Raw genomic sequence first — 51453 nt, forward strand, 5'->3', positions numbered from 1 at the left:
CGGGAAGGGAAGGGAAGGGAAGGGAAGGGAAGGGAAGGGAAGGGAAATGTACATTGCCTCCAGGCAATGGAGAGATCAAAAGCTTCATGACTACAGCTGAACAAAAAAAACATTTATTCAGTGCTATTGGACTAACATAGCTAGGACATAAATTTATACAGCAAAACATACATTGTACATCTCAACTAAGCTGAGGCCTCTTCTGATTTTGAGTATTATACTGATTAACAGAGCATTTTATTGAATTATCTAACTTTTCACTTTGTTGTCTATAACGTCACTGCAGGAACAGTCTGCTTGAAAATTCCTGTACCACTCTCAGTCTTGATTTCTAACTTTTCTAATTTTTCTATTTTTTTTTTCAAACTTTTCTAACTTTTCTAATTTTTTCTATTTTTTTTCTAATTTCTTTTTTTTTCTTTTTTAATATAAAAATAGATTTTTGCTGTGTTGATGTTAGCAAAAGCAGATTACTTCTAAAAAAGGCTATTCTATTGTAACTAGTTCTGCTACTCTTACCTAAAGTAGTGTATCTAAGTGTATTTTGAAATAATTGCATACAATAAAAGTAGGTGGGAAAAACGTCCTCCTCTCTATTGTCTTGTGGCAGTTTACATCCCACTAGAAAACCCTGCAGGGCCCTGGAGAGGAAAGCATGGAGAGGTCTGTGGGCTAGCAAGGCATGCGTAGTGAAGTTCTCAGCAGCACCAGCTGCTGCTTTTATGTTTAAAATCAGGATTATGCTTGAATTTACATCATTACAGCACAAGAGACCAAAGGAGCAGTAGACAAATAAATAGGCTCCTGGGGATCCATGAGAAACACAGACTTAAAGCGTAGGCCACTTTCTTATGTAGAGCTGCCAGTGCCCCTTTTTCTTCCTTCTTTTGTTACGAAGAAAGCTCCAGCTGTTGCTGACAGATGAAAGACAGTGTGGTATGAAAGAAGGACTGATGGAAGACATCAGCTCATCTGCCATCACATGCTGTCATGCTGGGCAATGGGTTTGGAAGGCGTGCAATCACTCTGTAACTTGCTGTCCCCTACAAAACTCCTCCCATACCACTGACAATTCTCTCACGACCACACTTCTGCTTCAGCCCATGATCTGCCTCAGCCTCTGAATGTTACGGGGAGAAGGCAACATATGGTCTAAATGATTTTGCTGTGTACAAAATAAAAAGTATGAACATTTTCACTAGAGTGGATCAACTCTTAAGTCACTCCATGAAGAGAATAATTCATAAAGAAGCTATTGGTGACCACAAGGAAGTTGAAGACATATTTATTGAGTCTACTCATGAAAAGAATTAAAACACAGCATAAAGTAAATAGAACAGCTTGCATAGTATTTAGTCTCTTACACTGTTTACAGCATTTGCTTAATGGTATGTATACAAGAACAAAAATGATTGTACTATATTCTGTTAATGCCCGTGTGCAATAAATAACCTGAATCTATTTAGAAAGGCTCCAAAGTGGAAAAGCCTCGTGAGCAGAGAAACAAAACACAGGCAGAGGTCCAAGGGCTTTGCTGATTGCCCTTCATTATCTCACAAAGAGGCAGTGTCCTTTCCCACCTCTTCAAAGCCCCCTGGAGGAGTTCTTCAAATGCTAGTGGCAATCCCTGAGGTGGTTTCTGAGGTGAGTGTAATGATTTTCTCATTTGTATTTAATTTCCTTGCCCCTTTAAACATCATTAGGATTTACAGGCAACTTTCTTAAGGCATCCAGATGCATATAAAACATCCATCCGCACACAACCTACCATCTCCCATGAATTTTTCAGATTGTAGGATAGGAACCGTTCATTTTTCCTGACCTCAGTAATTTTGTTCAGCATGGCCAGATGGTTGGCAGTGTTGTGTCAAAGTGCTTCATGTTGTTCTGGTAAAATACTAGTCACTAAAGCAGTTCATCATTAAGCAAACACGTGAACTTATTTAAATCTCAATACTTTAACGGTGCCTGGAAGCACCTTAGCAAATCTTCAGGTGATATTCTGAACTTTGCCAAAGAGTAAGGCAGCTGTGAGTTCCTCTAACCTGGAAAGCCCAGTATGGCTGAGAACAAACCCCAGCTGCTGGGTTTCTGGCCTCTGTTAACACCAGATATGACACAAGATTTCAGCACCTGTCAAATTATAGTATGCCACAAAATGGATAGGAACTCCTGGAAAAAAACTAAGAACCCCCATGCCCAGGGACTTGGACTGTTGGCCAGTGTGCTCCACAGCATATCCCTTGTTGTGGTTTTCTGACTTTTCATCTCTTTTTTGGCCCATTCATCTTTCCTTTCAATAAAAACTACACTGTGAGGGCAGCAAGGTAGACAGAGGCAGCATGCACATGGATCCTGGACCCAGTGTGAAACCAGGACAGTACGGGACATAGATGCTGGTCCAGGAACAGGGAACCAGTCCCAGACATTGAAAAGGAATTTTTGAATTTGAATCTGGTGAGGCCCTGGCACAGGCTGCCCAGAGCAGCTGTGGATGCCCCATCCCTGGAGGTGCTCAAGGCCAGGCTGGATGGGGCTTTGGGCAACCTGGTCTGGTGGGAGGTGTCCCTGCCCAGGGCAGGGGGTTGGAGCTGGGGGATCCTTGAGGTCCCTTCCAAACGGAGCCATTCTGGATTCCATGGTTCCGTGATTCCATGATTCTATGAATCAACTTGTAAACACCACTCAGCATTTTTATTCCAGTGATCTTTTTACATTATTTTCATTCAATCTGAAAACAAACAAACAAACAATTTTTTTTGTCAGGTCAGAAGGCAAAGAAGGCGGGTGTGTGTTTTCTTGTTGTCCTTTTTTGGATATGCAAGATAACGCACAACACAGAACGCTGCCTACCGCGTAGGACATTACGCACGTTGTGCGTTACATGGCAGGGGCTGCTCACGGGCTTTGGTATGGCCTGGAGCTGCTCGCTAGAGCCACACAACCCCACCGCCGCCCCACGGCGGCCTCGGGGCGGGCCTCGCGCCTCAGCCCACGGCCTAACATGGCGGCGGGTGGCGGGGGGGAGGGGAGGGCAGCGCCCCCCGCCGGGGGGGGGGGGGGGGGGGGGCGGAAGCGGGCGGCCGTGGCGCGGAAGTGACGCCGCGGCCCCTCCCCCTCCCGGCGGCGGCGGCGGAGCCGGGCGCGGCTGGCGGCGGCCCCGAGGCGCGGCCGGGCGGGATCATGGCGGACGGCGTGGACCACATCGACATCTACGCCGATGTGGGCGAGGAGTTCAACCAGGTACGGGCCGAGCCGCACGGCACGGCCCCGCTCGGCACGGCCCGGCCCGGCCCGGCCCCGCACGGCCCGCCTTCGCCGCCTGCAGGGCCCCCAGCGCGGCGGCAGGGCCCGGCCGGGCCTTCCCGCCGCCATTGTTCCGCCGGGCCTGCACCGGGAGGGGGGCGGGGGCGGCCCCGGAGGGTCGAGACGGGACGGGACGGGACGAGCAAGGCCCAGTGGGGAGGGAAGGGAAAGGGAAGGGGAAGAGAAGGGGGAGGCGGAACGGCCCCGAACGCCGAGGGCAGCTTCCTGGTGGGCACGGAGCGAGCGAGGCCGTGGTGCCGCCAGCGAGCGCCTTCCCTCCCGCCTTCCTCCCTTCCTCTCCCGCCTTCCTTTCTCCTCCCTCCCGCCTCCCCTCTCTTCCCTCCCCTCCCTTCCCCTCCCGTCCCCTCCCCGGTGCCGTTCCCCGGGCCCCCCGGTGGCGGCGGGCAGCGCGGCTCCCGCCCGGCGGTGGCGGCGGGGCAAGGCTGCTGCCATTGTTCGCAGACGGAGCGAAAGCAGCAGCAGCTTCCCGGCCGCTCGCTGCGGGGGAGGCCCAGCGGGTTGCAGCTTTTTTCTGCAGCACAGGGGAAAGAAACTGCCCTCTGCTCTATTTATTTATATATTTTCACTCTCGTTATTCTTTACTTAAAAAAGAAAAAGGCAGCTCTTCGTAAGAAGAGCTTTATTTTGATGAGGAAGCCACGCAGAATTTCTGTGGGTTACAAGTAGCCGACTTTTCTAGTTCTTTTTTGACCCCTCCTCTTTCCCACCAAAATCCGCTGTTCACGTTGGTTTGGCGTGCCATCTGGCTTGCTTGCGAATCTTGTGCTTCCTGAGGTTGTGTTGCCCCAGATTGCATTGTTCCTGACCTAGAACACCAGTAACCAAGCACAACTCCGCTTTCACAGGTTTACCCGGCTTACTAAGTAGTGCACAATGCCTGCCCGCCCTGCAGAGAACTGGGAGACAGATAATAGGTTATGGAATTCTGAGTTAGTCACGCTGACAACTTAAAACTATCTCAGGAAACTTTATTTCTTTCAGTATTTATCGATAAATTAATTCAGAAGATGAGCAATCTCCTAAAGGCATACCATAAAGGAATGCCGTACCAGGTGAGCAGATGATAGAGAGGACCAATGTGCCCCTTGTCTACATGTGAAAGTTTCTCTCTTGCAGCTGAAGACCTGTTACAGGAATTTAAGTGGGGGTGAACCTTAGCACAAATGCCATTTAGCATAGGAGTGTATCCCATCAGCTTCTGTATTAATTTTGGCTTTGTTTTGATCAGTTCCAGGTGAAATACTGATAATGAATCAAGTTTTCCTGAAAAACTGATTTGAATCCAGGAGCGTTTCGTTCATTTATGCAGAAGCCCTTGAAACAGACCAGTTTATGGCTGGAAGCATAGGGCACATGTATACTGCCAGAGCAAAACTGAGGGGGATTCTCTGTGCACCCCGGTCCTGGTCTACTCAGTGCTGGTTGATTTTGATATCACCTGTAGCCACATTGCTAGGAAGGCTGCTGGCACAGATGAAGACAGTCTTGTGGTAGTTCTGCTTCTTCCAGTCGTCAGGGGTTCCTTTTGCTCTTTTCACTGTGTTCACCCCAGTTGCTGTCCTGCCAGGGCTGTGTTTCTGCAAGCTGATGCTTCCCTGGTTTGTGAGTCGTGCAGAGTAGAATGTAGGGGAGAAAAGTGAGAAGGGACTGGTGTCCATTTTTTCTCAGCTTGGCTCTTATTTCATTTTTGTAAGATTTTGCTGTTTATTTTTTCCAAGTTTGATTTTTGAGACTTTGATGCTGTCTCACGACCTGCTCAGTTGAACTGCATTACATTAAAATAGAAAGTTGTACCAGGGGAGATTGACACCTCTGCACTTCCCCATTTCCTTCTGAGAAGTACGAACAAAAGCTGGTTGTTACCGCCTACGGTGTTACTACCTTTAATTCTGACGTTGTCGTGAGAGGCCCTCTTGAAACTTCTGCTCATGGCTTCTGATTTGAAGCTGACAGCTTAAATTGATGTCTTGGAGGATGTGGTTCAGCATAGCTGTGCAGGGGTGAAGATGGCAGTTGACAAATGCTGTAGGGAGAAAACAATGGATGGCAACTTGATGGTAACTTGGGTAGCAGACATCTTATGGGATGCCATATTTGTAAGGAAAGTTTGCTTGATATGTAAATCAACTGTTTTTCTTGAATTCCGTGGTGCAATGTTTACTTAGTCAGTATTTGTTTGAGTTGGGCTGCAGGAATCCTTTCCACAAGTTTTGTCTGTAGCAGGGATTAAAGAATCAAATTTATCAGTTTTTTGGTCTTCTGTAGACAGTAGAACTGTATTTATAACAAAGCCAGGACGAAGCTTTTGGTTGCATCTGTAGTAAAGAGATCTTCTAGGGCGTGTGGCTTGATGAGCTTCCCTTCATTGCCCTGTCCTGTCCTGGCCTCAAGGTGCTCATCCCTGGGGCTCCTCAGGGATTTTTTTAACGCCTTTGTCTGGGAGGCAGGAAGATGTTCCACTTGATTAGCACTAAATGAACCACAGGTTGGAAGGGTGAAATGAGGACCACAGACCACGGGGTTACAAGCTGGCTGAACTGAATGAAAGCTGAGGACTGGCTTGCAACCAGCCGTAGGTTGCAAAGAGCTGGCTGACTTGACTTGAAGTCAGATCTGTTCAATGAGAGCTCTTCTTTCCATCCCATCTGGAGCTCATCAGAACTATGTGTCTGCGATGCCTCTTACCCTTTCATTAACTTATTGTTCATCATCATCTTGTCCTTGTGCTTACAGCTTTACTCAATTTGGCTCCCACCAATTGCGTTCAACTTTTTTTTAAATTGTATTTCCTTTTTTGGATAATTTACTGGACTCATTTTTTATTTTCTTCTTTGAAGCTGGCTTCTCCTTCCAGCAGTCTTTCACATTAAGTGTAGGATCTTGTTCTGAGACGAGCTTCCAAAATGCAGGAATCCCTGCACGCGTAGCTGGTGACCTGTAAGAACCAGGAATTGCATGGCACCTTTCACTTTGGCCATCTCACCGGACACATTACGCATCCGTGCTGCACGGGAGAGCTGCGTTACTGGCACACAAATGGCTGAAGCTGGCAGGCACCTTCTTGATGGCAGAAGACCTCAGAAAGATTAGGGGTGCTTTGGCAAACGCTAGCGTGTGTTTTTGTGCTCAAAAGTGCGGAGTATCGGGGCACGATACTGAGATAATGAGCATCCCTGGCGCTCTGATCAGCTTTGCTTTCCGCATGCTTTTCCCCAGGAACACATATGAATACACACATAATCAAACTATTTTAAAAATGCACGTTGTTTACTGCCAGCTTAAGCAGCATATATCTGTTGTTACGTCATCTGCTTGATCAGAAGGATCTCTTGCTGGGGAAAAAAGGCTTGCTTTGTTTATACTCTGATAAGTGTAGTTGCATTGTGGATTTATCTAAACATGCCTTGAAGAGTTCTAGTTTGATAATTAAATACTAATAAATGAGAAATGAAAGAGTTTTGGCTTTGTATTTTGCAGCTGCCTAATAAAAGTGGTTTAGAATGGAGTAAGCAGCTAAGGGGCTGAAAGTCTCTGTGGCCGCAGAGCCCTAGGAACATGTTACTCTCCTGCCTCGTTGTGTAGAACAGCAAAAGAAAAACTATTTTGTCTAATAAAAGCTGAGAGTGGTTGGGTCTGTAGAGTAAATGGGAATCTTATGGCCCAACAAATGTGTCCCCATCATAGCTGTTCCTGCCGCAGACAGCGTGTTCTTTCCGAAACACCAAGGGCCTGCTGTCTTGTTAGACTTCCAGTTTCTGCGTTCAGGCAGCTAATCAGAACCAGAAGGATTTCTGTGTATTCCTTGTGATTTTTTTCAGACTACCACCGTTTTTTGAAGTGAGGTTGCCAACATGTATCTAGGGTTTTTGACTATGTGCATTATAATTTTGAATTGGAAAAAGTAGTAAAGGAGAAGGTGGATAACTTGCTGTTCGTTAATTGAGTGCTTTTTTTTCAGAATTTATAGCGATCATTTTCATGAAAATTTGTTACTTCTGTCATCTTGGGGATGTAATTTAGCATTTGATTCTCCACTTGAACAGAGGGAAGAAGCAAATCTGAGAGATGTATGTACTGTTCAAAGAAAGTATACCCCCCAAAAATAAGGCAGCATTTTCCAAAACAGCCTTGGGTAAAGGGAGAGAGAGACCAATTCTCTGCTGCAACTCAGAGTATGGCTGCTAAGTTTCAGAAAGAAGTAACACTTAATTTGTCCCTTCTGCAGATGACCGTGATGTTCCATGTGTTTGTCTTTCATTTCTGAATGTTGCAAAACACTGCAAGCTTAATTAAAATGTAAAATACTGGGGAGGGGCTGAGTAACTGGTAGTGTAACAGCTGTCTGGGATGAGTTTTTGATGGTGTATCTTTGCAGTGCCCTTTTTGTTCACCCAATCCCACCTGAATAGCACTGAACAGGAAATTTCAGTCCTGATTTTGCAGAGCAAATGCTCTGATGTTTCAGACAGCGGCCTGTTTTTTAACGTGTTTATCTGCAAGATTGTGAATGGTTGTAACTGAGCAGAAATCATTGCTTTTCGTGCTTGCTCTTCTCTTAACTGTGGAAGTCAGGTGATGTCAAAGCCAACCCATGACATGGGTGGCACATTTACTTTCCAGCCTCAGCTATTTGAGCAAGGCTTCCTGTATTCTTTCTTACTCATCTGCATCTAGGAGAGAAGAGTGTGTTGGGGTGAGTTTCCATGCTCTGTGTGTGAAGGAGGAAGGGGTTTTTGGATCTTGTGTAACAGCCGTTGAGCCATCTCGGGTCTCTTCTATCTACACCTGCAGTTGCTGACTCAGATCACTCTTAATCATCTAACCACATGCCTGTTGGCTGACTGCTAACTGAGTGAATTCCACGCTGTCTGCAAAGCCAGTGTGATGCGAGGAGAAATTGTAGTGAGCAACGTCAGGTTTGCTGCTGGGTCTTTATTGAGTTAAATCAGGGCACAGATGCTGTCAGACAATCTGACAAAAAAGATTGCATTCAACTTGCAGTGCCCAGGTAATTCTCTCTCCTTCGATGGTGATCTGAAAGCCTGCGTAATAGAAACTTGATCCATTTTAGAGGAGTTTCTTGCTACCGAGGAGGGGCAGCAGAGCTGTGGACTGTTGCTCTGGTAGGTACTTTGGCAACACTGAGCTCGGCCTTCTCAGAGATAGAGAGGTTGGTGTATGTCTGCCGTAAGACTGGTGGCTGCTTGTTTGGATCTGTCTACCAGGACTAAATTCTACTTCCCTGAAGTCATCACCCCCACACAAATGGCTAGAATTACTCCACATTCAGCAGAGGATTTCCTTAATTGCCTTGTGACATCAGCTGTAATCTCCCCGTCAGATACCGTGTTCCAGCCTGTCCCAGGCGGTTCTTTGAACCTCCTTTCATTAATTGTGATGATAGGAGGAATCAAACTGACAGAGAGCTGGGCAGACTCAGTGAAAATCCAAAACTCTTACTTAATGTAGCCATAATAAACTTACCTTAAAAGTCATTAATTTTCTGTTGAAGTTCAGGGTATGTGGGGCCCGTGCAGTTTACTGAGGATCAAATCTACTTGACTGATGACACCAAAACTTTGCATATCTGTTTTTGTTTATTTTAGTGATACCCTCCTGGCAGGAGTAGCAGCTGATAATGAATGTTTTTATGCTTTCAAGAGAGCTGATCATCTGATGTTGATTGTGAATATATATATGAGGTTTTCAACCAAGATTGCTGACTTTGCAGCCTGTTTTCTGTGAAATCCAAGTTGATTTTCTCCGATCACCGTATCTGGTATCCGGAGCTATTCTATCAAAGATGGTTATGTGGGTTTCTAGATGCACATTCATAAGATAGCAGCACCTGAAATATCTCCAGTATCAAAACCCGGTGAAGCAGTTTCTGTTCTGGATCAGAGTGGAAGAGTCCAGGAACCCTCTGCAGCTGTTTGAAGCACAACCTTTGCATAAGGAAAAACAACTTTCAAAAGTCACTATATAAGCTTTGAAGGCTAACATTAAACACTGCTAGGTTCTCCTAAGCTTTCTCAGACAGCTGTTACTTCCTGAGAAGTTACTGCCTGTCAATAGAAATTTAGACTGTACCTCTCTTTCATAGAAATCAGGCTGGCAATATCCCGTTGTGGAGTTGGTCAGTGCTGAATATCACAGAGTCACAGAATGGCTCTGGTTGGAGGGGACCTTAAAGCCCACCCCGCTCCAACCCCCTGCCATGGGCAGGGACACCTCCCACCAGACCAGGTTGCCCAAAGCCCCATCCAGCCTGGCCATGAGCACCTCCAGGGATGGGGCATCCACAGCTTCTCAGGGCAGCCTGTGCCAGGGCCTCACCATGCTCTGAGTAAAGAATTTCTTCCTTATATCTAATCTAAACCTACCCTCTTTTAGTTTAAAGCCATTCCCCCTTGTCCTGTCACTATACCCCCTGACCAAGAGTCCCCTCCCTGCAGGCCCCTTTTGGGTACTGGAAGGCCACTGTAAGGTCTCCCTGGAGCCTTCCCTTCTCCAGGCTGAACAACCACAGCTCCCTCAGCCTGTTGCCATAGGAGAGGTGCTCCAGCCCTCTGAGCATCCTCGTAGCCCTCCTCTGGACTTGCTCCAATATATGATGAGTATGATGAATGACATTGTATAAGATGACAAGTGGAAAGTATCACAAGAAGTCGTTGAAAAGTAATTCCGTAATGCAAATCTAGAACACCTCTTTGTTCCTGTTTGGAATTAAACAGTCCCACTGATGAAGTTTACGCTGTTTGTTTTAAAATTGCTTTGCATGTTTTTGTTAAGAAGATTCTCTTTTACTCTTCTCTTACTTGTCCATCTTCTGTGATGAGAGTACAGCTGCCTCTATAGTAAAAAGCAGTGTGCCGTGCTAGTAGTGCAGCAGCAGATGGAGGTGGTTGGTGCTCAGGGCTCTCCATCTTCCTAATGCGCTGTTTTCATGGTCTGTCTCAGGCTAAATTTAGTCTGGCCTTTTGGACTAAATATTCCTTCCATGCGTACTGTATGTCTGAGGGACTGCTGGTTGATTTTGACCCGTATGTTTGCATTTAGCAGGTAGTATGCAGTTGCTGAGCACAGGAAGTGGAGCTTTTGGAAAGAAACTCACATTTCCATTCCCTCTGGAAGGAGTCTAGTTCACTTGGACAGAACCGTGCTGTAAGCTGTACTGACTCGAGGGAGAAGGGAGCGATTCACTCCAAAACCCCGTGATAATTTTCTCAACCAAAATGTTCCAGAGGCAGCCTTGATGCTGTAGAATAGTCCTTCTGTAGCCCATGAATAAATAAATGTTTAATATGCACAAACCCAAGGGCTTCTTACATTTAATGAAATAAAATAGAATTCTGTCCCTTTCTGGTCTCTCTGTGAATGAGGAGATAACAATGAAGTTAGGAGTGCAGTAGAAATCTGAAATACAGAGTTTATCAGTTTGGTCCTCTTGAAGCTTGTTCTGTTCATTCTACCAAATGTTTTGATTTAAAAATTGCTGGAACTTTGCATGTTGCTTGTACTTGCTGATGTCTGTAATTCTGGGAGCAGGGCTTGTGTCTTTTGGGTTTTCTGTTTATGTTACAGGTTTGAAAGTATCACAGTGCAAAACACTAGTTGGAGGTGGTATTTGTTGTTTTTTTTTTGTTGGTGGTGGTTTAGAATCCATTAGAAATCATAAGAATTGGATATATTTTCAGGTGGATGAAACTGGAGCTTAGCTTTTCAGCAGGGATGTTGTATAGGTGTTGGGTCAAACTAACTGTGTCTGTGGAATGTTGTCAGTATTTTGTTTAGATTAAGTTTTAAGAATGTTAAAAGTAATTAGGTGCTTTTTGTATTTTAGGAAGCTGAATATGGTGGACATGATCAGATTGATTTGTACGATGATGTAATTTCTCCATCTGCAAATAATGGAGATGCCCCAGAAGATCGTGATTATATGGATTCTCTCCCACCATCAGTTGGAGACGATGTAGGTAAAGGAGCTGCACCAAACGTTGTCTACACGTATACTGGAAAGAGAATTGCCTTGTACATTGGAAATCTTACTTGGGTAAGTACCTTATTACTACTCAGGTGAAGCCAGCAATTTGAAAATTGTGAACGTAATTCTTTGTAAATATTTTTTCATTTAAGAATTGTTATGTGAAATATAAAAGTGCAGCAAAGAGAGGTGTTTTGTTTGTTTGTTTTGTTTTTGTTTTTTTTTTTACCTGCAATTTAGTGAGCCTGCCTGGAGAGGTCTTGATGTTTAAAAATGGATGAAATCTTCAGTAAATATCACCTTTCAAGTTTTCGCTGCTGCTCTAAGTGCTATGAAGGGATATTTGTGGTACCACCATCTTTTCAGAGAACTGAATAAAAGAACAAGCTTAAACTATCAAATATGCTTGGAGATGCTTTAAGGCTACCAAACAAACCAGTTTTTAGTAATCCCTTTCTAAAGTTTTTAGTGTAAAAAGAAACCAAGATTCTCTGGGATTTTCTTGAAAATACGTTTTGCCTTTTTCCACTTACTTTTTCCAGAGCAGTGACTCTTGCAACAAAGCTGTTTTCACATTTTCCTTGAGGCTTATTTCTGCAGTCTTGGGAGTAACAGTAACTCACTTGCCCTTGAGACAATTACTTTTGTCAGCATTAAAGTATTTTAAAATCAATTGCACTTAATCAAAGTGCAAGTAGCTGGTCAGTAGCTAAATGAACTGGAGCTCATCTCTCTTCACCTGAAATCCAGTTCTACCAAAGTCCACACATGCAAAATTTTCACTCAGTTTTTTTTCCCTCCCAATGAAGTTTTTACTAGTGCTAATCTTGAAAAAGAATGCTTTGTGGATACTTAGGTGTTCTTCATTAATTTTACAGCATCCTATTTTCAGGAGCTAATAGTTAAGTAAGGGAGTAATTGACTTAACAGTTGTACCGCTCTAAAATACGTGAATGGAATCAGCTGAACTAATCAAGTCAATTGTCATGATTTCTAAATTAGATAGGCCAATGTACTGTTATTTGTGCCTATTACTCATTATTTGGCTTCACAAATGGAGTTATCACAACAAGTGCATTGACTCATTTGAGCATATACTCTATTTGTTTCATTTGTGTTTAGATCTCAGCAAAGTATTTTGTTAAAGTTTTAAAAGAAGCCTCAGATAAGTAGCTGAGAATCTTGAAAGCCTGCTTTGCATTTTCCAAACCAAATTTAAAGAGGTGAGGGAGTTACAGAAGTAGGAAGAATATCATGAGTATTAATGTGTTTTGATGTGTTATACATCTTTGAATGTGTGAAATTGTTGAACGTTACATAGTAACTAACAGGAAGTTAGAGCAAGTAAGTTGAAGTGAAAGCAGTTGTTAATAACCATAGGTTTTGTGCTGGATTTTCCATCTTTTGTTTGTAAATCTTGCTACTTCTGTGCAAGTAGCATCTAGGCTGTCACTAATCAAAGCCGTCTTAAAGAGCACCAGTTTAATAATAGGGTGTTAATAGGGTGTTAAAAATGGACTTTAGGTTTGGAGATAGAACTGGATGTCCAAAAATGTAACAGTTATTAAAATAGAATCAATCATAGGATCACTTGAGTTGAAAATAGTTCAGTTTAAGCCTGATACTCTTGAAAAAGTGCTTTCAGAAAAGTTAGATATAAATGTTTTTTGGTGTACTGTAGCTGGTATACTGTGTGGTGGGACTGGGGCAACACAGCATATGAGGAAGTATGCATTTTTAAAACTAATTTTGTGAGAATTTTAAAATGTCAATGACTGCTCTTACGTAAGAGTCAGAAAATATTGGCAACCTGAATAAAGTATTCCTCTTGTCAGCTCGCACAAAGAAATAAAAGCATATAAAATTTGGTTGTCCTTTTCATGGTGTTACAGATAAGTTTTCATAACTGAATGTTTAAAATCTATTTCTCAGTGGACAACAGATGAAGACTTAACTGAAGCAGTTCATTCATTGGGGGTAAATGATATTTTGGAGATTAAATTTTTTGAAAATCGTGCTAATGGCCAGTCTAAAGGGTAAGAACTTGTCATTTCCTTTTTTTTAAATGAACTGACACTGGGGAGGATGGGCATTGGGAAGAGTTCTGATTTTTCATAACTGTCAGTACGTAAACTGATTACCTTTGTTTATTGACATCCAGTGATGGTTGGGTTTATAATTTCATACTAATGATTTAAATTGCTGATGCACATTTTATGGCAGTACTATGTGTCGTACTGTTTAGCAAGTTAAATTTTATTGGTGATCTTCATGAAGACTCTTCTCCTAAGTTTCAGTTAGTGTGGTAGTGATAATGTTGTTCTTTATCATGTAAATACGATTTCCCCTTATCCCCATTATTGAGTCATTTTTAAATGCTTGATTTTCTATTAGCTGTTAAAGCTGAGTGCTTGAGCTGATTTTTCACTGGCAGTCTGATCTTCCATGCATGACTGCCTTTGTCTCTCCTTAGTACTGCATTAAACTTCTGACTTGCCCAAATAAAACCCGACTCAGAAAAGCTCTCGCCATACGAATGCGGCTTTGATCCACTTGGATCTGCTTGTCTGCCATTCTCAATCTGATTCTTCCTCAGTAGACATGGTAGTAGTGATGAGAACACAGTGAATTCTTGATAATAACTTGATCATATTAATTCATATATAGTGTGTTGATACTCCACCAGAAAACTACTTTTGTTGTATATTTTGCTGTGAGTTGTACTTGCATTGTGGTTCTTCATATATGTCTTAGAATGAGTTACTTTATCTGTCTTTAAAACAGGGCTAAGATCTGTGAAAGAGTTTGTATTTGGTTTTCAGGTGTCCTTTTGCTTACTCTGTTAAACTTTTTTTCACAAGGCATTATGATATCCAAGGAATGGGAAAACTGCAGTGTAACCTTTTTTTCTTCCTTTCAGGTTTGCCCTTGTGGGCGTGGGATCAGAAGCATCCTCCAAAAAGCTGATGGACTTGCTGCCTAAAAGAGAATTGCATGGGCAGAATCCTGTTGTAACTCCATGTAATAAACAATTTTTGAGTCAGTTTGAAATGCAGTCAAGGAAAAGTAAGTCTTTCTTGCGTGCTGTCTTGGAAATACAATGTTTATTCCAAAAGCCGTACTGCATTTTTTTCAGCGTCTGATAATTTCTGCACAGCTTAAAATAGATATAAAATGCTTGTGTAAATGAATTTGCAGCTTTGTTAAAAAAAGAGATCTAAAAAAAATCAATATATTGAAGGTCTGTGGTTTTAGCAGGAGATGACACTTATTGGAAGAAGACTGCAGCTTTGTAAAACTTTTGTCTTACCACTGCAGAAGGTTTCTCTATTCCTTCTTGTGAATTTTACTGAAAGCAAACAAACAAAAACAAAAAAACACGAGAGTATTTAGAGATTTGACATTTGTAGACAGATGGGACTAAATTCTCATTTAAGTTGCGCTTATGATCGGGTGGAGAAGAGAGATTCTGTGTTGTGCTTTCCTACAGCACCTTGTCTTGTGGTTTCTAGTCCTAACAGTGGGTGGCCTTGGGCTGCATTCAAGCAAGGACTGACAGTCTCCCTAGTTGCTGTTCCATTTGTGTGGGGATACTGGAATACTGCCATATTTTAGCAAAGCACTTTTTCCTTTTCCCCCCTGCTCCTTATTTTTTTTGGGTACAGAGGAACAAGGTGGTGCTCATAAAGTTTTACTTCAGTGCTGCATAAAACTTTGGACTGAGAATTGGAAAGCTTTAAGCTATTTTGACTTACATAATTACACTTTTGCTTTTCCATAACAGCCACGCAGTCTGGCCAGATGTCAGGGGAAGGTAAAGCTGGGCCTCCAGGAGGAAGCTCACGAGCAGCATTCCCACCTAGTAACAGAGGGCGAGGCCGTTTTCCTGGTGCCATTCCAGGTGGAGACAGATTCCCTGGTCCAGCAGGGCCAGGAGGGCCGCCACCACCTTTCCCAGGTAAAGTAATTAATATGTGGGGTTTTGGTTTCATTTCTGTTTTCTTCTATTAATGTAGTGTAGTGATTTGGAAATTACAAAAATCAAGGCAATTCACTTAATATGTTATAATGACTGTTCACTGCTGGATTGTAGGTGTCTACCCTATTCCTTTGTTGAAATGTGGAGATGTGCTTCCTAAATTAGCTAGCAACAGTGTTTTTAGAGACATACTTTATAGTCTTTTATGTACATGTCAATGTACATACCTTTTAAAAGAATGAAAAAGATTTAATGTAAATCATGTTACAGAGTAGACTTGTATTTACGAGTGTGTAGTTCAGATTTTCTGATATGCTGTATGGGGTGAGAATACTTGTGTTGCAGACTGTATAGTAACTGTGTTCTTCAGTGCATTACAAATTTACACATGACAAGAAGTTAGCTTTGATTCGTGCCCAATGACAGGTCAGTTAGCAGGCACTTAGAATACCAAACACCAGGCTTGCATTACAGTGAAGTTCTCATTTCAGCTTCACTATTTTTTAAGACATCATTCTGTAGTGGATTTCCTACTAGCAGTCAATGGGACATAGGTTGAAAAAACATTAATGAGGACCTGAAAGTAGGTACGGTAAATGTAGGAGCCAAATGTTCTCCAATATAGCTTGTCACATATTTTTAATAAACATTGTATCTTATGCCCCATATGAAAGGCAAGCTGTAGGTATAGGTAAGGTGCAATATTTTATATTTTTTATAAGCTTTGGAGGTGGTTTTTTTTTTTTTTTTGATAGCAATAGCAACTGGTTAAGTGATTTTTTGGTCTGTTTTGATGTTATTAATGTTCTCTTTAGATGTTCATAATGAAGTAATGATTATAAATTTACTAAGCTGCTGGATCCCAAAGTACAAGATATACATGTCTTGCAAAGGTTGCAAATTGTTCAGTGAGGGCTTTTCATTTAATAAGCTATTTCACTAACTCTTATTTCTTTTTATTAACTTTTTTTTTTTTTTTTTTTTTTTTTAGCTGGACAAACTCCCCCACGTCCACCGTTAGGTCCTCCTGGTCCACCAGGCCCACCAGGCCCTCCACCTCCTGGTCAGGTCCTCCCACCTCCTTTAGCTGGACCTCCTAATCGTGGTGACCGTCCACCACCACCAGTTCTGTTTCCAGGACAGCCTTTTGGTCAGCCTCCTCTCGGGCCCCTTCCTCCAGGCCCTCCACCACCAGTTCCAGGCTACGGGCCACCACCAGGTCCGCCACCACCTCAGCAGGGTCCACCTCCACCTCCGGGTCCATTTCCCCCTCGTCCGCCTGGGCCTCTTGGGCCGCCCCTGACTCTCGCTCCTCCTCCACATCTCCCTGGGCCACCTCCAGGTGCTCCACCGCCTGCACCACACGTGAATCCAGCTTTCTTTCCCCCACCTGCCAATAGTGGCATACCTACTTCAGACAGCCGTGGCCCACCTCCAACAGATCCGTATGGCCGACCTCCACCATATGACAGAGGTGACTATGGGCCACCTGGCAGGTGAGTGCTTTTGGTGTAATCTGCTTTGTAGCAGATTTTATGCTTTGTAGGATGCATTTGATCTTTTTAATGCAAATGTTAGTAAAAGTAAGGGAAAAAAAAAACGGGAGGGGTCTAATCAGTCTTCAGATTTGCCCCTGTTCACTTCTCAGTGAAATAACTCTAAGAAATATGTTTGTAGCAGTAAGAAAATCCTAAAATACAACACTATTAATCTTACTTTCCATTTTCAGCTTTGAACTGTTTGTCTTCACTGTTTGTATTTGGCAGCATCATTATTCCATGTGTACTACGTGTTAACTTATTATATCACTTCCTATCAGTAGCTTGTGGTTGTGCTTCTGTCTTAACTCAAAATTCTCACTTGTTCCTTTGCCGTCTTGCTTTGCAAGCTGTCATCTTAGAATGCTTTGGAATTCTCCTTGAATATGTGCATATGTTGAGTATGGTGCCACACCAAGCCCATACCATTTTCATCTTTTAGTAGCTCTGCTTGTCTCTTTCCTTAAGGATTCAATTCAAAGTTAGTCTTTGTCTTAAAAAAACGGGTGGGAATTTACTGCAAGACTTTTATCTTCCTTTCCTGTTAAGCCCCTTCTGGTAATTTGGTACAATCTTGCTGTGTTTGTAGCAGTGGCCTTTTCTGTGGTTAATCCTATCTTGGACAGGGTTTCTGAGTCTCTCTGACTTGCCTTGTCAAGTGTTTCGCATCATTTGAAACGTCTTTTTCATCTGTGCTTTCAAGCATCTATGTCTTACTGCTGTTTTTTAATTTTCACCATATTTGTATCCCTTAGAACTTCTTGGGATAAATTGTAAGAAAGATACCTTTTGCATAGTTACATGTGGATTTTTCACTTGTGATTTTACTGCTATTGAGAGAGACTTCCCTTACCTAAAATGTTTTCTGCACAGGCGCTTTGCTTTGATTCTTTCTTTTACATATGAGCACAAAGTTTGAAAAACACAAGCATTTGTACATACTATGTTAATACAGAAACTGTAGAAATTCAAGCATTTGGCTTAATTGCCTGGAATATAATAAAGATAAGGTGTTTTGTTTTATTTATTTATTTATTTTTGATGGACAAAATCTAAGTTGTCTGCAGTTGATAGCATGGCTGGGGAGGGAAGGAGTGGGGATAGGACAGAATAACTTACTGTCCAGTGTTTTCATTAGTAATGTTAAAACTATCACCCATAACTATTTAAATTGTCATTAATTATATATCATAGGCGTTTCACTGGAAATAACATGCCCATAAGAGAAAAATTACATATTCCATTCTATGGGAGGCACACGAAAAATAATACTCAAAACTCAGGGAGGTATGAATTTTTAGACATTTCCTCTTATGCTAAACTGGCTATAGGATCTTGTTCCACTTCTTGCACTTAAGAGGATAGCATTGCTTATTATTCTGCGTTTTCTTTCTACCAGAAGAACTAACACTATTTTAGAAATATCAAGCAGTGTGGTCAGTTTAACAGTCTCAACTTTTATCTCTTAACACGTTTCTTCAGATTTTCTGTACCGTTCAGAGACTGGCTAATAGGATGCTGCAAAACTTCTGAGAACAATTTTGTGTAGGTTAACTTCTGTTACTTTGTAATCCATTTATAGGTAGCTAATAATTAAAGTGTAATTAATACAAGGATTCTCGTTTATTGCTTCTTCATTACAGTGACCAATTTGTAGATATATTTAAAGTACCTTGAACTTGACCAGAAATAAATACTAGAATTAGCTGTAAAAGGTTGAAGTGTTATTCGGATAATATATTGTTTTAAAAATGACAGCCTATAGTTGCTTTTCATAAGTTATAGTACTCTGGTCTTAGTTAAGAATCTGGGAAACAGTATCATACAGTTCTAATTCCATCATTTTCATAAGAAGATCCCTAGTTTTGCTCAAAGTCGCATTTTCTATGTACGTGTATTTCCACATCCATTCAATTGGGGTAATATCTGCTCACATACTTTGAAGGATTTTATGAAAATGATAAATATTTGTAAAGCACAGTTTCAAGTGCTGCTGAATCTTCAAAATAGATGGGATGAGCAAGAATAATTTTATTTACATAGCAGATGTATTATTTTTTTTTATTTTTATTTTTTTACCTTTTTTAAGCTTTCAGGATTTTGTACCGTAACATGGTCCTTAACACAAACCAAACCCAGATCCTGCTTTCTTTTCTGTTTGTCACTTTGCTTAAAGTTGTGAACTTGGATTGTTAAAACTGCAATGATAACTCCTTAACGTTTTCTTAATCTTTTAAATAGTAGTTTTATTACTTTCAGAGAAATGGATGCTGCAAGGACACCTCTAAGCGAAGCAGAATTTGAAGAAATCATGAATAGAAATAGGGCGATCTCAAGCAGTGCCATTTCAAGAGCTGTATCAGATGCCAGTGCTGGTTAGTAAAGTTTTACTATTATGCTGTCTATTCTATCCAGCTAAAAAGAGTTTAGTTTTTCTATTAGGAAACCTGCAGCCTTGAAGCTGCAGCTTTCTGATGTGGCTTTCAGGAGGCTGAAGTTAGGTACAACAAGCTACGGCTGTTTTTGTACTGTACTCCAGCTGATGTCTATGAATGCTTTCTGAGTACTGATCTGGACAGTATTTTAATGCTTAGTCCTACAGTAAATGATCTGGATGGTTATTGAAGAGAAGACATCCTGAATGGTAATGTTACTACAGATACAATTTTTTGGTTTAGTTGGTATAATTTTCTCATAGTAATTTTATATTGTTTTCAGGGGACTATGGAAGTGCTATAGAGACCCTGGTAACTGCAATTTCCTTAATTAAACAGTCCAAAGTATCTGCTGATGATCGTTGTAAAGTTCTTATTAGCTCTCTTCAAGACTGCCTTCATGGGATTGAGTCCAAGTCTTATGGTTCTGGATCCAGGTAAAACTTTCCTCTTCCATCTGCCCTTGTGAAGGGGAAGGTGTAGGGCAAGACTAGTTCACAAAGGAGAAAGAAACTAAGTCATGTGAGAAGCTTAGTGATTTGCGCATCTGCACAAGAAATGTGTTAAAGAACCAAGTATGGATTTTGAACTTAAATAATTTGCCTTTTAATTAATCCTGTTTTTAAAATTGATCTGACTAGTTTTTTAACTCTTAGTTTTAATTAGTACCCTTTTCTACATGGTAGTATTGCAGAGTGTAAACTTCAAAATTGAATTTTGCTTTATCGGTTAAGTTGTCCAGTATATAATTTTGGTAATAATTTGCTACTGAAAGTTAATGTAGAGGATACTTGTCAGTTTTCATTTTGCTTAGAGCAAACTTTCTCCACGCTTGTCACTGTAAAAATGTGCTTGAGTTGGGAGAAAAAGGTTGGCCAGAATTATTTTTTTCTCTTATTCTTTATCATACAATCTAAAATTTTGAGAGCAAATAGATTTGAAGCATATGGATTTCTAACAAGTACAACTTAACAGCCTTTTCAGAGTTAAGACAAACACCGAGCCTCTAATTCGTTTGGATGCTGTAGCAGTAGCGTAGTTCACTGTGAATGATAAAAACACAGACAGCTGTTTTTGTCCCATTCTTTCAGTATCCCGATTAGCAGCCACGTTGTAGGAATCATTTAATCATTTGAGGCACAGTATGTTCCCCCAGCTGATCTCAGCTGTCCTCCATTTTGCACATGTACTCTCTGACTTTTCCTTGATGATGAAGTGGATGACACCTATTTTTAACTGCTCTTAGCCATCACCACCTTTCATATCTTCCATGTTGTACACAAAAACGTCTCTACATCACAGCAAAGAGTTACTTCTCTCACATCTGAGGAGATATTTCTCTCATATGCTTTTTTGATCCAATTCTTACTAGTCAACAGAATACAAAATTGGCATGTGAGTGGCTTGTGTTTTGAAGAAAAAATTAATGAAGTAATTTCTTTTAGAAGACGTGAACGATCCAGGGAGAGGGACCACAGTAGGTCACGAGAAAAAAGTAGACGCCACAAATCACGTAGTAGAGATCGCCATGATGACTATTATCGGGAAAGAAGTCGGGAAAGAGAGAGGCATCGTGATCGCGACAGAGATCGCGACAGAGAACGAGACAGAGAGAGAGAGTATCGCCATCGTTAAAGAAGGTGAGCATTTGTTCTGTGTTCTTTAAGTTTACTGTTTTACTGTTCCTGAATTACTAAAAGTGCTCTAGATCTGGGATTATTTCCACCATTAAAGTTTGCGTTTAAATAGAATATACTGAATTACTTTTTTCTTTTAGCATCTGAAATGAAGTCAGGTAAGTAATGACAGGTAACTCTGGGCTTGGGAGAGGGAGTATTTGTGTCATTCTTTTTTGCAGTTGGCATGCCTTCTTTTTAATTTTAAATGGTATTAATGAATGGTATTAATGTTTGTAATTTTTATGAAGTGCAATCAAGCCATTTCTTAATCAGTAAGTCAGACTGATGTCTGCTCTCTTGTAATCTTATAAAATCATATGAAATTTGTTTGTATTTATTTGTACTCTAAGACAAAAAAAAATCTAGTTGTGTGAGGACTGCAGCATTTAGTCCTTCATATGTCATGTGGGGATTATGTCTGTGTAGGGAACGTGTACATACAGCTGCCATCCTTGCACTAGTAGATTCTTTCTTTTTGTTTGAGTTTTACTCAAATTCAGGAAATGTAGACAGACTTTGCTTGTTATTTTCTAAAATATGGCCCATCACTTTTTTTTCTGTATTTTAGCTAAATTTAGCTGTTATCTTCAATAAGATTTATGGTTGTTTTTTCTCCACCACCCTGCTTTTTCATTCCCTGCCCTCTCTGACAGTAAAGTCATTTTCTGAAGACTAGTAAACAAATGTACAACACAAGGGTTGGTTCTTTTCTGGTTGTTGACATGCTAAAATGTTCTTTTATGTCATGTTTCTGGAGTCTTGCATGCATCAAATGTCTAGGTAGCTACAGAGTAGCATGATAAATAATGTTTTCTTTGGTGTACTGCTGAGAGCTTTAAAATACATATATGAATGTTCATCACATTATATGATGTACAATTTTGAGGATTGGTAATTTGAGCTGCTCGTGATTCCTTATATTTGACAATAAGGGGAAAACAAAACAATACCTATTTTTGCCACAGTAGTCTTTTCCATTTTTAGAATTTCCCACCACATCTACGTTAAAACTGAAACCCAGCAGATTTGCCTGTCTGCCCAACTTCCATTTATGTCTACTCTCAGATGTAGTTTCCAGATTTGCTTATGGCATTTATTCATGGAAGTTCGTTTGCAGAAGTTAAATAGAGCAAAGCATATTAGAAATCATATAAACTGTAACTTGCTCCTAGGTAAAAATATTTTATGATTTTGCATCATATGAATGTCAGTTTTTCCATGCTAGGCTTTTGTGTCACTGACTCCTGGAGAAAACAAAATCTGATACTAAATGCACTACTCCACTGAGTGTTAAGTGGGATATTGTCTGGGGTTCATAGTCTAAAAAAGCAGTAATGGATGTTGAGAAGGGGAGTCAAAGGCTTAAATAGGAAGGTGAAACATGACAGCTGAAAATAAAGTTGGCAGTAGGTAATGCCACTTTCTGCCATCAGAAATGGAACAATAGAAATAATTCTGGAATGGCATAAAAATAGCAACTGTGGTTCTTAATTGTAAAAATGTCAGAACATAAAAATACAGATTTAACAAAAGTAACTGCAGTTTCTCTTGTTGAGCTGGATTTTTCCCTTTTATCATAAATTAATATTTGTGAAATTTGCCAACAGTTACTAATGGGAGGTAACCATTGAGCTGAGTGATGGGTGATTTGCAGAGTTTTTTTTACTTCTGTTGGAGTTGAGCAAGCTATACTAAAAATTGTTAGTCTGGAACTTAAGGGTACTATTTTACCCTTGACACGCTTTATTAATATAGCTTTCATTTTTGTGTATTTAGACTATTGTGCATGTAGATGTGGAATTCCTGTGCCCAGTACAGATTCTCTGCCCTGTCACCCCAAGAAAGCATGTCCAATACTGTTAGGTTGCTGCATTTTATAACTTCCAAAGCACTATTTCAAAAAAATGAAACAAATTTCAGTCTTAGTTGGGATTTATATATACAACTTCTTTAAACTCTATTGTGTACTGGGACTTCTTTTCTTTCAGAGGAGTTGCATAGGTAAGATACCCTTGCACAAAGAAAATGATAGGTCCTAATAATTTGGTTTGAAGGACTAATTTAGTATTCCTCATGTAAATGAAAACATTGGTATTTTTTAAAAAAAGTTGTAAACATTTTGTCTTGTTTCTGTCTTAATGAAGAAAGGCTTTACTGTAGTTTTGTTTAACTATATAAATACACACACAAAAACGTACAGTGATCTTTTGGTTTGTATGTTTCATTTTCACCAAGATGTATGTTGCCATACATTTTTTTGTTTTGCTCTTTACGTTAATTAATACTCATAAATAGATTTAACAATCTCAATCACTATATATATCAGCAGTACTGGGAAGAGTTACTCCCCACATTACTGTGTTTTATCAGGTAACATGAAGTTGCCTGTGTGCCTGCACACTATGAATGGCACCTATACTTCTTATTTCTGTGTGTACCTACAGTCATAAATGTGATACTGTACTGGCATATTTTTAAAAAAATGAAAAAAAGTGTTACACCTAGTTTAGAAGGATTTTAAAGGTCCATTGTGAATATTTTTGTATACAGTGAAATTCACTTTGTATTATTGTATTTACTTACACTTAGAGATGGATTAAATTGGAATAACTTACTAAATGTATTCATTATAAAACCCTATTAAAAAGTTCAGATGTACCATAGCAGGTATTTACACTTCTGTTTGTACACTTTATGCTTAAATTCTCGCAAGAGTCTTGTGTGCCTTTGCTAGAGTAAGGCTTCACATGCATTGATAATCCATTCTACAGAATTACTGTAAACTGAATGTTTTCTTGAAACGTCTTTGCACATAGAAATATATAAAAGAGAACGGTAGATTTACAAGACAAATGTCTGACTTGTACTAGTCAAGAAAGCTAAGAATCCAATAGAATGGTATTCAGAAGGATTAACAGCAAAATGCACGTGTACAAACAGAATAGTAATGTAACTTCATCAGCATGAGTCCTGATTCTTTTTTAAAGACAGATTTTTTTAGTTTATTTGATACTTAATGATGTATTTCTAGCTGATACATTGTCCCAATCTTAATCTGTCTGAATTTCTATAACTACTGAATGTTAAGTTTTTCATTTTATGTTTTTGTTATTGGGTCGTTTGATTATTTCCTATTTCAACTGGATTTGGACTGAATTGCAAAGAAAAAATACACTAACAATGTAACAGTTGATAATGTATGTAGACTTTGTATTCCATATTTCGTGGCTTTTCTCTGATTTTTCTATTCTCAAACCACTGTAAGCAAAATCATTTAGTCTAATGTACTTTTGAGGCTCATACGCTTCTTCAGAAACTGCTGTCAGGTCTCTGAAATAGTTTCAGCTTTGGAGTGATTTAAGAACTAACACGTTTGTATTTTTTTTTTTAAAGGGGAAATGGTACTTGTTAGTTTTAAAAAGGTACATTATATTTTGCCTGTGTTAAGTAGGAGCTGTCCTGTAACAGTGTTAGCAAACATCTAAGTATGAAATTTGCCTTTTAAGAAACCTTGTAGATAACAGGAAAATGCCTATTTTTGTAGGTTGTTTTTAAAAGCTTCTAGGTAATAACTGAGCTTCAAGTGAATTGTGGTAGCATGGCTCAAGACCCTAGTTATATACGTACATGTTCGGGATTGTTCTAGATCTTATTAGTATTCAGCTATTATGAACATTATTTACCTAATCTCTATTTTTTTATGTGTATTTTTTGAGGAAGCATATATGTGGGGCTGACGTTTTTCATGTGTTTCTTAGCATTCATCAGAGAACTCATGCTTTGTGCATCTGATTCAATACTTGAAATCCACCTCAGAGTGAAAGAGACAAGCAGTGCCATTGTTCTATATGCTTCTTAAAGTCTGTTTTATGGCTATTCTGGTGCTTTACAGAAGCATATACATTGTTAATGTTCAGTATCTTCTCATTTCCTCAAGGGTGATAAGATGGTTTGAAAAAGCAAGTGAACTGAAAATCTTATGTTCTTAGGACTTTTTCCTCAATGAACATTGCTGTAATTTTGTTGTTTTCTGAGGTGTCTTAAGGTACGCTTATGTTTTTCTATTCCCTACAGCCTGCTTTTTTCTTTTTCTGAAATCAGTAATATTGACAAATTTGAGCTGTATGGAAGTTCCTCAAGAAACTTGTCTATACGACATTGTAACATTTGAAACAAATAATTTTTACTTGCAAGTGAAAACATTGGCTTCATACAGCATTCTCAAACATTTTTTCCTTTTGCTCATTGTGGTTTGAGAACTAAGATATCTTTTTCCAAAAAGAGAGGGAAAGATCTTCATTTTATATTTTCCTGTGGCAGACAGATCTACCTGATCTACCTTTTATGTCTTCCTCATATATTAATGTGAAAAATACTTGCCAACCTCATAGCATTTTAATTTGTAAACTCAAGATCTGGTTTTTGAACATACCCCTCTGTTCACCAGTTATCTCTGGTGAGTAGACAGGCTGGGACAGTAGGAAAAGCCACATGAAGAAGCAAACTGTAGCTTGGGATTGTTCTCTTTCTATCCATACAAAATTATTTATAGAATCAAGAAATTGTTCAATCTTAGTGTAGAACTTAAAATCAACATCAAATCAAAGACGACAGGTAAGTACACTAATAACAGGGGAACAATGAAATAAGTGGAAGAAGTTGCTAGTGGTGGTAGAACAGGTTATTTGTACATGTATGGTGGACAGAAACTGATACATAATTTACACGCAGAATGACAAATACAGAGTCAAGCTTGAAATTCATTCCTTTTCACTGTATTATAGCTAAAACATCACAATACTTGAGGTGTCTGACAGTCTGGGATCTAGATAAAGTTGAAACAAATTTTGGCTTTCAAGATAATTTTTTTTGTGGGGTTTTTGTGTACTTTTGCTTCATGTATAGAATACAATAAAGGACAATTATATTAATTCATTCTTAGGAGCTGTTAGGATATGATTATAAATATGTATCATGCGTTTTACTGAAATGTGAACATTTTGTGGGATTGAAATTCAGTCTGAAAATATCAAATAAATAACTACACTTATAGACTTGACAGATGTATGCACATACAGCTTTAAATTACTGTAGAATTTTCACACTTCTGAAAGCTGTTTGAAGCTTTCATATGCTTATTTGGATGATTGGAATTAAAGGAAAAAATCAGAGTTGTTACTGCAAGATGCTTTATATTTATATGATACCTACTGGGTTTTGGTGTAAGAGTCTGGTTTGGGGGTGTGAAAATGCTCAAGTTGCATCTTGCATTAAGTATAAAAATGTTTGATCCCTTAAGTTCTGGGATTTCATTTCTGAAATGTTCTGGCATAAAAACATAGCCTTTAAACCACAAATTAACTGTTTAACAAAGAAGTCTGCGATTTGGATTTTATTAGTAGAAATGCTGAGAAACTCATTGCTGTATGATGTTAAATTGTACAATCCTAATAATATACGTGCTTGGGACAGATAGCTCCTATGAACTTGAGGCAGTTGGCAAACAGCATTGCAAAGGTTTGACTACAGATTGATTTTTTTCAAGTTGTTTCTTACTTCAATATTCTACTTGCTTGTAGAATACTGAAAAGGGCTGTTGATGAAGGTATAATCCATACAGATTAATTTCTTCCCTTTGGAACCACAGAGGTTCTGATTTTGCCCAGGTATACTGGCAGAATATTTGGAAACAATATTTACCCCACTTTGGATTTTAGTTGGTCACGTTTTTTAAAAAATAAATAAAAATGAAGGTTTATTGTGGTGCAAACCATCTTAAGAGCCCTATATTGACAAGTACCAACCCAAAGTACAGTTTATTACTGTACATTCCTTAAAATTCCTTTAGTTTCAGAAGTACCCTTACAAATCTAGCAAATTATTCCCAGGAACTGAAGCTTTCTTATGCTAGTATTTAAAATTTTATATATGGTGCTTTGGATCTGTTAACTGTCGCCATAGAAGTGATAAAGATCCATAATTCTTGCCACAGCAATTGTATTAATGAGAGCAGCAAATTCTGACATGCAGACTCACAGCTGTCATACACCGAGTTTCTCCACTAAAAACCTGAAATTCTCCGCTGTGTGCACTACCTTAGCCCGCAGCTCTGCATAAGTCTGCTTGTGGTAGGAGGCAGCACTTTGTCACTTAGCTACTGAAAAAATAGAAGTACCTAACACCTGTGGAAACTTCAGTTTCTGATGAAGAAAAAGTTTACCCAGAGTAATTACTGGTTGGTACATTGATACCTTGAGAACAAAGTCTGCAAATAAAAAATCCCAGTTGCTGCTTCAGCCTTGGACTAATTTACTTGCATACTGTAATGTAAACAGCTTAAGCTCTTGGTTATGTGCTTTTTTAAAAGTTATCGCTAATGGTCATTTTGAGGAAGGGAGGAAGAAATGTGTCGATTATACAAAAACTGAATACTTTGTTTTCCCAACTGTTTTGCGAGTATTATAAAAGCAGAATATTTGACAGCTGTGTACTGATGTATGTTCATGAAATTGCTCCTCTAAATGTCTGTTTTTCAAATGAACACACTGATGTGTTGGGTTTTAAACAATTTGATTTAAATTATTTTGAAATTATCAAATGTTGAAATTGTGAGTTATTAATGAAATAAAAATAGCAAACTGTTTTGTAATGGAATTCAACTGAAATCCAGTGTATGGAATTATACCATCCCCATTATTTTGTGAACTCTTTCCGTAATTAAATTTGAATGATGTGGTTCCTTATTTGCCAAAGTAGTTGAGAGTAGGGAGTAGGGTTTGGTTTTTTTTCTAGGGCAACTAGGTGAGGAAACCTGCAGATCTATGTTGTATTATTTGAAGAGCGGGTTTGTGTGGTTAAACTTCAAGAGTGTATTTTTAGATGTGAAGCCTGTCCTGCTTGCTAGTAAGTTGAAAATTTTGAGGTATTGGTATCAGATTCTGTGCACTTTTAAATGTTACTGAGCTGTGAGCCATCCACTTCGTTATGCAATCAGTGCATTATTGAAATGTCAAATCAGTTTAAATCTTCTGTAAGTGGGCAGGTAAAAATGTACAAAACCTAGTTGTGGCAAAATTACCTTACGTGCTTGTTCGTTTATTCTTGCAGAGTGCATACTTCAGGAAATGTTCTATATAAATGTTTCCATCAGTCACAGGAACAGTAGCTATTTATTCCTTTACCATTCAGTACTTCTAACTGTGAACTTTTTGTTCTTTCAATTTTGTTGTACAACAACGTCAATTTTAACTGCTGTATTAGAAAACAATTTATTGCACAAACAAGTAGCTACTGCTTCTGGGTATCTTGTGTTAGTTTACATTACGGTGAAGTAGATGCACGACTTGTGTATGTATAGATAAGCCAACAATTTTCTGTGTATTATGGGGACTAGCAAAATCTACATCACAAATTTTGACACATTACAGCTGAAGGAAGAGGAACAGCGTGCAAGACAAGATACGTTCTTCAAGGAAAGATGCTTGTCCGGCAGTTTGCTTCATGTGATTGAACTGAGCCTGTAAGGATTCATGGATAAAATGAACAGGAATAGATCTGAATAAAGCAAATCTGCATACATGGTAACCAGTAGCTCTTTTACTTTTTTTATGTTGCTTAACTGTTTTATTTGAGGGAAACCTGTGTGATTTAAACCTTATAGCTTTTGCAACTTTATTACTGGTTATATACATTTGGCAATTATAATGTGCAAGCAATTGGAAAACGTCAAGTAAATGCTTGTTTTTATAGTAGTTCGTTCATGTTAAAATGTTCATATGATAATGTCTGTACACAGCACCACTTTGATTACAGTAGATGTAGTGTTGTAATAAACTGTTTAATGGGGCTGATGTGTAAAGCTGTTCAAGTTATTTGATGTTTACACCTCAGGGAAAGTCTTGTGTTCAGCAATATTTAAAGATAATGTTACAATGAAAACATTGATGCTGTCTTTAAAAACATCGCAATAGTTCTTGCATATGCCTCAACCTAATCTTGCATTCAGTGAGTTGAACATACTAATGTTGCTCTCACACACTCAATTTTGATATGAAGACAGATGGTTACAAAAACCTTTAATGCTATTTTGCTTTCTAGCAGTGTTTGCCTAGGTGGCTTGTGAATTTGCTAATTGACATATAAAACTGTAAAAACTGCAGTTCCTCATGGTCTTTCAGGAGGAGAAGTGGTCCCAGGTCTCTGATTTTAGCACACTGAAAATGCTCACTTTCAAACAGTCGTGATTCTGGCTGACACTACAGTTTATATTAAGCTGGTTATATGAACTTAAACTGTTCATATTGAGGGGTGGAAAGGTTAGCTTTAAAAAAATAGAAGTAAAAAAAAAAATCTGCAGTTGTTTACAGTTTTATAGTAATAGTGCTTGTGTGTGTTTTCCCCCTTCCCCTCCACCCCCAAGGCCGTAGCAGTCTGTACATAGTTGTATATTAGAAATGTGACAGAAGAAACCAGATGTTTCCATTTTTCAGACTTTATGGGTTTGATATTTTCTTAATACTTTGGGATTTATTCACACATGCATATGAAAGAGAAGGTACACTTGTATGTCCTTGTTCAGTGATGGGCAATATTGAAATACCTTAGCAAAAAGTGGCGACAATTAAGTCTGTCAAATGAGGTTTTGTAAATTTACCTAAAAACAATTCACTGGAGCTTGCAGTGGAAGTTGGCTTCCAGTCAAGTGGATGTTTAAAACAACTTTAAAACAAACAGGATTTTCTTCTAAATTTCGTTGCATGAAGTATAAGTGAATAGAAAAATTCATGTAATTTGTAAGAATTCAGTTTCTGGCAGCCTTGCACAAAGGCTCACTCTTCATCTATTGTAAGTCATTATGTAATGGATTTATTATTAGCATTTTCATTTATTCACATAGCAGCACTTAATGTTTTCAGTTAAATTTCAAGACCTCAAATGGCTTTAAGAGGCAATTCTTAGACAGCTCTTGATTTCTTTTATTTTTTTACTGATTTTTCTTGAAGGTTTTACAGCAGACCTAAAATATGTTACCTTCTTCAGGAAAGCACTTAAATCCGCTTGCTTTTTCAGAGCATTCAGAGCACATGCTTGCATTCCATAGATTTCAAGGAATGTAAACATATGCTTTAGGTTTCTTTTTTTGTGTGTGATTTTTATGCTTTACTGAGTTGGGACCAGTAGCCTTTGCAACTGCAGAAGTTTTTGCCTAAGTCTGAAATGCTCTAACATTTTTGTCACTTGCCACTTGGCCAGATTTCATGCAGCCAGGTTGGTAGTGTTGGATTTGGCCACAAGCTTCAGACTATCCCTTTTTTTTCCTTAAATTGTGTACCTCGAATCCTCATGCATGGGATCACTGGTGTTTATTGAACTTTTTGCTACTGAGAAGATACTCGGAATGTTTGTTTAATCCTGTTGAAAAATGAAAACTGCCTTTTAAAATTTTGTAAACTGAAAGTTGTATCAAACGAGTCATGACTCATTTCCTGCTTTTTGTGAATAGGTGTTGGTTACAAACAATACTGTTGTAATTTTTATTTTATTTTTTACTTAAAACCATTGTTTACTGCTGTGTGTAATAAGTTTAAGGGAAGAAAAACCTGCATATAGCTGTTACATGGGGAGTAGCTAATACTGGAGAGGCAGCAGGTAAGTAATGTTCCACTGCACAGATATATTCAATCTTAAAATAAAGTAAATTGAAAAGCATTTTATGCAGGAACTGATACTTTACTCCACATTGAAATGGAATTAAGGAGACTGTTGCTCTTTTACAGAGTGTAATTTCTCATGCATACAGATTTCCATTGCTGGCAATGGAAATAGCAGGGAAGAAATAGCAGGGAGAAAACAACACAGGTTAAACTGAGTGTTTGTTGTGGCTTGAAAGATGAGGTCCCCATATGAAGCCCCTTATTTCTGCCTGTGCTCTGAACACCTAGTTTTAACTGACAGATATACTGTGTCACAATTTAGACAGTATTCTCGTTATTGTGAGTTCCATTTGTTAGATTTTTTTAAATGAAACAATAAATATGTACAGGAAAAAAAATCCAAAGACCCTCATAGACAACCAAAAAGGAATATGTCTAATGCACATCATGTATAACTGGATCTGTAACACAATTTGTACCAGGGTTTGGTTTATTAAATGTTACTGGCAGTTTCCTGTGCATGCTCAGGAAATAGCAGTCCGGTAATTTACTGGCTGGTGGTGATGCCACGATGGCTACTGCTGTGTTCTTTGATATTTGCTCAGTTGTATTTCATCTCCTTTTGCTGATGAAAGGATAAAACACTCTGTGAGGAAATACTTGATATTTCTTTTAAATACTGTTTTTATAAGTAATGTTGAAAATAACATAAGGCCATGTCCCTTATCTTGAACAACAAAACCAACAAGTAGGGGTGGTGGCGCTTTAGCGACAAGTTGTTTTTGCAGTAGGCTTGGGATGCTTTTTGTTTTGTTTTGTTGTTTTTTAAATAGGGTGAGGCTTTTTTTCTTAGTGAAGTTTCTACTGGGCTATATATTTTGACAGGTCAAAAATAGTTCTTCAAAAGAAGAACAAAATTTTGGAAACTACAGCCTTTTTCTCTCACTCACTTTTTGCTTTCTGTGCCAATAACTTTAGTTCTGATTGCATCTTGGAAAAACATGTATCAGAACTTCACATTTTTATTTACAGCGTGGCTTAAAAGCTTGGATAGCTGTAGTTTTTCTGTGTTAAACAAGATACCTTACTAAGTTTAGGCTAGCTTGATGAGTTTTTTCTCCTCTAAGTAGAGAGTGATTTTGCTTTGAAACTGGTGAGGCTTAGTTTTTCTAACTGTACTTTTCTACCTGATTGTTTAGTTGCATACCCAGACCCTTGTAAATGTTCTCCTAGTTGTATGTGGATAATTTCAGATTTAAATGTTGTATATACTTGTCATCTGTGTTTCTAGTAAAAAATATGTCATTCTTTATAGAAATACTTAATTCCTGATTTCCTTGTCTTATGCATTTGCTCTCTCTGTACAGGTTAAACAGACCTCCAAGTCCTTTTTTTTATTTATAGAATTTTATACGTAGTCTTATTGTTGGTTCATGTGAAATACAGCCTTAAATTTACTAGCATAACGCTCATTAAGGTAGTTTTGTATGTAGACTCAAATGTAAAACATGCATGTTTGACTGCTACTATTGAGAGATCCCAAGACACTAAATAAATTTCTTCTGCATTCAAATATAAACCCTTTGAGATCTTAGAGAAGCAAAGTGCAGATCCATGTGCATGCTCTTAAAGAAGGAATTATTTCAAAACAAGTAGTTTGTCTTTGGAAGTAAGCAACATGGAGTTGTTTGAGATTTAAATTATTTTGGTAATTGATTGCATAGGTCTTAAACATAATGGTTCCAGCAGGAGTTGCAGCATGCTAATTAGTCATGGTGTTTATGCAGAAACGTCTCTTGCAACTGTTTATTATACTGCCTTGCAGTAATGTTGCAGACAGGCTTGGGGTGGGTGAGGGCGTTGGGGTGGCTTTGTGTTGTATCCCCAGCATGCCGCCCCCACAACCAGCTCCAGAAGTTAAGATCTGACATGCCACGTACTACTCCAATCATTTCAGTTTTAGAGGATGAATTACTAAGTAACATGGAAGTTCCTCAATTTGATGTTCTCATGGTTTGTTTGTTTTTTTTTCCATGTTGGACAAAGTATGATAAAGCATCTCATCCTATTTGTATATTACGCACTTATTAGATCTTGAATCCTGTCTGTAGCCCCAATTATTGCAGTGGGTTTAGGTCCTGGCATGATCTATGTCTGAGCTTAAATTTTTGAAAGCTGCTTTGGAAATACACAAGTTTTATTTAAGTATCTTGAAAATGGAAAACAGTATACCTTTAATCTCAATGAAATTAAGCATTTCAGTTGTAAAAATTTCCTTCTATTCATACCGTGTAATGTGATTTTACATGACTCAATGCTAACTAACACTTTGGAATATATTCAAGTAATAGACTTTGGCCTCACCCTCTTGTGTACTGTATTTTGTAATAGAAAATATTTTAAACTGTGCATATTATTATTACATTATGAAAGAAACATTCCCTTGATCTTCAGATGTAAGAAAATGAGGAATGTGTGTGCTTTTATAAATAGAAGCGATTGCAATTCAGTTTCCTTATTAGTGCAGCTGTCCTTTTTATATATATGTAAAAAAAAGAAAAAAAAAAAAAAAGCCAGGTGTTTTACAGGTGAAATACATTCCTATTTGGTAAACCTTAACATTTTTATGAAGATTACCAGCACTGCTGACTTTCTAACCATAAGGCTGTATTGTCTTCCTGTATCATTCCATTTCCTGATTCCCATTTTGCACAAGGATGTATGAAAAAACTATTCAAGAAATGGCTTTGAAATACAGCATGGGAGCGTGTAAGAGTTGGAATGCAAAGTGTAAGGAAATGGATGTCTTTCAGAATGCCCAACTCCAAAGGATTTTATATGTGTATAGTAAACAGTTTCCTGATACCAGCAGGCCAAAGAGTCTGTTGAACACTTGCGTTTCTGGAGACCTATATTTCTCAACAAGGTAAGATGGTATCCTAGCAAATGTGGATTTTAATACATCTTCAGGAGAGGTACTTAGTTAATCTATAAGTTTAGGGATTATTTCATCGTTTTTAGATGTTATACTTGAAATATTGCATAACTTCTAGCTTTCATGGGTTTCTTTTTTTCAGCCTTTAGGAGACTGTTAAGCAATTTGCTGTCCAACTTTTGTGTTGGTCTTAAACTGCAATAGTAGTTTACGTTGTATTGAAGAAATAAAGACCATTTTTATATTAAAAAATAACTTTTGTCTGTCTTCATTTCAGCTTGTCTAATATCCTTGCTGTGTTCGTTATGTCAGTTTTGTCAGATATTCAGACATTAAAACTTAGCGTGGACACTAATGTAGTTAAGGCTAGATTCTGTGCTGTAATTCTGAATCTAGAAATTTTGTTCACACTAGCTGTTGGCCATCTTATCTGGTCTTCAAACACTTTCTGCAGAGTTCAAGGTTAGTGAGAAGTGCATACTTTTTTAAGCCAACATTTTGTCTTTTTTGTAAAATGTGGTCGCCCAAGGCAAAGTGTCAATTGTGCAGAAAAAAAAGGCTGTGTAAAACAATTTCAGTCTTTCTAAATTACATTTCTAGAAATGAACATTAGTGTAAATGCTCCCTGAAGTACCTTAGAGGATCTGGGTTTGCTATACAGGATACAATAAACCAGCGATGATAAAACTTTATTTTAATCTGTCTTCCTTAGCTGACTTAATGTGGTAAATGTTAATCATTACAAAACACGGGTCAAACACAGTGGTAAGCTAGGCTTATTTTGGTCAAAAAGTCATCTGTACACCAGGTTGAGCTGTTGTCAGCTCATCTCCTACAGGCAACTGGCCTTGACCCAGTGGTAATGGTATCCTGTGATGGTTTAAACCTACTTTTGCCCCAGTTGTTTACTCCTCTACTGCACAACAGTAGTATATAAAAATCGCATGTATACAGTTACACAAAGTCATCAGCACTGCAGTGCTGTACGATAATAGCGGTCAACTTCTAATTCCTAATATTTGTTGAAAGAGTTCATTTACTGTAGCACAATGTGCACTATGTCCGTTACTCCATCTTAGATGACTGATACCATTTTGTGGTGCTGTCATCTCCAACTTTTATCTGTGACAAGCTTCCAGTATTCAGCAGTGGTGGTAAGATTATGTGCAGAGACGGATTTTTTTTTTCGCATTTGGGAAAAATATTTTTTCTAGTCTGCATAACTTCAAAGCCTGAAATGCAGTCTGACTGGTCTGAAAAAATCACAGCTCTTGTGATCTGATTTAAACCTGATATTTGAAACCTGTGAGAAAGAAACAACATGCTCAATGAAAATGAACCTGGATTTCTTCAGCTAGTGCCCTAAATCTGTAATAATGAAAATAACATTGGCTTACTCTATGGGGCTCTAACTTTAATTGTTCAAAATTGCAGGCAACAAGATAGGAAAACTCACTTGGCCACCGATTATTGCATTATGTCTCAGATTTGTAGTTAACGTGGGTTCTGTGCTAGGGAGGCATAGGTTGTAGCCTGGCTTCAGAGACCAGGTGAAGGTCGGGACAGGTGGAAGGAGCCACAAGGGGTGTGGATTGTTGGGCTCTGAGGGCTCCAAGCTTTGTACTGCGTGGAGAGCATAGGAGAAAACTGTTGTTAACTTTTTATTTTATACTACCCTGTTGCAATTTTCCTCTAGGTTAGGGTGTTCAGCAGTTCTCATTGCTAAGTGGGAGAGAATCGTAAAGCATCCTGTCCCCAAAAACGTAGGATGTGTACCCTAAGATAAACACAGTGAGGATTCAGTAGTACGTGGATGAATTCATTGTGGAAGCGTTCGAGCATAGGTTAACTAACTGGGATGCCAGATCACCGAGGTCTGATTGGAAGCAGTACCCGAAGAACACGGAAGGTAAGCACTCTGAAAATATTTTTTCCTTCCATGTAAGCTTTCTGGAAAAGCAACACCTCTTGAGCTGAGACAAGGAAGTATTTCAGCAGCTTACTAGGGGAAAATTTCCTTGCTCAATTCTGCTTGCGAGAACCTTGCTGCCAGGCTTTTTCAGTGACTCCTCTGCATTTGCTGCAGATTTAAAAGTCCCAGAGCCTATGGTGAGCTGGAGGAGAAACTGCTAGGATCCAGGCTCCAGCAGATTATTTTCCTTGCTTGTTCTCCCCTTGCTGTGTAGCAGAGCAGAAATTGATGCAGAAGCCTCTTGTCTGCTATCTATTGCTGCAGGCAGGCTGGCCTCAGAAAGAGCTAACTCTTCCCAACTAACCAAGGGAAAATGAGCTTAAACAAAAAAAGACCACCACCAAAAAACCACCTGCCCTATGAGGATAAAACTGTTTCTGAGCGCAGTTGTATTGGCTGAGTAAAAATACTGACTGGTGGGTTTTCTTAGGGGAGCGGAAACAGGGAAGTATTTGCATGGTTTGCAGGGGAGCCTGAAACAGTTGGGTCTGTGAACTGTAGGCTCTTGATTGAGTTGCAATTGAAGGAGCACTTCTGGAGTGCAGGAATTATTTCCATGAGTTTGCCCTTGAGTTCTTGTGAGGATGTTCTGCTGCAGGTTTTGCAGCACAGCAATGTCCCCGGGGTATCTTCATGCAAAAAAGATCTTTCCTTCTGCTGCTGACCCAGTTCTGACCCAGCTTCAGTGAGCGCACAGCTGAAGTTTCCCCTCTCACAGAGCTAGCATCTTGTTTTACTTTACTTAGTGGCTGGGGAGAGGCTTTATTTTTACAAATTTGACTCCGTATGGAAGTGAAAGAGATTTAAGTGTTTGTTGGGAAAGCAGAACTTCAGGAAGTAGTCCGAGGTGAACTTTTTGCCCCCTGCTGTATTTAGGGAGGGGAGAAGCGTACAGGTTGAAAGTACTAGTGATGCTCCATACATTTGTATTCTCCCTTGGTTTGTCCTTCACACCTCAGAATACTGCAGCTGGGGGAGATGGGGAGATGCGAAGCTGCAGAAGAGAAGAGGAGCAGAATGCAAATCAAATTCCAAAATCAGCGGAGTGAGGTCTGTATGAAGCTGTGAATAATAAACCGTGTTCAGTGCAGGCTGAGTAAAGGGAAGATACTTGTAGCAGATGTGTAGCTTACTATCACAAAGATGTATCTTTTTTTTTTTACAAACATTATTACAGGAAATTCAGATGCTGGCACATGAGTGTCTTTACACCCAGTTTATCCTGAAATGCCAGGGAAGGGTGCACTGCTTTAAACACTTTGGGGCCAGAACCTCTGCTGCATTGGGTAAGAGTCCTTTTGAAGGCCTATGGCATCACAGTCTTAGAAGTCAGAAAGTAAGATAGTCAACTGAGAACGATATTTGCCAGGTTCACCTCTGCATTTCTCCAGAGATAACCACCTGGTAGCATAGCGTATTTTTATAGCAATGCAGTCTGCACACTTAACGCTTCTAACAGGGTTTATTTTACATATTAAAAATAAATTTATTAACATATTAAACATGGTTTATTTAACATACTAACATAGTTAATGACGACTCTACATGACTTTCTGAGTGCATCTTGGCTAACAACACATTGCTCCAACCCCAATGAAGAGTTTGAAGATGATCGTTTGTGAGAGCAGCTGCTGCTGTTCAGGAGAGTTTGCTGTGTAAGAGGCAAGATGGTCAACCAAGGCATCCATGGGGAAGCAGGCTTATCAGTTGCATTGGATTGTCATCTATTTTTCCTCTTAGAAGATGCAAAAGCAAGTGATTGATTTTGAAAAACATAAGTAAATGGCTGGAGATGGGGAGACAATAAATAAGTCTGCTCCACATCCATGAAAAAAATAATAATAATAACCTTTTGGGGAAATGTACAAGATAAAAACACTAAGAGGTCAAGGTGGGAATATATTTCCTTTCTCAGAGTGGGGATTAATACAGCTGATAGGGGAGGGCGGTGAGTTTGTTTTCAAGGGTCTGTTTCAAAGCAGAGAGGTGTGGCAACGGGAGAGAGAAGGGCTGGCGCTAAGAGGAGCAGGTGCATTTTTTACTGGTTAAATTTGACCTGGAAGCGAGCTGGAGAAGAAACTCCCTCTGGAAACCGCCCCAGCTTCCTATCAGACTTCATTAGCTGTAAGTCTTGTAAACCTTGTCCCAGCTGTATAAGTGGGAATTGAATCCACTTGGCACTGGTACCCATCGACTAGATTTCATCTTTTTAACCTTCATGCTGAAGCGAGGCCCCTAGGTGTTCTGTCACACACGTGCTAGAGTCAAAATGGTGCAGATGTTCACAGGTGGTGTAAAAGGTCCCCTCCTGCCATCTAGTGGCATGAAGAGATTCTCTACTTCTTGCTTAATAATCTCATGAATCGAGAGATTTTTGTGCCTCCTGTTTGGCTGCGAGGAAGTGGCGTGTTGTTGCGTGACCCTTCAGCAGTGGTGGCTTTTGTTTGGTTTTGAGATTTGGGTAGGAAGGTGGCCTGAAACAGGATAGGCTTTATTTTTTTGGGGGTGTTAAAAGTAACAGGTGAAATCACATTTTTATTTTAAAGCCTGTGTTTCAACTATGTATTTTGTGAGAGACTGTGGAGAGCCGGTCAATTTAAAACAGAGTTGCAAGAGACTGAAAGCTGGCTAGTTAAGAGGAAAATACATTTAATGAGATCTTCTAAAACTGCTGCTTCTAAACACTTGTTTGACTAATGAAGCTTTGGATAAATGAAAGCTATTACTACACCAGAGATGCTTGCTTGTCTAATTAATGCCACATTGATACATTTGTCACTTATCCCATATATCCACCTCCTTACGAGTTACGGTTTTGTCAGAAGTAGACTTTATAATCCCCAGCTGTCCCAAGTATAAGGAGGTGGCAGTCACTTCTTCCACTTTTTCCACTAAATAAGCAAGCTGTGTGCTTTTTCCTGGCTTTGACACCTCATTAAAATGTTCTAGTTTCTTGCCTTATCTTCTGCATATTACTCTGAATGCCTTTTGATTGCACTGCTGTTAAATTCTTTTGCATGATTTCCTACATAATACACTTTAAGTGAAATACTTCAGTGCTCAGAAGCCTTTCTTTGACAAAGAAGCACTGGGAGATCCACACAGGAAGGGAACATTGGCTGCAGTTGCTCTGATGAACGCATCTCTGAAAAATGGACGAAGATGGGTGGGTTTCCACAAGGAACGGCTGGCGTCTGCCTCTGAAAGAACTCTAAAGAGTTACTATTATTTCAGAACTGATGGTGAAACTAATTCTTAAAACTGGCTCTTTAGGCTTCACAGCATCCCCTTTCCCTCTTCAGCAGTCTGCTTATTCCTGACAGCTGCCCTCACCTTTTACAGTCTGCAGGCTATGCTTAATATGTGGCTCTGCCTGGACGCGTTACAGCTCTGCCCTGGAGAAGGGGAGTTAAAACAGAGACCATTCATCCCAAACAGAATCCTTATTCATGGATCAAGCTGCAAGGGACTTGAGCTGCAACCTCAAAATGTTAATTGGAGTATGTGCGTAATTAAAACTGCATTCTCACATTCCTAAATCATTGAGCCTGGAGTCTTTGCAACATGTAGCTCCACAGCTCCCATTTTCTCAAAGACCTGTAGTGTAAGAGTAGTAAAAACGGTGAGTGATTTAGAACAGCCAGCAGTGTTGTAGAAGAAACTGTTGGAAATAATGTCTAAATTGTGTGGTGGGTTCTTTTTTTTTTTAATACATAAACTGCTTTGAATGAAAAGGGTCAGAGGAGGTCAGTGTTTTATTAGCAGCTATAAAAACCAGATGAGTGATTACTATTTTTCTCCATAAGAAAAACTATTCTGAGCTTTTTTAATGTAAGTATAAATTCTCCATAATGATTAAAACTATCTGCTGGCTGGCTTCCATCTCAGCTGGAGTCCATTAACATTTTCTTGGTGTTTCTTTCAGTGTTAACAGTATGATACTTCAGATTTTTTTTTTTTTATTTTTTGTCATGTGGGATCCCGACTGTGCCCTTCTAGTTTTGAGTTATCCCCTGACTGTTCCATTCAATTACTTGGCAAAAAAAAAAAAAAAAAAAAAAAAAAAAGTAATTTTATGCCTTTTACTAAAAATGAATTTAGAAATAAAACTCTTACCTCTACATTATCGCCTCTTTCAGCATTCTGGTTTTTAATTACAGCAATAACTAGCTTGGATTTTTAACTGAGGGAGGCTTGGATGTGTTACTGGGGAACAAGGGAAGGTTTATATAAATTCAGGTCTTTTATTTAAAAAAAAAGAAAAAAAACTGGCAAGATGCCAAGAACAACAACAACAAAAAAACTTTTACCACCAAATTAAATTAATAGTCTGTTAAAACCATCAGGGCAGCAAGAGAGATGGTGGCAGAGTGTTCATGTCTGGAGCCAGGTTCGTGCTGCCTCCAGCTGTGCCTAATTCATGAAGTCTGTGGCCTCTTCCCCACTCCATTTGGTCCTTTCCAGGACTGGATGAAGCTTGAGGAAACTCGTATGAAGCTCATGCAAAATCAGCTCCTGTGAGGTTATATGTAATGTCATGATGAGGAACAATAATATTCCCATCTCTTTTTTTTCTTTCTAACTTGAAAATGTTGGCAAATTTAAATCCACGGCTCTGGAATTAATCTTTGACCTAATCTGTTTAGGAATGCCTTGTCACCTGGAAATTTCGTTAAGAGTCTGGAGTTGGAGGTCAATCCTCACTTATCAAAAATCCAGGTATCAGTGTGCCAACCAAGGGAGCTGAAAAATGTAAGGAAGGCTGGTGAACGAAGGAAGAGTTTCTCAGCTCTGTGACAGGCTGTTGTACAACTGTCATGTGCAACAGTTCCTGGTTTCTTGTATATCCCCACCTATTTCAGCAATTACATCTCGGATCACTTCTGTCTTGGGGTAAGATATGCCCATCTCCAGGTTATCCTTGGTTGCAGTGAACAAGAAGGGAAGTCTGGTAGCTGAAGAACTAGTTCCTGATTCATGCGTGCAGTTTGAGAGCTGCAATCACTATTGTTTTTGTTGTTTGTTTGTTTATTTTGGGTTTGGGTTGTTTTAACTATTAAACTCAGCTATGACAGGAGTGGCCAACTTTCCATCCCTACAGGGTCATTTCTTTCCTAGCAGCTGCAAAGTAATATGGTTTGGAAGGGACCTGAAAGAGCATCTAGTTGTCAGGTCATGTCCTCTCATGGGCAGGGACACCTCCCACCAGACCAGGTTGTACAAAGCCCCATCCAACCTGGTCTTGAGCACTTCCAGGGATGGGGCATCCACAGCTGCTCTGGGCAGCCTGTGCCAGGGCCTCACCACCTTCTGAGTAAAGAATTTCCTCCTTATATCTAATCTAAATCTACACTTTTTAAATTTAAAACCGTTACTCCTTGTCTTATCACTACATCCCCTGACAAAGAGTCCCTCCCCAGCTTTCCTGCAGGCCCCCTTTAGGCACTGTCAGGCCGCTGTAAGGTCTCCCCAGAGCTCTCTTCTCCAGGCTGAACAACTCCAACTCCCTCAGCCTGTTCCCACAGGAGAGGTGGTCCAGCCCTCTGAGCATCTTCATGGTCTTCCTCTGGACTCTTCCTAACAGGTCCACATCCTTCTTGTGCTGGGGGTCCCAGAGCTGAACGCAGGGCTCTAGGTGGGGTCTCACAAGAGCAGAGCAGAGGCGGAGAATCACCTCCCTCGCCCTGCTGGCCTCGCTTCTTTTGATGCAGCCCAGGACATGGTTGGCTTTGAGCTGCAAATGCACATTGCCAGCTCATGTTGAGCTTCTCATCAATCAGCACCCCCAGGCCCTTCTCTGCAGGGCTGCTCCCAGTGAGTTCTCCACCCAGCCTGTGTTTGTGCCTGGGATTCCCTCGGCCCAGGTGCAGCACCTTGCACTTGGCCTTGTTGAACCTCATGAGGTTCGCACAGGCCCACCTCTCAGGCCTGCCCAGGTCCCTCTGGATGCCATCCCTTCCCTCCTATACACAGGACCGCACCACACAGCTTGGTGGCATGGGCAAACTTGCTGAGGGTGCACTCGATCACACTGTCCATGACACCAACAAAGATGTTAAACAGTGCCAGTCCCCATACTGGCCCCTGAGGAACTTCACTTGTTTCCAGTCTCCACCTGGACATTGAGCCAATGACTGCAAATCTTGGAATGCAACCACCCAGCCAACTCCTTACCCACCAAGTGATCCATCTGTCAGACCCATGTCTCTCCAATTTAGAGAGAAGGATATTTTGCGTAAGATAATGCTTCGCCTAAACTGTGTGCTTGGGTGGAGGCTGTGTTCAGCAGCTAGGGCTGTGTGGCAGATGATGTGCAGTAGTCCCCAGCCGGGCTGGGGGCAGCCTGTTTTTCTTCAGGGTTGTTCCAGCTCCATCTGCCACAGTGTGCAGTGCCGCTGAGCCCTGTCCCCTGCTATAGACGGGAACCTGAGTAAAGCAATGTGGTTCAAACAATCCCATCTATTTCCAGCCCTTTCTCTGTCATCTGCTTTATGCAGATTTTTGTTCTGCTTTTTGTTCGCATACTGTTTTTCCCTCCACGGCTGGCCCTATGCCACAACCTACTTGTGACTCAGAATTGGCTGCTTTGGAAGCTACCACATCGCGTGTGATTTCCTTTATTTCAGAATGGGTAGAGCATGTGTTCAGTGTCAGTTTCTATAGCTATGCCATTCCCCCCCCACCCCCCTTTTTTTTTTTTTCTGAAATGTGCTTCCATGCTGGTAATAACACTCACGTCTGTGAACGTTTAAACAATAAATCCATTAATGTAGTATTCTCTTGGTGATCAAATCTTTGTGTGAGGTTTGTTTTTGTTAAGAAAAGAGAAGAAAAGAAAAGAGAAGAAAAAAGAGAAGAGAAGAGAAGAGAAGAATGGCTATTTATTTTTCATCCTCCCGTATCAGTCTTCTCTATGACAAACATGACAAACACAGCAAATTAAAAAGGGCCAAGGATGGAGGAGGGTCTTTTAGCCTTGCATAATTCACTACAAGGCTGCAGGAGAAACTGAACTCTCTAAGTAGCAATACAGGGCTGGAGAATAGCCTGGGACATGCTGCTCAGGCCCCTGCTGTGGCAGCTAACCACAACTTATAACCCCTTCTAAGACTCATCTTAAATCCAAGTAAGGTCTGTCTGGGGTTTTTGTTCCTGCTGTTCCCCCTGGAAGGCTATCCCACTACTCCACTGTTCCCATGGGTACCAACCTAAGTTGCTGCTTGAATTTCTTCTTGATCAGATTATATTCATTTGATCTGGTGCTGATAATTGTACTCTATATAGTTATTTCCCTTCCCATTGTATTTAACTCCTTAAGGCATTCAAAACAGTTAATACTTGTTCTGCCTTTACTTTGGTGAGCCTGCTGTAGGAGACTTCAATTCTTTAGGACAGACTGTGTTATACCCATTTGCCCCATTCTTGCATATGCACATTTCAGTTCCTTTTTCCTGTAACAGGAAAGATTACAGATTCCTCTAACAGAACTACGTGCAGTATTCCAGGTGAGTCTTAACAGGGTCTGCAGGGTGGCATTAGCACTTAGTCTGTTTACTGAAAGTACCTCCCCCGCTGCAGCCTCCCGTAAATCTGGTGTTTGGGATCAGATACTTCCAATAGATAAGCTTTTTTATCAGCAGAGACACTGGGTGCTTTGATGTTCCTAAGCTCTGTTCTGTTCCGACTACACCATTTTCTCCATCATCCAGATGTTTCTGTATAATTTCCTTGTTGTCTGCTGTCCCTTCTAAGTCGGTCTCTTTGACGAATATTAGCCTGTTTTGGTGTTCTCTTCAGTGACCGTTTAATTCTTCAATGACTTCTTCCTGCTCTGTTGATACCAGTGGAAATGGATTTGCCACAGTCTTTCAGAGAAAAAAGTCTAGCTGAACGCCTTCTGCCATTCACTGTTCTTACCAGTTCTTATTATTTGGAGCAACCCCTAAAATACTAGAGCAACTTCCTTGTCAACAAGTTTGACTCTGTTGACAAGAGAGCTGGGCAATCACCAACAACATGAAGTTTAACATGAGCAAGTGACAGATTCTGCAGCTGGGAAGGGGCAGCCCTGGCTATATGTACAGTCTGTGAGGTGCGAGGCTGGAGGGCAGCCCCACAGAAAGGGGTCTGGGGGTTCTGGTCACAGCAAGCTGAACACGAGCCAGCAGCGTGCCCTGGCAGCCAGGAGGGCCAACCGCACCCTGGGGTGCATCAGGCCCAGCACTGCCAGCCAGCGAGGGAAGGGATTGTCCCGCTCTGCTCCGCGCTGGGCGGCCGCACCTCCAGCACTGTGAGCGCTTTGGGTGCCACAGTGTAAGGAGGGCATAAAGCTGTTGGAGAGTGCCCAGAGAAGGGCTACAAATATGGTGAAGGGCCTAGAGGGGAAGACGTATGAGGAGCAGCTGAGGTCACTTGGCCTGTTCAGCCTGGAAAAGAGCAGGCAGAGGGGAGACCTCATCGCGGCCTACAGCTTCCTCACGAGGGGAGCGGAGGGACAGGCACCGATCTGTTCTCTTTAGTGACCAGCGATAGGACCCGAGGGAATGGTGGCAAGCTGCAACAGGGGAGGTTCAGGCTGGACATCAGGAAGAGGTTCTTCACTGAGAAGGTTGTCGCACACTGGAACAGGATCCCCAGGGATGTAGTCACTGCACCAAGCCTGTCGGAGTTTAAGAAGTGTTTGGACTGTGCTCTTAATCATATGGTCTGAATTTTTGGGTAGACCTGTGTGGTGCCAGGAGTTGGACTCGATGATCCTTGTGGGTCCCTTCCAACTTGGGATATTCTATGATTCTATGAAGTTTGTTCATTTTACTGCATCCACTATGCAATTATTTTGAAATAACTCACAGGGTTTGATTACATAGGCCAGCAGAGTCATAGTAGGGCATTCTTGGGTTAAGGTTAGGGTTATCTATTAGGGTTAGCACTGCCATTAGGGTTAGGTTATTAGGGCTAGGGTTAGGGGTAGGGATAGGGATAGGGGTTAGGGGTTAGTGTTAGGGTTAGGGTTTAGGGGTTAGGAACTTTTGGGGCTGGCTGACATCAGCTGAGAGACAGATGAAGTGGTTATCTAGCTCAGTGAAATTAAGAAATATTTAATCTGTAGCCAACAGCATTGCCTAATTTATATAGGCACACCCCAAGCTGGAGATGTAGTTTGCCAAAGCCACCCCATGATCTTTGGCTTATGAAATAAGTTGTAGTTACCCCTTCTGGTGATTTGTATGGGGAATCATGATGGCATTTACTGCTGCTTTACTGCAATAAATTGTTAAAATAGGAGACAGCAGAGTAGCACTTGCTCCTCTAAGTGTTCTGCCATCCAAACAGTGATTGCACTTGAACACTCAAAATGAGATATGATCTCAGCTGATAGAGCAGTGGCAGTGATGTTCAGGTGCTATTCTGCCTTTTATTAATGTCACCTAGGAGTTCATCAGCCCATCAAAGGGATTTTTTCAAGCTGAAGGAGGTCTGCTTATTTTCTGTACACTGCCAAGCCTTTGCTGATGTCCTGACTGATGCCTCCCAGATGCTTTATAGTCAATTTCATCTTTATTTCTCTGTGGTTTGCTAGACTGGGAGGGAACCTGTGGCGGGGAGCTTATCCCTTAGCTCCAAGGCCAGATCTTCCTCTAACGATCATGCTTCTTACAAAGGTGTGTGTGTGTGAATGTATAATTGCCTTTGCTATTTTTTTTTTTCATGCTGTTGGGAACATTTTCAATACCAGAGAAAAAGAAAAGCACTCTTCTCAGCAAAGAGGAAGTTATCACACCTACAAAATACAGGATGCAGTCCCAAACGTTTATAGCCTCAGGGTCTGAAAGAGGATTGGAAATTGTGGATACAGTATTAGGCTTCTTTGCATGCAGTTTTTGAAGAAGAAAGGTGTTCCTGGCCAAGGTACTGCTAGTTAGTATTCTTATGATAGGAGACTATTGCACCAGCTGGGTGAGTGACAATAAATGAAATGTAATTTCTCCTCTTTTGCTTTCTTTCATATGGCCTAAGGAAATGAAGGAGAAAGTGGTGTCTTCCATCCATTATTAATATAAAGCTAGGCTGGAAAATAAAATTCAGCTCTACCACGGGAGTATCTCCGTGTGTTTGTGGATAGTGAATGCACACACTTAACCTTGACAGAAGCGTATTCTGAATGACATTTCCACTTTATGGAATCAACCTAAACTTGAAGTATTTCATCTAAAGTACTGAGCAGGTCATACCCTAAAAGACTTGATAGACAGCTCAATTTGCTCACGCGATCTCCACCCTTCTAGACAGCATAAAGCTGTACGAAAAATGTCATTGCCACAGCCATCCAGGTAACAACAGTAAGGAAATAATTTAAATATGAAACTTGGGTGCTTAGTTTGACCCTCTGAGAAGTACTGCATGGGAATTTTCCTTCTAAGTGAATTCCTGTAAACCTGTGTAATCAGAGATTGCTTCACTCCTCACTGGCTACGGCCACATACAGAAACAAATGCCTTTAAACTGCAGCCTGCAGCAGGACAGGAGGAAATACATTGCCTGTTATGAAAGTGAATAACCACAGCCCCTGCAGGCATTTGACTGCTGTTTGAACCAATGCATTCCTATGAAGTCTATAGAAAGATTGGTGCATTTTTAGAAGATATCCATGAAGGACCTTCTTGTTAAGCTCTTATGTGTGGTACATCTGCAGTTGGCAGCTGACTGCTTGCAGGCGGATGAGTAAATAACAGTGAATATTTCTGTTTGACTATCAGGAAGTCTCACATTTCTTTATTGGTATTTAGAAATACTAATTGTGTGTTGCAAGATGGGAATTTCTTAAGATTTTTTTTCTTCCTTGTTGGTGACAGCACCATTCTGGTTATTAAACTCAACTTAGAAATAAGACGATGAAAATAATTAGGATAATAAACCTAAGTTTGAAGACTAAGAAGGTTTTAGGTGCATTTATCATGAAGAGATTGAGACCTTTACTGTGTAGCTATCGTATTTATGTGTCCCTTTGCTTTGTTACGTATTGGCCTCAGCAGAGGTCAGATAAGAACACAAATCTCCCAGACTACTTGACTATGAGGCAACATCAATCCGCTGCATCGTCGAAGGGCTGTGTTAGAAGCTGCTCCCCTCTACCAGAGTTGCATTTTGAAGTGGGACACTGTGAAAAGCTGATCTCTTAAAGAGACTGCTGAACATTAAAGAGTCAGTTTTCCATCCCACCTTTTGAAGCATCTGCAGTTCCCCATGCAAAGCTGCCCAAACAAAGCACTTCCAATCAAATACAATTGTGTGCAGGCATACTGCTTCTTGCCAGCACTTTCTTCTGAAATGAATTCAGGATAAGAATTTCAAAAGCTAGTAAAAAGTAACCAGCTCTGAACGTCATGAACAAGTAGAGCTGTCTTCAGTAGTTCAGCTTACGTATGCCCACTGGAAAAAAAATAAGAAAAATAAAAAAGTTTTACAAACAACCTCAAGACTCAGTGGGTAAAACCCACTTCTCCTTATTCTCCTTATTAGTTCCACTATCAAAACAAGAACAAGATATAGGTGCTGATGACTAGTGCAGAGGGTTTTTCATGCTTTGTCATTCGGATAGATCTTATATGAGGGTTGATACATCGGGGGTATTAAGGCTGTGCTTCTGCTTGTGCTTCTTCCTCCCCAAATACTCCTGCTTGATGTCCCACCTCACTTGCCAGCAAGTGGTCCCACAGCCCCCCAGTACTCAGAGCCCTGACAAACGCAGCATTGCTTCAGACACTGTGCAAGAACACGCAGCACGGTGAGGTTGCTCCTGTTGGTGCACGAATGATGCATCGACACTCTTCGGCACTTGACTAAAGAGCCACCTTTGTATTATCAGAGAATGGTCTAGTAATTATGCCAATTAAATTTGTGTATTTACTTAGGCTATTTTTGTTTGTAGCGATAGATTGGTGAACAGCAGCTGTGCAGTAAAACCGGGACTTTGATGATAAACTCCTAATAAACCTTGAGTAGCAGAGCCTAAATACCCAACTCCCTCTTCAACAGGTATTACAACAGACTGTAAACAAAATTCATCTATGGCTAAAGTACTTTGCACCTGTTGTAAGAAATTTGACAAGTTTGGAGTGATGTTTTAATTTCTGGGAAATTGCCATATAGTTCAAAGGCTGTTTGTGATGACGGCAGAGCAGAGGAACCAAAAGGGGGCAGGAGAAAAATATATAAGAGGCAAGTGCAGGAGAGCCTGCAGTCTCGCTCTTGAGAGACGGTGTGTACTACGCTGACAACATGAAGGCTTTGCTGACCCTCATGTTTTGCCTCCTACCCCTGGCTGCTCAGGGGAAAGTCTATGGAAGGTGTGAGCTGGCAGCAGCTATGAAGCGACTTGGACTGGACAACTACCGAGGATACAGCCTGGGAAACTGTAAGTCTGTTCTCCCCTGATTTCCAGGGAGCTTGTGGGGTGGGAATTTCCATTTAACAAGCTTTGTTAAAGTGAGCAGGTAGGCACGATGCTGCAATGTAGGTGTTAAGGCTCCACTGGGTTAGTCCATCTCTGCTGGCACAGACTGCAGGCATTTTCTACAGCTTTTCCCATTACCACTTCTTTCCCTGCCACTCTTCCACAGCCAAATAAAGCCGTTATCAGGGAGCGTTTTGCAGGAGCAGCCTGTCTCGTCATACCTCCCCAGGAGCTAATTGCTCAGCTTTTATTTGCTTTGATTCCTTCCTCTGCGGGTGGCTCCCACTGGTGACCTCCACCCTGAGGCTGTGGAGCAAGCAGGACGGGAGCGTGGAGCTGAGCTGGGCAGAGGCGCTGGTGTCAGACTTGCTTGGTGGGAATCACTGGAAATAGTAGCAGGGGAGAGGAGACAGTGGTTGTGCTCTTGTGGAAGGAGGCTGAGGGAGAGAGGTTTCTCCAGACAAGGAGCCTCCCTCCCTCAGGTGAAGGCCAGGTGAAGACTTCTTTCCTCCGGACAACAGGCTGTCATTAAACCGATTTTCTTTGAGGGGAAGCATGCGTGGGGTCTGGTCCCGGATCTGGAGAGCGATCCATGTGAGGGTCAGACACAATCACTGTCCCTGTCCCTCATCCTTCCCGCCACCCTGACACAGATGCAGCAGATGTAGATGGGACAAAATAAGGCCATTACGAGTCACGTGAAGTACAGGCAGCTGAGATAAACCTTGTCAAAGCGAGCAGCTGTTTGTGCTGCTGCCATCTGCTGCGGTCATCAGCTCCCAGAAGCCTCAAAGAGAGACAGGATGAGGGACAGAGCATGCCCTGCCTGCCGCTGCCCATGCCAGGCAGCCTCCCTTGAGATGTGGGTGCAGCTGGGCCACCCGCAGCCACATGGGCAGGAGCTGGCATTTACTTTGAAAAGTAGAAATCCTGTGCTGGGTTTTCTAAGGTCATTCTGAAGTTAAGACGTGCTGTACTTGCTTTTCATACTGGGTTGGATTGGAATAAAAGGAGCCCCACCTGTCACACACACTCTGTATACAATCACTTTTCAGCCAGGGGAGGAGATGGGGTGTGTATGTACACAAGTAACTCGGGTCCGGTTTTAAAGCAAACATCTCTCTTTCTTTCTTTTTTTTTTTTCTTTTGAATTGGATTTTGACAGGGGTGTGTGCAGCAAAATTTGAGAGCAACTTTAACACGCAGGCTACAAACCGTAACACGGATGGAAGCACTGACTACGGAGTTTTACAGATCAACAGCCGCTGGTGGTGCGATGACGGCAGGACCCCAAGGGCCAAGAACCTGTGTGGTATCTCATGCTCAGGTGAGCTCAGGTTCCACAGGCAACACCGTGACGGGCTGCCTTTTCATATTCCCATTGCAAATGAGCAAAGGTTGGTGGCAGCCTTGGCTTTAGAAACATTGCGGAACAGAGTTCAAACTCACCCTTCCACCTTTCAAAAGGGAGATCTGCACCATGGTCGTGCACATGTGAGAGGAAAGCATTTCTAAACAGCAGGAACTGTATTCTCCTGCTTACCCATCTTATTGTTTCTAGAGTAAAGAGGTTTCCACAGAACACATTTATTAATTAGTAGTGACACTAACACCCAGAAATTTTTCTTTGAAGGTAGTGAGAGCTTGACTTCTTGCAAAAGGCTGGCCCAAATGACCTCTTGCAGCCTGGTTTATTTTGTATAATCTCTGGATTTGCTTCATCGGTCTTACTCTTGCATTCTGATAGTTGCAAGTTGCCAGAGAGAAGTTCTTTGATTTTCCTTAGAAAACAGAGAACAGAGAAATTGCCACACATCTCAAGCCTTCAGTTCTTGTTGCTTGATATAATGTCTTACCAAAGAAGGTGATGCACTCTATATAAATATGTATTCAAAAATATATATGAAAACAAATAAAACTGATGTTGCTTCCTGTCTCCTTTTTTAAGCACTAATGAGATCAGACATAACAGAAACTGTGAAGTGTGCAAAGAGGATTGTCAGCGATGGAAATGGCATGAACGCATGGTAGGTTTTGGTGGGTTAAAGAACTGAGCTGCACTTGTAGAACACGGACAATTAACAAAAGGAAAAGCATTTTAAATTAATCAGCTTAGAAAGAACAAGCAAATCATATCAGCCCCTTGCGTACATATTTCAATTCAAAGCATATAAGAACAGTAGCTAAAAAGAGCATTGGTGCAAATTGCAGCTGTGGCATCCTTGACATTCTACAAACCCTGATACACACCAAACTCTTCATAACTAGCAGGGCACAAATATTGTCTCAGTTTTCCATTCCCCAAACTTTTAGTATTGAAGTGCAAAATAAATGACCTACAACATACATGTAACTGGCTTTGTTTTTGCTGGCTGCAGGGCAAAGGGTCGAGTCATCCTGACCTGCTTTTACACAGCCCACATGCTCTAATTAGAACTGACACTCTCAAAGAATAGAGTGCATAGACCAGTCCAACCTATAGTCTTAGGTGTGCTCTCATTTCTCAATCAGGAATGCTTAATTGTGCCTCTCTCTTTGGGGAAGTAGCAGAGTATTTGATATATATCCTGGCCTTTTGCAGAATTTGGCTGTTTATCTAAGCCGGGGTTACTAAATCCCACCAGCGCCGACTTTCGAGCTTGCTGTCATTAATTGCCCTGATCTTCCTCCGTCCAGGGTCGCGTGGCGCAACCGTTGCAAAGGCACAGACGTCTCCCAGTGGATCAGAGGCTGCAGGCTATGAGGTGCGAGTGCTCAGCGGAGGTTCTCAACAGCGGGCACGCCGAGCAAACTGGTTCTTCAAGGCGCTTGTTGCAGTCCGTGATCCAAACAAAATCCAGCATTCCTACAACGCAGCTCATTTGTGAAGCCGATGCTTTACTCCTTGCAGATGCAAGGGGTTCGTTTCCACCCACCCGCCCCGTTTGCCCCCGATGCAGCTTGAACAGCCAGCTGCTGGTTTTGCTGTACGTAGGCACGAGCAGGAAGCCGATCTATCTGAAATCTCGCCGCTAGGTTTTGCTGCTGCACACTAGCACGATGCTACTTGCTTGGCAGTTTTAAGTGCATTCATCATTAAAAAATATCTGCAAACGGCTGTGTTTTGGTCAGCGTGCTTTTTGATCACTAGTGCTGCTAGGGATTGTGATCTGGTCCAACCATCCCCCAGCACCGCTGTCACCCACCGAACCCCGTCCCCAGGCACCACGTCCAGCCCCTCCTGGAGCACCCCCAGGGACGGTGACTCCGCCACCTCCCTGGGCAGCCGGTCCCAGTGCCTGACTGCTCTCTGAGAGGAAATGTCTCCTCACTTCCAACCTGAACCCCCCCTGGCCAAACCCTGGCCCCCCCCCCCCTCGCCCTACGGCCCTTTATCCGCGAGAAGAGGCCGACCCCCCGCTAACGGCCGCAGGACGGCCTCCTGGGCTCAGCGAGGAAATGGCGGCGGCGGCCGCCACAGCGGGGCCGCGCGCGCGGCAGCCGCCATCCTCCGGCCG

At 40.8% G+C, this 51453-nt stretch overlaps 2 protein-coding genes across 5 annotated transcripts; both read left to right on the forward strand.

Annotated features, from left to right (window-relative positions):
- Positions 1-3106: 3106 nt before the first annotated feature.
- Positions 3107-33782, forward strand: CPSF6 (cleavage and polyadenylation specific factor 6). 4 transcript variants are annotated; one of them, XM_035333932.1, is made up of 11 exons: positions 3107-3243; positions 11171-11380; positions 13244-13347; positions 14232-14377; positions 15096-15269; positions 16282-16786; positions 18023-18115; positions 19088-19203; positions 19547-19700; positions 20709-20903; positions 28370-33782. In XM_035333932.1, the coding sequence occupies exons 1-10, from the start codon at positions 3184-3186 to the stop codon at positions 20896-20898; spliced, it is 1752 nt and encodes a 583-aa protein (XP_035189823.1). In that variant the 5' UTR covers positions 3107-3183; the 3' UTR covers positions 20899-20903; positions 28370-33782. The 4 variants fall into 4 exon arrangements, with proteins under 4 accessions (XP_035189823.1, XP_035189833.1, XP_035189844.1 ...); XM_035333942.1 differs by having other exon boundaries at positions 20712-20903; XM_035333953.1 differs by lacking the exon at positions 18023-18115.
- A 13911-nt stretch (positions 33783-47693) lies between these two features.
- On the forward strand, positions 47694-51053 carry LYZ (lysozyme). The gene is made up of 4 exons (XM_035309388.1): positions 47694-47917; positions 49122-49283; positions 49905-49983; positions 50633-51053. Exons 1-4 carry the CDS (start codon positions 47782-47784, stop codon positions 50697-50699), a joined length of 444 nt encoding a protein of 147 aa, XP_035165279.1. The 5' UTR covers positions 47694-47781; the 3' UTR covers positions 50700-51053.
- Positions 51054-51453: the final 400 nt, after the last annotated feature.

The sequence above is a fragment of the Oxyura jamaicensis genome, chromosome 1 (genome assembly GCF_011077185.1).
Source record: "Oxyura jamaicensis isolate SHBP4307 breed ruddy duck chromosome 1, BPBGC_Ojam_1.0, whole genome shotgun sequence".
NCBI classification, from domain to species: domain Eukaryota; kingdom Metazoa; phylum Chordata; class Aves; order Anseriformes; family Anatidae; genus Oxyura; species Oxyura jamaicensis.

Bases quoted from the DNA above. Each gene is read 5' to 3' on its own strand.
- CPSF6 (XM_035333932.1), top strand. From the start codon at position 3,184: ATGGCGGACGGCGTGGACCACATCGACATCTACGCCGATGTGGGCGAG. The intron at 15,270-16,281 runs GTAAAGTAATTA...TTTTTTTTTTAG, and splicing joins GCCGCCACCACCTTTCCCAG to CTGGACAAACTCCCCCACGT. The intron at 16,787-18,022 runs GTGAGTGCTTTT...TATATATCATAG, and splicing joins GACTATGGGCCACCTGGCAG to GCGTTTCACTGGAAATAACA.
- LYZ (XM_035309388.1), top strand. From the start codon at position 47,782: ATGAAGGCTTTGCTGACCCTCATGTTTTGCCTCCTACCCCTGGCTGCT. The intron at 47,918-49,121 runs GTAAGTCTGTTC...GGATTTTGACAG, and splicing joins AGGATACAGCCTGGGAAACT to GGGTGTGTGCAGCAAAATTT. The intron at 49,284-49,904 runs GTGAGCTCAGGT...TCCTTTTTTAAG, and splicing joins GTGTGGTATCTCATGCTCAG to CACTAATGAGATCAGACATA.